We start from the raw sequence: 69,808 nt of genomic DNA, 5'->3' as shown, positions 1-69,808 counted from the left end.
ATAAACAGCATATTAGAGAAAGAAGGAAAGAACCTATGAACTTGACCAGCTTCGTCATCAACTCAGATTTTTTTGAGATCTCCTCCAGCAAGAGTTTTGACTTCTCAGTGGCTCTTGGCACTCCATGGAGCAGACCTCAGAAGCCACTGTACCACCAACATCACCATCTCTGCTGTTCTACTTAATTTTATTTTTTGATCACAAAGGGAAATTAAACAATGAAGAATATATACCAGAAAAAAATTAGAGCTGCCAATTTCATCCAGGTTGTAGGACACAGCATAATATTTTAAAAAATCAGTTGTATTTCTATACATTAACAGAGAACATTCCAAAAATGTAATTCAGAAAACAATTTCATTTACACCAGCATCAAAAAGTAAAATACTTGAGAATAATTTTGACTAAAGAAGTGCAAAATTTGAACACTGAAAACCACAAAATATTGTTGAAGGAAATTAAAGACTACATAAGTGAAAAGATACCTATGTTTATGTTTCAGAAGGCTTAATACTATGAAGATGGCAATATTCCCTAAAGTGATCCACATTTTCAGTGCAATATCTACCAAAATCCCAACTGCCTTTTTTGCAGAAATGGATAAGCTGATCCCAAACTTCATGTGGAAACACAAGGGACTCAGAATAGCCGTAACAATCTTGGAAGAGTAGAATGAAGTTAGGGAGGACTCGCACTTCCTGATTTCAAAATTTGATACAAAGCCGCTGTCATCAAAACAATGCAGTACTGGCATAGTGATAGACATACAGATCAATGGAATAGAATTGAGAGTCCATAAATCCACTCAACTACGGTCAAGTGATTTTCAACAAGTGTACAAAGACTATTCAACAGGAAAAGAATAATCTCTTCAACAAATAGGGCTGGGACAACTGTACTGCAACATGGATGAACCTTAAACATTATACCAAGTGAAAGAAACCAGTCCAAAGGACTGTATGATTCTCTTCATATGAACACCCAGGACAGGGAACTCTATAGAGACAGAAAGTAGATTTGTAGTTGCCAGAGGCTGGAGTAGGGGAGCAAAACATGGGAAAAGACTGCTAATGGGTACAGGGGTTGTTTTTGGAGGGGGTGTGATGAAAATGTTCTATAATCGGATAGTGGTGATAGTTGTACAACCTTGTGAATATACTAAAAACCACTGAATTGTGTACACTTTAAGGATGGTGAATTTATGTTATGTGAATTATATACTTTAAAGTTTTAAAATTGTTAAAATTATTTATTTTTGAAAGAGAGAGAATGCAAGTGGAAGAGGAGCCTAGAGAAAAGGAAAGAGAGGATCTGAAGCAGGCTACATGCTGAAAGCAGAGAGCCCGACACAGGGCTTGAACCCATGAACCATGAGATCATGACCTGAGCCAAAGTTGGATGCTTAACTGACTAAGCCACCCAGGCACTCCTAAAGTTTTTTAATTTAAGAAGGAGGCAAAACCACCCCAAAGTAAAGATGAGAAGTATACTGTCTCGGATTGCTACCCAGAGCATCATCAGAACTCTGGGAAGGCACCCCCAATTCCCCTCCCATCTCCCCTTTTCAGGCCATCCCCATCTCACCTTACAGCCATCTGAACCCTCCAACTTGCCTCTTCCCAGAAACACTCACCCCATGGTGATGCTTCTCCTCTGTACTCGCCCAACTGGTTCTGGTACGACCCATCTAGGGGAAGGTGGACAGAAATGTGACCATGCTGGGGCCCAAGGGGCCCGAGGAGGTAGCCTTTTCACATTTCCTAGTAACCGCCTAGAAGGAGGGATTCCAGGGTGTGGTGCGGGTGGCCCCCTCTGTCTCCCTGCCATTGTTTGCTTCTGTGACTGTTGCCACGTTCCCCTGAGAGTTTGGCAAACTAGTAGCTAAACACAATCTGGGGGTTTACTTGGAGAAGACAAGTAGTGGGGTGAGAGGTGGGGGTTCTCTTTTGCCAGGGCCTTTGTTTCAAAGGACAGAAATTAATTCTGCTGGTCTCAAAACACTCCGTAGCCTGAGGAGTGTGGACCCAGGCTTCTTAACACACAATGATGATTTAGACCATTTATTGAACACTTACGATGTTCCAGGCACAATGTTAAGCCCTGCAAGGGAAGACAAGGCTGGGCTGTGTCCCACAATCAGACAGATTTGGGTTCAAATCTTGGCTCCCCATTTCCTCGCTGAGTGACTTCAGAAAATGTTCTTAATCTTTCTGAAATTCCATTTCTTGTAGAATGGGGATACCCTTATCTGTTTCCAAATGGTCCAATAATGATGTAATAATGTTCTGAGGAAATGCTCCACGAATGGAAGACTGTGAGCTCCACGCAGGCAGAGACCTAGCCATCTTGTTTACGGCAATATCTCCAGTATTGCACATGCTCTTCACTTTCCCACCCCCATGCCTTTGCCCATGCTGTTCCCTCCACCTGGAATGCCCTTTCTTCTACTCTAATCTCCACTAACTGACATCCTACGCTTTGCTCAAATACCACCTGTGTCCCATTGGGGTGACTTCTATGTCTGGGTCATCTCCCTGATTAGGATGGAAGCTCCTGGAGCTGAGACCGTGCAACAGCAGAGCACTTAATTGCATGGACTTAACCTGGCTAAGTTATTGAACTTTTCTATACCTCAATTTGCTTGTCTGTAAAATGGGCTTAATAATGGTACTTATTATCCCTACAGGTGTTCTGAGGCTTCAATGAGGTAATGAATTTAGGATGGAGCTTAGCATGAAATAAGCCTTCAATAAGTGTAGTGAACCCGCACTGTTCAATATGGTAGCCACAAATAACATGGAGTGATTTAAAGTAAAATTCATTACAATTAATCAAATTGAATTTAATTCAATTCACACTTGAATTCCTCAGCCTCACTAACCATTTTCCTATCTAACTAGAAGCTACTAAATATGTCCAATAGGATAGCCCAATACAGAACATTTCTGTCATTGCAGAAAGTTCTGTTGGATGCTGCTATGGATGCTGCTGCTGCGTGCACAATAGGCGCCCCTCCTGGCCCTCCCTGCACAGCCTCTGATGTCCCTAGAAATAACTGGGGCACCTCACATTGGAGGGGTGAGGGAGAGAAAGGAGACTGGTGGGAAATAGGCAGGATTAGGGGCTAATGAGAGGGCAGTGGAGAAACCCAATCCCCGCCTGCTACCAGCCTGGCAGGAAGTGGGTGTAGACAGAAGGGGGGACGCTTTGCAGAAAGACGCTGGAATGTGAAGTGGGGTGGAGCTGAGGTATGGAGTTACCTAACTGCTCCTGAGTATGCTTGACCAGGTGCCTCAGATGGAAGGAGATGGCCAAAGATGTTCTTCTTCTTCTTCTGGGCCAGACTCTGTCAGTGCCCAGAGCAAAGAAAGTGTCCAGCACTAACTGATGTCAGCTAGCTTTAAGAAGTCCCAAGATAGCCCATGGATGGGGACACAGAATACTCACAAACAGGGAGCCTGGGAGAGTGCTGGGCAGGGTGGCTTGGGATAGCCCGGCCATTGGGGCTAAGGCTAGCCCAGGGGTCATTTCAGTCCATGTGGACCACTTCAAGTCCTGGAAGAGGTGACCACATGGATGTGTTGTGATCTCAAGCAGGTGCACTCCTGGTTTCTTTATAAACAGCCATTGACAACATGGCCTCTGCTCTTTTGGAGTTTCTGGCAGTTGGACAAGAATAATCCCAAAGATGTTATGACCCTTGACGGCCTATATATCTCCTTAGATCTTCCCTCTGACTGCATAAGGACAAGGCAAGCACTGATAGCCCCATTCCATAAATGTGGCAAGTGACAGTGATGTTATCCTGAAAAGGAGGTCTCACAGAGGAATGGGGAGCAGGGTCGGGCTTGCAGGCATGTCTAATGATGGAATATCAGGCAGCATGATAGAAATCAAAGGCAGGGAAATCCTGTGGGCTTCCTTCATCACCTCTCATACTCAGTAGACACCCCTCACTGACCAGGTGCTTTGAAATCCCAAGAAACGGGGGTGCCTATGTGGCTCAGTAGGTGAAGCATCTGACTTGACTCTGTCTCCTTAGATCAGGAGAAAGATTTTGGCTCAGGTCATTATCTCACAGTTTGTGAGTTCGAGCCCCGTGTCGAGCTCTGTGCTGACAGTGTAGAACCTGCTTAGGATTCTCTCTCTCTCTCTGCCCCTACCCAGCTTGTGCACACACTCTCTCAAATAAATAAACACTTAAAAATTCCCATGAAACACCATTACTGCCCCCCAAAACCATCAATATGCACCACTTCTTCCTTAGGGCCCAGGGCATGAGGGATCACAGTGATGGGAAAGCCCTTCCCCATGCTGAAGGTGCAGGGCCAGCATTGCATCATAGGATTTGAAAGACATCAGGAAAAGTGGTGACAGTCCTGTGGAAAAAAACAAACCTTTAGCAAGGACACATCTGAGTTCCATTTCTGAGTTCCATTCCAGCCCGTCTCTTCTAACATACGGATGCTTGGTGGAAAAGGATGTGAGTTTCCCACCCCAACAAACTGAATGAATTGTTTACTAGACTGACCAAGTCCCCGACTCTTACCAGTCAGAGCTGGGTGTAGGGGGTGACCTCTCTTCATTAGGGAGATGGGGAGAGAAAGAGTGCTGGCAGAGAGCAGTCCTCACTCCTCCTGAGGTGCCCCCTTCTCTGGAGGCCTGGAAGCATGGGTGAAGGTTTTACAGGCACCCAGTCTGGGCTCCCAGGCCCTCTGGCACAGTATCCTGTGCCCGCCTGCCCCCCAGACCTGTCTCAGAGCCAAGCACGGGACCTCACTTAATCTCAATTATGTAATGTGCAATGCAACAGTTGGCCAAGAAGGAGGTGCCTGGAGCCACACCCAGGAGTGGGGCAAAAGGCTCCACCTGGGTCAGGGCCACAGATCAGGCTTGGCTTCTGCCTGCAGTGGCCCTCACTCTTCCCGCCTCATCCAGACACCATGAGTGGCCGAGTCGGAGACCTGAGCCCCAAGCAGGCAGAGACTCTAGCCAAGGTGAGACGCTCTTACCCTAAAGCCCCAGAAGAAAAGGCTTGAGGGTCTTGGCGGGGGGTGGGGGGTGGGGGGGCCAGAACCCTGACCCACTCTGTTGGCTTAGTGTGTCTTTCAAATTTTCTCTTCACTGTCACCTTACTCAGAGTCATGCTCCAAAGTAGCCGGTGACATCAGCTCTGTCCAGGGCAAGAGTTGAGGGAACAGTACCACATCCAAGCAATAATAGTGTATGTGCCAGATCAAACTTGAGTTCTTATGTAGGAACCAGAACTAGAGACCTTTACCAAATAGCTGTCCCCTTCCTATCCCTCCCAGGCCCCTTAGGTGGGAGCTGAAGGAGGCTAATGGTCTGCCTCTCTGAGTCTGTTCTCCCTTCTTCCCCGGACCCTGAAAGATGACCTGTCTATAAGAGTGAGAGAGACAGAGCAGGGGGGGTTGTCATCCCCACGGTCATGGGGAAGAGGACATGTAATCACTAACCATGCTTTTGTAAAAAATGGGATGAAAAAAGATGGAAGCCTTGGATAGGCCAGCACATGGAAGGAACTACGAATATCTCCATATTCCAGTTCACTTACCCATCTCCCATCCACTCATTTATTCTTCCTTTCACCCATCCCTCCACCCCACCCACCCATCTATCCATCCCCCTGCTCTCTATTTACCGACCAATCTCTCCTTCCTCTACCCACTTATCTCTCTTTCCTTCCATCCATCAATTTCTCCTTCTTTCTTTTTCCATCCACCCACCCACTCATCCATCCACCCATTCCTCCATCCATTCTTCTTTCTATTCATTTACTTAGCATCTATCCTTCGTTGCATTCACCTACCCATCTATGCATATATCCATCCAATGATCAATTTCTCCTTCTACCCATCTGCCCACCCATCCTTCCATCATCATACAACAGACTACATGTGTAAGAGAAGGGATGATGAAAGTAATTATTGGGTCTGGAGGCCAAGGCTTAGTGCAAAAGCCACTTTAACCAGCATCTCGATTCACAGTTCCGAGAAAATGTGCAGGACGTGCTGCCTGCCCTGCCCAATCCTGATGACTATTTTCTTCTGCGCTGGCTCCGAGGTGAGGGCAGAGGTGGGGGGAATCAGGGTGAGGGACAGCGAGAGGGGCCTGGTCCCAACTGCTCCAGAACAACTCATGGCTCTCATGCCATCTTACTTCACATGTTCAGGTCCAGGAGAAGGGAGGGTGCAGGGAATGAAGGTCCTACCCAGGCCCCCAGTGCTGAGCCTAGCTCCTCACAGCCCAGGACAAGGACCAGGTTATTACAAGGTAGCCTCTCTCTTGCTCACACCTTCCTTCCATTTTCACACAGCTCGGAATTTTGACCTGCAGAAATCAGAGGCCATGCTCCGCAAGGTGAGACCCATCCACCCCCGGAGATTTGGCTAAGGGCTTTGTGGGGGGCAATCCATGCCTTAAGCCCCCATCTCCATCCCCTCCTCAGAGGTGCTGGGAGCCCACTGGGGCCTTACCTCTCCTCTCTTTTTCAGTACATGGAGTTCCGGAAGTCCATGGACATTGATCACATCCTTGATTGGCAGCCCCCAGAGGTGAGCCAAACTCCCCCCCCACACACACACAACCCAGGTTTTTACAGACATAGCATTCAAGCAGACTCTGGCTCACTGGAGAGCATGAGTGAAGACCAGAAAGCCTGAGAAGTGTGCAGAACTGCCCACAGCCTACAGGCACCTCTCCTATAATAATTATGAATATTTCCTGGGTGCTTATGAGGTCCTGACCTGAGTTAAAACTTTAGCCACATGAGCTTATTTAGTCATCACAGCTCAGTGAAGTGGGTACAATTGTCCCCATTTTACATATGAGGAGACTGAGGTCCAGCAAAGGTTAAGCAACCTACCCAAAGTCCCACAGCCCCAGTGTGGAGCTGAGATTTGAATTCACAAAGCTGGGTTCTTCATCACCACAGTTAGCTTGTGCCTCTGAGCCCTCACCTCTAGGGCCTTGCTCAGAACATCCTGTCTGTGTGGTAAAGAAACTTAGCCCACCAAGGAGTTGGAGAGAACAGTCCCACCCACTAGCACCTTAGTAAAGCAATGGACATGGTTTCCTTTGTAGAGCATGAGCTGTGGGCCAGGCACTGATACTGGGGGCTTTCCCTAACAGTCCCCTAAGAGAGGAATTATCCAAACCATTTTACAGGAGAGGGAATGGGAGGGGACTCAGAGAGCTAGTGTCACTTGTTCAAAATTGCACAGAAAGGAAGCAGTAGTATCTATATCTGAACCAGGTATGTTGACTTTCAGAATCCATGTTTTTCATCACTAAACCCAACTTCTCTCAATGGAAAGGGATGTGGGAGATATTGTGGGGTGGGGATCAGAATTAAGGGTTCCAGAAGCCTTCAGCTAGGCATAGGTAAGGCCTGGCTCCGCCATTTACTCACTGTGAGAAAGGCCCTCCCCTGAGTGCCCCTTAGTTTTCTCACCTGGACAATAGTGCCACCTTCAGGGAAGGGACAGTGATTGTATCATGCTGTGTGTAGGCTTAGGCCACTGAGGTCAGCCTAGTCTGGGGATCTCCAGGGAGGTGAATAATGCCAACTTCTGTGTATCTTTCCATGCCCAGGTAATCCAGAAGTACATGCCTGGAGGCCTGTGTGGCTATGACCGGGATGGCTGCCCCGTGTGGTATGACATCATTGGGCCGCTTGACCCAAAGGGGCTGCTCTTCTCGGTCACCAAGCAGGACCTGCTTAAGACCAAGATGAGGGACTGCGAGCGCATTCTGCATGAGTGTGACCTGCAGACAGAGCGGGTGAGGCCCAGGCTGAGGGGAGTGGGCCCGTGTGGAGAGGTGATGCTGACAGGGAACATGGTCCCAGTAACCCACTTATGCTCTCTACTATCATTATCAGAGGATTCTGGGATCAAAGTTCAGTTCTTCTGTTTCCTAGCTGTGTGGTCTTGGAGAGTGGTCTCACATCTCTGAGCCTGTTCCTTACCTATAAGTAATAAATAATGTTGCAAAGATTAAATGAGATAAAGCAAATGTATGGCCCAGCACACAGAACATCATGCATATTTCTCAACACTAGTTACTGTTATTGCCTCTGAGTCTGCCTCTGCTGTTCTTTCTGTCTGGATAGCTCTACCCACAGCACACCCTTACCTCCCACACTTCCTTGGCTCTATCCCTTCTATATTTCAGGTCTCAAACTTAGATGTCCCCTCTGAAGTCCCTGTCTGGGTTAATGTGTATACCCACAGTTCCTGTGCTATTTATTTGCAGCATCTATCTCAGAACTTATAATGGTCTGGTTGCTTGTCAGTCTCTCCAAGCAGACCATGATCACTTAGAGGACCAGAACTGTGGATTATTGAGTATCATATATTATATTCTCAGTATCTAGCACAAAATAGGTGTTTCATAAATATCAGTTGAATGGCAGTAAGAAAGGATGGATGCGTGAATTGATGGATGGGTGGGTCAAGTAATGGATGGATGGACAAATGGACAGATGGATGGATGATAAATAGATAATAGATGGATGGATGGATGATGGATGGATGGTTGGGTAGATGTGTGGGTCAATACATTCACTGTTTTGTCCACTTGTTCCTCTGAGGACAGAGCAGAGGACAGGGAGAATCCATGAGGGATCGTGTGCTAGGGTTACCATGTCCCAAGTTCTAAGCCTGCACCCTAAACCTGGGGACTAGTCTTTGTTCTCATCCTTACAGCTGGGGAAGAAGATTGAGACTATTGTGATGATATTTGACTGTGAGGGCCTGGGACTGAAGCACTTCTGGAAACCTCTGGTGGAAGTGTACCAAGAGGTGAGGAGAAGGTCCCTGGGTGATCCCTGCCTGCTTTACTGATGAAGTCGGTCTGCTGTGACCTTCTTGCTCACTCAGAGCCAGGATTTGGTAAAAGATGGTGGACTTCCTGGGCCCCCACACTATGAATCAGGAAACAAAGGACCTTAATATGTTTCCCAAACGATCCTACAGAACAGGCCTCAGAGTCAACACTGTACTGACACCACAAGGGCCACCCTCTGCCAACCCTTCCCAGCTCTACCACCCCTGGCTCTGTGACTCCAGCAAGTCACATCACCCCTCCATGTTTCACTTTCCTCACCTACAAAATGGGATACTGATATTCTGCATTTCAAAGGAATGTAGGGATATTCCAGTGATTTTATATATAAATTGTGTACACAGTGCTTGGCAAATAATGAGCATTTAATATATAATAGTCATTAATATTACTATACTATCATTGCTATAAGATTTACTCTAAAAATAATTATTATTAGAATGTGGTTGTCATAGCCTGAGGTGCGAAGCTCTCCTCCAGAGGCCAGTGGAGGCTATGGAAAGAAGGGAAACCCTCCATAGCCCTTTGAACACTCCAGATGGGAGATTGGAAAGGTGATGGGGATAGGAGAAGATGAGATGTAGGCTCTGATGGGGTCTTTCTTGGTTCCACAGTTCTTTGGCCTCCTTGAAGAGAATTACCCAGAGACCCTGAAGTTCATGCTCATTGTAAAAGGTGTGGCAAGTGACTTCACATTTTTGTGTCTCTGTTTCCTCATTTGTTCCCTGAGGACAACAAAAGTGCCTTCTTTCCTGGGTAGTAGTGAGACAGATTGATTGCTTGGCTGCATGAAAATCACTTAGAGAGCCTGGAACAAAGTAAGTGCTCCATAAATAGTAATTTCTATGGTTGACCTTGCTGCAAGAAGAGGCAGTTCCAACACTAGCTCTTCTAGGAATCCTCCCTCTTACTTCCTACCCACATGGATCTCTCCATTCCCGAACTGCTTGTGGCACTGGTACCTGAAACAGCCAAGTCTGGCCTTTCCTGTCTGCTGCCTTCTGGAGGCTCCTAGTTGTCTTGTGTGTGTTCGTCCTGGTTTTTTTTTTTTTTTCCCTGAGTTGTCTGCTCTTTGAAGGCAGGGCCTCTGATTTTCCACGTCTGTTGTATCTTTTGCAGGCCTAGGAGCATGTGGATATTCAATAGGTATTTGTGTTGTTGTATGAATGGATTGGTAGATGGAAGGATGGGTGGATATTTGATGGTTGGCTGGTTAATTGGGTGGTTGGTTGATTAGCTGCTTAGTTGATTGTCTAGTTTACTGGCCAGTTGGTTGCCTATCTACTTGAATGACTGGTTGTTCTTGGATAGTTGGTTGGTTGGTTGGTTGATTGGTTGGTTTGTTAGATAGTTGTTAGTTTAGTTCACTGAGTGACCAGCTGGCATTTTGTTAAGGTAGGTAGGTGAGTAGCTAGTTGACAGATTGGTTGGTTGGCTGACTGGTTTTTTGTTTGGCTGGATCTTCTGTTGCAGAAGACAATTGGATGGTTGGTTATATGGTTGCTTAATAGGCTTAATGAGCTTTCTAGTTGGCTGATTTGATAAGTGGTTGTTTGACTATTTGGTAGGTTAGCTGAGTGGTCAGTGGTTGACTGGGGGGCTGGTTAGAAGATAAACTGATTGGCCGTTTTGTTGGTTGGTTGATATATTGGATGACTGATCTGGTGGTTGGTTAGTTGATTGCATGTTGGCTGGTTGACCAGTTGTTGGATGGTTTGTAAGGTGCAGGGCATTTTCCAATTCTTGACTCCTGCATGTTATTGGCTATGAATGTTATGGAGAGAGTAGCCCTATGGAATTATTTTCTCCTCCATTATCTCTTTTATCTCTCCAGCCACCAAACTGTTCCCTGTGGGCTACAACCTCATGAAGCCCTTCCTGAGTGAAGACACTCGCAGAAAAATTATAGTATTGGGAAGTAAGTAATTTCAGCTCTATCCCCTGAGCTCTGTGCCACTTAGACTCAGAAATTCCTCCCCAAGAGTGAAGCAAAATGTATTTTACACTACAGAGTCTTTACAGTTACCTCTGCCGCATTCCCTCTCTTTGGTGGCTAAGGCCTTCACACTTTCCCTTTTATCAGTTTCAGTTTGGTTGATAGTCAATCTTTTGGCCATGCACCTCATTTTCCTTTCAACACTCATCACTTCTTCTAAAGACAGTTTGGGCTGAGGAGAATGAGGAAGAACAGCAGGAAAAAAATGTGATTCAGAGAAGAAAGGGTCAACAAATGCTGCTTATGTGTTATATGGTCCCCAACAAGGCCCTTGACCTCCTAAGGCTTCAAGTCTCCTTGAGAGGGGACCCTGGGTGCCTCACTAGGTTAAGCATCTGACTTTGGCTTGGACCCTCAGGGTCCCACATCAGACTGTGTGCTGACAGCTCAGAGCCTAGAACTTGCTTCGGATTCTGTATCTCCCTTCCTCTCTGCCCTTCCCCTCCCCGCCCCCCCCCACTCTTTCTCTCTGTCTCTCTCAAAAATAAATAAACATTAAAAAAATTAAAGTCTCCTTGAGACAATTAGATAACTCTTATCTTCACTATTCATAACTAGAAGACCCTCAAAAATGTGCCCATTCCATCACCTAGGAGGAAACATGTTTCCATAGCAACATAATGCTGGAAGACATCTCCTGCATTCTGAAGCCTGGGAGGCTGGGGAATTGGCCCTGGAAGTCTAGTCCCTGTAGGGTTTCTCCCCAAGCTCAAATCCCCCTAGTGGGCTGACAAGTCCCATCCATGCCTAATAACAACCCTGCAACCCCTCTGCCCACAGACAACTGGAAGGAAGGTTTGCTGAAACTCATCAGTCCTGAGGAGCTGCCTGCTCAGTTTGGGGGGACACTGACTGACCCAGATGGGAACCCCAAATGTTTAACTAAGGTATGAAGAGCCCCAGACAAGAGAGGGGAAAGGAATAGACCTAAGTTCCTTTGTCACCCACTCATTCATTCCACAAATATCTACGGAGAAACCCCTGTGATCCAGGTATTGAGCTAGACAGTCCCAGCCTTACATCACCAGGCTCTCAGCAGCTGCAGAGGCAAACAAGAAATGAGGAAAATTTGGGGCACCTGGGTGGCTCAGTCTGTTGATCGCCTGACTTCAGCTCAGGCCATGATCTCATGGTTGGTGAGTTTGAGCCCCACATCAGGCTCACCACTTTCAGCCTATAAGCATAAAGCCTGCCTCAGATCCCTTGTACCCCTTTCTCTGCCCTTCCTCCACTTGTGCTCTCCCTCACAAAAAAATACGTAAATAAATAAATGAAAACTTTTATTAAAAAAAGAAAGGAAGAAAGAAATGAGGAAAATTCGACTCAGGGATGAGCTGGAAAGGGAAGTTTCCAGAGGAGGCCTTGACCCTGTAGGGTCAGGGAAGGTTTCCCAGGGGGGTGGGAGAGGATTGGGTGAGCAGGATACTTCCAGAAGATGCTGAAAGCATCTCAAGCAGATGAAACGGCACAAACAGTGCAATGGCCAAAAGAGAGAAGCAAGCTCATTCGGTCCTGTGTCTGCAGATCAACTATGGTGGAGAGATCCCTAAGTCCATGTATGTGCGGGACCAAGTGAAGACTCAGTATGAGCACTCAGTGCAGATCAACCGTGGCTCCTCACACCAGGTGGAATATGAGATTCTGTTCCCAGGCTGTGTCCTCAGGTAAGGTCCAGGTCACCAACCCATCTGTGGCTGGGTCTCAGACTCTCAGGGTCCCATCAGACTAAGCAGGAACTTGTCCCCCTCCCATCCACCCAGGTGGCAGTTCTCATCTGATGGTGCAGACATTGGTTTTGGGGTTTTCCTGAAGACCAAGATGGGGGAGCGACAGCGGGCTGGTGAGATGACAGAAGTGCTGCCCAGCCAGCGCTATAATGCCCACATGGTGCCCGAGGATGGGAGCCTCACCTGCTCAGAAGCTGGTGTCTGTAAGTCTATCCTGGCTGGGCCCCATCTCTGGAAGGCTGGAGTCACCTGTCTCACAGTTTAGATGGGAAAACAGAGAGTCAATGACCCCTCCCCACCAGGAACATAAAGCCTAGGTTAGTGCTATTCATTCACACAGTTGCTCATTCAGGCCACATTCTCAAGCATTTACCATACACCAAGAGCCAGAGACACACAGGCCTTGCAAAGAGTGAGAGCACTCAGGACACAGGACACAGGCAAGGGACAATAGGGCAGGTGCAACATTTCACAGGAGGAAACTGGGGCTCTGAGAAGTAAATCAACTTATCCAGAGCCACATAGCTGAGTGTGATGCCAGGATCCCACCTCAGCCTCATGGTAGCTGCATAACCCTGGGCAAAATCTTACCAATCGAGATCCTTGGCTTGCTCATCTGTGAAGCAGAGGTTACAACTCCTGCCTCTTGGGGTGGTTGTGAGGAAGTAGAGGGTGTGCACAGGCCTTATCCAGCACCTCACCTTATCCAAGGGAGCTGGGAAGCCTTTGACATTCCCACTGCCCTCCTCACACCCCTATAATGCAAGCGTCCAGGTGTGGAGACAACAGGATGCACTAGCCATTGTTTTTATTGCCAGTTGATATAACTAAAGCCAGGCTGGGCACATGCCAAGAGGAGGTCAGTATCTGTTTACAGACATGGCTCAAGGGGGACAGACTCTATGGGAAAGGAAACAGGAGTAGTGGGAACTTGGCCCAGCTTAGCAAACACAGCAGTTAGGAACACAGCCTGTCCTCCTTCCTGTGGCCAGGGCAGGGACAGGGGAGTACGAAGTCAGGCCTAACCACCTATCTGTCCATTTGTCCCTACAGATGTCCTGCGGTTTGACAACACCTATAGCTTTGTCCATGCCAAGAAGGTCAGCTTCACAGTGGAGGTGCTGCTCCCAGATGAGGGCATGCAGAAGTATGACAAGGAGCTCACCCCTGTCTAGGCAGCTCCCTCACTTCTCAGAGACCCCTGGCCCTCTCATTTCTCTGTCTATATCCCACTCCCTCAGAAATTGATCATTACTTCTCTTGACACTGTGAGATTACTGAGTAGAGAAAGAAATGCCTTGGGGAAGACTTATATGCTGTGGTTAGGTCAGGAAAGTTATGAGAGGCACAGATTTGGAGGATGGCAAGATTTTAAAGAGGGAGAAGCAAGGCAAAAGGAAGAGGTGAATGTCACTGAAACCCAAGAAATAGGAAAATGAATCCTTAGCTTTTGTCCTCATTTCTTCTAAGGGGTGTGTGTGTGTGTGTGTGTGTGTGTGTTTGAATTTCTTCCCTATGATCTATGAGCCACATGGGTTACAAATGTATCTAAATTCTTTTTACTTCTACTCCATATAGAGTAGATGCTCAATGTGTACTTGTGCAGTTGAATGAAGGTAGTGAGCAGGTAATTCATGGGTATGCCTGACAAGAAGGAATCTTACCCAGAGCAGGTTTCAGCACCTCGGACAGAGACCCGGCTGTGGAAGGAGAGGACTCTCCTGGAGATCCAGGTGATCCAGCCCCCAGATTTCTGGGAGTGGCTGCCCCCTCAGTTAGGTAGGAGATGCCTACCTAAGGCTTTGTCTGACTCAGGGCACCCAGCTTTCCCAGCCCATCACTCCAACCCTTAGCCCCTTCCCTTGGAATTCACAGCTTATATTTTAAGCAATTAAAGAAACTTTACTGGAAGCAAAGGAGGTCCTATCTGGCTCTAGCTGCTACCTGGCACTAAAAATTTTTAAATCGCAGCTATCATCTGGTGAGTGAGGTCTTGCATATCACACATGGTGCCAAGTACTTAATGAATTCAGGCCATTTCACACTCAAACCTTCCCCAGGGCCACTTATCATGGCCATCTTATGGATAAGAGAACTAAGGCTTAGAGAGGTGAAGTCACCCCCAATGTCATACAGCTCTTAAGTGGCAGATTCAAGATCCAGGAGTTTTTTGTTCTTTCTTTATTCCAAAGACATTGCTTTTAACTGTCTCTTAATACCACTTCCTAAGACCCTACTTACACAAAGGAGAGAAGGAATGACTTGTTTGTCCTAGATCTTCTAGTAGACATGTCTTTAGTTGACACCCAGAAGCAAAATATGTGTTATGCTCATTGGGAAGCTGGAGTAATACTCAATTGCATAATGTTTGTGCAAGGAAACTCATGGCAAATTGGGCCAGGGCTTATGCTTCTAAACCTAGCATGCTCCACTATTTGCATGGCCTCTGAGAAGCATGACCCTTTGAAACCTGCTATGGCCCTGGATGCCTGAGGGAGAAGTCGGGTTTCCCTGATGTTCCTGCTCCAAGTCAGGGACACATAGACACTGGCATGAACCCTACATCCAGACACAACTCTTGCCAGGAATTACACAGAGAACATGGGTGGGAACCGAAGGGCTGGCTCCTCCTTGGGAATGAGTTGCCCAGGACCAAGGTTGCTGGAATGAGCCAGACTGGGAGACCTGACTCTGAAACAAATCAAGCAAATGGTCAGCTGTGGCTAGCACTTTCTATCTGCACAGGCACAGGATTTTATCTCCACTTTATAGATGGGAAACTGAGCTCCTGAAAGGTACTGGTCTTGTTTCCTTTGGCCCATGGGTGGCAAAAATAGCACTGAAGTTAAGGCTACCCTCCCCAACCTGCTCATTCCCAAAAAATTCATGTTACTATAGCAACATGCCAGAACAAGACAAGACTGCCAATTCTCAGAGGTGGGAAGGGCGAGGGAGGGAGAAGGAGAGGAAAAGGAAGAGAGGGTTGTCAGATTTTTGGGGGGAAATGCAATATTTGGAACATATTTAAAATTTATTATTTATCTGAAATTAAAATTTAATGGAGCATCCTGTATTTTATCTGGCCACCCTAGAAGTGAGGGAAAGGGGAGAGTGAAGCAAGGGAGGAAGGGAAGAGGAGGATGGGCTCACTCTCTTGGAAGATTGTAGCAGCACCAGCAATGTGGGCCAAGGGATTCCTGGTAGAGGTTGGCTCAGGCATCGGTGGTGCAGGGTGAGTGGACAGGGCAGTCTTACCCTTGCCCCTGAGGGAAAGGCTCCCACATTGCAGTGAGGCCAGAAGGAGGATAAGGGGGTAGACCCTTTGCACCCTTGAAGCTGAGGCAGCCATGAGCACCACTGGATACCCCCATTTGCCCAACTCCTCTACTGTTGCTAAGAGGTGTCACATTGAGCAGAAAGGTACTAGCTACCAAGAGACAGGGAAGCACAGGGAGCCCAAGCCAGGACTGGAGCCGAGAACCAAAAAGTGTCCTTCACCATCTGCTGACACCCAGCCATGGCAAATCAGCTTCCACCTCATTTCCTCCATCAGTGGGGCAATAGCCCTCCCCAGCTCCCAGCCTCACTCAGGGGCCATTTCACTCCAATTATGAATGTCCAGGAGGTGGTGTAGGGGGAGGGGAAAAAGCCCTACTTTGTTACCTTGGCTGAGGGGCATCCCATTCCAGCAGTGGTCAGCAAGCAGCATGGGGGCAGGAAGACTGAGGTCTTCGTGCTCCCTACAGTGTGTGAAGGTCAGTTACCTTTCAGTTCCAACAGCTCAGAAATGACTGGGAAGGAAAGACCTCAGCTTAACTCCAGGCTGTTTCTCATAAGAGGGATCAAATTTGGAAGTCTGGGACACTTACCATGCAGACCCCAGGCCAGGGCAACCCATGGGCAGAGAACAAGCCAAATGGTGTAAAACAGGCACCTTCCCCAGGAAGCCACCACTGCAGTGGCCTTTCCAGAGGGCCCTCTTTCACATCATCCAGTTAAGAGATCAGATTTGTCCCTCAACACATAATGCCAACATACACGAGTGCCAGAGAGAGTTAAGGTAAGACCAGAGCACTAGAGAAATAGAAAGTTTTGTTATGTGTAAATAAAAGAGTAGTTTGGTGGTCTTCTGAAAGACCTGCTGCCTCCAAGCTTTCCTTAATGGTAGACTGGGACACCATATCAATCTCCTCCTCAGAAGAGGGTCCCTCCATTGCCCCAGCCACTGGTTCCAACTCCTGGGCATCTTGGATTGGCCAGCATTCTCCCTAGGCAGCCAAGGGGACAGTACAATATGAAGGCCTGGACTACCTTCTTCAGGGCCAGCAGGAACAGAATCAGCAGCAGAGTGACATAGCTGAAGGCCAGCACCACGGCCACCAAGTGCTTCAGTGTCTTGCAAGAAGCTGGAAAGGATGGGGCCAGGGAGTGGCTCAGGACTTGAAGGTGCAGGGCAGGCCATGAAAGACAGCTGGGGCAGACCTTGAGCCCAGACTTATTCAAAGTAGAAAAAGAAAAAAACAGGAACATGTGGGGAAACAGGATGTGGCGTGGGATAGGACAGGGCAGGGAGATCAGGACCAAGAGCAAGTGTCCAGAAACCTGGATGGTGGAACCAGACCTTTTGGGTTTTTGGCTGCCTCCCAGCCCTGCACCTACCTTTAAACCATGACATCAGCAGTTTCTTAATTGTCAGTGGCCCCACGACTACAATATGGTTGTTCCCTTCACCTGGGAACTCTGTGGAGGGGAATCTATTAGCCCTGGCATCTTCCTCCCCCCCCCCCCCCCCAGCCCCTAGCACAGACCCAGAGCTGGGTAACTCCTAAGCAGGTGTGTGTTCAAAAGCTAAATGGAAAGAGGGGGCAAAGGGCAATGAGGTGTCACCTAACACGGTTTAAGAGAAAATACCTAAGGAACACAAATATCCATCCACAGGTACTGATTCAATTCTAACACCTCTATTCCACAGATAATACCATCATAAATGTAAAAGAGGCATCTGACCTACAAACCTGCCTATAGAGTATAATACTCTATATAATAGAGTATAATACTTCTATAATAGAAGGTTGGAGAACATTATAAAAAATGGACTATTATATTAATGTGTATATACAACAAAAGCTTCCTGGATATGGTTACACTAAGATGTTAGTTAATAATGGTCTGAATTGTAGGTTTAAATCTTTTTGAAGTCTCAAAATTATCTTGATGGTTATATATTTATTATATCTGTTTGGTAAAGGGGGCAGGGGAACATAATTAATATACACATCATGAGATCTTGGCACCAAGCAGAGCAAGCTTCCTCCTCAAGGCACCCATGCAGGTTACCCAACAACCCACAGCCCCCCCCCCCCGCCAAGCTACAATTTCTTCCTTGCCCCTGCCTCCTGACTCACCACCCAGTCTACCTTCCCAGCCCAGGTGCTGTGCCCATGACAGATTCAATGACATCCATCCGCCTACACAAGCAAAGATCCCCAGTAGCCCCTCTACCTGGTCCCACTCTGCCTTACCATGGCGCTGGCCTCTTCTGGGGTGGGAACAGTCAAAGTCACAGCAGTCACACACAAAGCTCTCCTACTTATGTGCCAGCTGCCAGCAGCCAGTGGTCCAGAAAGAAAGACATGCTCAGTCAGGAGGGTAGGAGGGCAACAGTTTGCCCTGTGTCCCAATTCCAGCATGGCAGTATTAGCTGGGTGACAGCAGGCCATCACTTGGCCTCCCTGGTTTGCCTTTACCAGGGAGAGGCTGCCTACACTTCCAGGGTAATGATTTCCATTGGTACAGATGAAGCATCTCAGTTCAGGGCCAGGTAAGGCCTTTCAACTTCTCTCCATTGCTCAGCTTCCAGGAACCAGGACCCACACATCATGGCAGCAAACATGCTCATTTTAGAAATGAGGGTCCCAGTGACCCAAAATGGAAAAAGAGCCTGCCCAGTGTCCCACAACTTGAAGCAAAGAACACTCACCTGTCTGAGGAAGTGTTATAAAAACAGGGTTTCCGACCAAACATGAAGGGTCTTGTCCAACGCCAGATGCTCACCCAGCAAGTAATATACACCTGGAAGGATGGATTAAGGAAGAATCTGGGACCCCAACACCCACTTAGAAGTTCCTTCTGGGTGCCCATGGCCCCTGACACAGCCACCCACATGTAGAACTACATCATACCTAATTTATCCCCCACCAGCTGGACACTACAGGGAGGAAGCCAGGCCAATCTATTACAGGCCCTTAAAGGGAAAGAAAATTCTTATTTCCCCCTATCTATGAGTATTTCCTTACTGCAGCCCTGATTTTGAACAGGGTCCTAGTGAAGCTACAACTTGGTCAGACACTGGATTCTATGTAGCTGTTAACTTTCATAGGAGAGTACAAAAATGTTCTTCTATGCAGAGAAATATGCTTAATGTTAAGAGTGGGGGCCAGACACAAATTCTGTAATGGCATATAGAATCCTATTTTATAGGGGCTCCTGGATGGCTCAGTTGGTTAAGCATCTGACTCTTGATTTCAGCTCAGGTCATAATCTCACAATTCATGAGTTCAAGCGCCATGTTGGGCTCAGTGCAGATATTGTGAAGACTGCTTGGGATTCTCTCTCTCTCTTTCTCTCTCTCTCCTTCTCTCTTCCTGCCCCTCCCTACTCACATGCACTCTTGCATGCTCTCTCAAACTAGGTAAACATTAAAAAAAAGAATCCTATTTTATAAAACACTAACTTAGCATATACCCCAATATAGGTGATTCTCAGGGTTTCAGGATTTTCATTTCCTGTTCTATGCATGAATTAACAAGTAATGTCGAGAAGAGAAAGAAAGCAAGAGTCAAGTGTCAAGTATGGTTCTTTGTAAATAGATGTATGCTTAGGAAATTCCAGTGCCATCTTAGGACATCCACCAAGCAGTAACAGTTGTCTATTGTACATCTGTGTTTCCCATGATGGCAGTGTCTTAGGAAGATACAAAGGAAGGAAGCTCCAAGAGCCCCAGGCTTTCAGCATCTAGAGGGACAGAAGCCACGGTTCCCCAGGTTCTCTCACCCACAATCACATTTATCAAGATCTCTCCGGGGTGAGTGGACACTCCCAACACCTACCCCCAACATGCAATCCTTGAGCCAGGACTGATCACAGACTTGATCCCACACACAGAAATGTGAGACCCTGAGGGACTCAACTTATGGTCAGAGCTGCAGTCAAAACCAGGGCTGTGGGTGCTATCGCAACTCCGATCCCTATCTTACTGCCATTCTTAGGGGTTAGGGTTGCCAGGTAAAATACAGGGAACCCAGTTAAATCTTTTAAACTGTAGCATAAATCAGTCTCATGCAATATTTGGTACATAATTTATACTTTAAAAATCCATTATTTATTTAAAATTCAAGCTTAACTTGATATCCTATATTTTTATTTGCTAAATCTGTAGACCCTATTGCGGGACCTAGCACCCCCTTTCTGGGCTGACCTCCAGTTCTGCCCAAAATAGCCCTGGGAAAGAAGACAAAGTAACAGGAAGAGAGTCCCCAAGACTTCCAGCTGGGCCTAAGACATGGCCCTCACCTTATTCTCTTCTACATCATCATTGAGCATGAAGGCCTCCATGCTATACTATAGTGTCTCATTATCTTGTTGGGACCAAGGGCCAGACCTGGAGCCTACTGAGAGGCACCTGGGGGACAGCCAAGAAGGCTACAGGGATCTTCAACTCAGAGATTGGCCAGAACAAGTTTCCCATGAATCCACGGAGAGGCTTATACCGTGGGACTTTTTGTTCCTTAAAGCCTCATTAAAGAATGTTCATCCCATTACCAGGGTTCAAGGACAGCAGTGGTTAGCCCTAGCAAAGGACAGATGTTACAAAATCAGCCACAAGTGACAAGACCCTAAGGTCTCTACAGTCACTCAACAGCTTGCATCTTCACTGGTAAGGACAGTTCATCCTTTGCCAAACTCACAGCCCAGGTGGGCAGGTTAAGACCAGATACAAAAAAAGGCTGGTCACCAATGACCAAGTGTAACAAGATAGACTCCTCTACATCATTACACCAATGGCCCAGCTAAGAAAGACCCGGGATAAGCCCCTACTCTCCCTCTCACTCCCCCCATAGCCTCATAGACCCTTGGTTGAAGACAAGGGTGTATATTCTCTGGGAGTGGTTCAAGAAAGGGCTCTGAGAGCCCACACACTCATCAATGTAGAGTTTCATGGCCTAGTTTGACATGGGCTGGACATGGGCTTTGAGAGTCAACCATGAGCCTTCTACATAGGGAGGTGGCAAGGCATCTGGGGGAAGAGAGGGACGAGGGTTATTCCTGGTGAGTATTCATGGCCACCTCCTAACAAGTATCTACTGCATACCTGTTAGGTCACAACCATAATTCCATTTATTCCTGAATGGTTCTAGAAGTGTTTGCTATACCCATTTTACAGGTGGGATGATGGAGACTCAGAGAGATGGTTAAACCTCAGTTCTCCTACCCCATTCTCATCTACCAAATAGGTACACACCTGTTTCACCAAGGGCAGAAGACCGAGGCCAGACACAAGACGGTACAGGTGGACTTCACTCTTCCCCTTTGTCTTAAGCAATCCTCAAGGGTCTACACTCCATCCCCCTCCATGCATACACATAACAGCCCAAGACTCACCATGCAGCACCTGGAGGGTCACCTTCAGGGGCTTTGAGGTGCAGGTGAAGGCTCCTGGAAGGGGTCCTTCAGAGGGTGGTGCCAAGTCCATGACAGGCCAGTTGTAATAGAACTCTTTGCCTCCTGCCTGAGGAGCTGCCTAGGCTGAGTGGCTGCAGAAAAAGAGACACCACAGGTCAAGGGGGTCCAATGGGTCCCCACAGTCAGGCTGAAGGGCAAGCCTTGGGCAAGTTACCCCAGGGGAGGTAACGGGGGGGGGGGGGGGGGGGGGGGGGGGGGGGGGGGGGGGGGGGGGGGGGGGGGGGGGGGGGGGGGGGGGGGGGGGGGGGGGGGTGGAAGGCCAAGGAGAAGCTGCTCAAATAAGCCTGACCAGCACTGAGAATCATTATAGCTGCCATCAGGGGCAATTTCAGACACACTTCTTGAACTGCACGACCACTTCTATTTTTCAGATGTGGAAAATGTTTGTTACATGTAGCTTATCAGCTGCAGAACTCAGATTCAAACTCCCAAGCAAGGGCTCTCCAAGAAATATATTTAATGTTTTTTAATTTTTATTTTATTAATATTTATTTTGAGAGAGAGAGAATGAGGGAGGGGCAGAGAGAGAGAGAGACAGAATCCAGAGCAGGCTCTAGGCTCTGAGCTGTCAGCACAGAGCCTAACGCAGGACTTGAACCCACAAATTGTGAGATCATGACCTGACCTGAAGTTGGACACTCAAAAAACTGAGCCACCTAGATACCCCAGAAATATTTTTTAAATGTTTATTTATTTTGAGAGAGAATGTGTGAGCAGTGAAGGGGCAGAGAGAGAGGAGAGAGAGAGAGAGAGAGAGAGAGAGAGAGAGAATTCCAAGCAGGCTCCGACCTGTCAGTGAATAGCCCAGTGTGGGGCTCGAACTCCTAAATCATGAGATCATGACCTGATCCGAAATCAAGAGTTGGATGCTTAACCGAGCCACCCAGGTACTCCTCTTCCAGAAAAATTTAAAGCTTGGAGTTCTCATATGGCAAGACTCCAAGGATACCAAATGGCATTAAGATGAAATCTGAGTTTACCTTTACCCTCTCCCTACCAGAAATTTTGTCTTGCCTGTGTGAGCAATGGTGTAGAACCACACTCGCCCCTGCATGGTCCCAGTTAATTCTTCTCATCATTTGGGATCCTGACCAGCTCACCACACTGTCTCAAGAAGAATTATCTCTTCAGAGAACAAAGACCAGAAAGGGGTTTCAGGCTTTTGGGGTGTTCATTTGTTTTTGGTTTTATTTTTATTTTTTGACTTATTTAATTTTGAGAGGTAAAGAGACAGAGAGAGGGCCAGAGAGAAAGAGAGACATAGAATTAGAAGCAGGCTCCAGGCTCTGAGCTGTCAGCACAGAGCCTGGTGTGGGGCTTGAACTCACAAACCATGAGATCATGACACGAGCTGAAGTTGGATGCCCAACTGACTGAGCCACCCAGGTGATCCCATTTGTTTTTTTTAAGATAAGAATTTAAGGCATCTGCTTAGCATTTGCTAGGTGTTTACTGCATGACAGGCTTTGCCTTAGAAGCCAGGGGTGCATAATTGGGATGGACCTCTGCCCCCCAAGGTTGGCCTGGCTGGGGAGCCCGGGCCTCAAGAAGCAGGACTGCCCTGGACTCTGGGCGGGTCCTGCTCAGCCTGGGACAAGGCTGAAAGGCTCCCATGAAGCAGGGTGAAGGTCAGGGAAGAATGGGTGACCCAGGGTTCTAGTGTCATCATCTCGCAGTGGGGTAACAGCAAGGAGCTCCAGGGGCTGAAGGCTTTAGGAGGTGAGGCCAAGGGTTGAAAGGCAACTGGCACAGCAAGTCACAGGCTCTCAGGAAAGAAGTCCCTGCCTCCAGGTAGCCCCAGGATGCCAAGTCTGGTTCCTGCAGCACCCAGGCCAGACAGCGTTGGGGGGGGTGAGGGGGTGGCAAGTTATCCTCAAGGGGACTGACCAGGTGCACTGCTGATAGGGGAGGCTCAGCTCAGGGAGGGCAGGGGGAAGGAAGGACCCCCACCCAGCACTCCAGCTTCCAAGGGAGCCCCATTAGCCAGACCTTACCCAGCTGTAGCAAGACCAGAACAACCTGCAGAAGTCCCCTGGGGGCAGCCATAATGAAAAGAAACACTGCTGCCCACCCCCATAAGCCCCCTTAAATTGGCCCTGAGAAGGCTGGAGAGGGAACAGGCCTCATCAGGAACCCACAAGTGAGCCTAGAGCATGGCTGAGCTGGGCACAAGCCAAATACTTCCGCACACCCCTACCTGCCTACAATGCCTCCTGATTTTAGAAAAGACACCAAAGTCTTCCTTACTTGCCCGAGGCCTGCTCCAGCAGGTCCAGGGTCCCCTGAAGGAGGTAGCAGCCTCAGCAAAAATGGGTTGAAAGAGATCCACACAGTTTCTTTCTTTCTTGGCCACAAGCCGGGCATCATCTCTGGCATCTCTCTGGCATCTCTCTGGCTTGCCAGGTTTGGGGCCTTTATTTATAGACTTAAGTATTACATGACATCAAAAAGTGGAATTTTTACAAATAATTTTCAGTGATAAAGATGCTTTGAAAAGGGTGCAGAAACAGGTTTTACAGAGGCATTGTTTCAGAACTATTCTAATTACAATGAGGTAACTTACACATCATAGGATAACAGGATATTCTCAGTGAAAAGCAGATAACATACATATTTGTTTGAATCCGGTAGTAAATCTTACAACTAAGAAGATAGCAGGATGTTTTCAGTGAGAAACAGATAGCAAACACATTTTATAACAATAACGCTAAGATTCAGGTAAAAACAAGGCTAGCAGGCATTCTATTTGGCTCACAAGAGGAAGAATGTATTCGAGATGGTTAGTAAATAAACCTTTTGTCAACCTTGTTCTTTGATGTTGAAGGTGTAAGCGCCATAGGCGCCCTAGACCAGCCGGCCTTTGCATATGAGTTTAAGTTGTAACTACTCTTACTCATCCTCACAATGGGCACCAATTAGCATATGTATGCGCAGTAACTTATGCCTGGCTCTTGTTTATTTCTTATTCCTAAATTAGGCTCTTTTTTCCGGATCAGAGTAAATATTATTCTTGTGTTCTTTAACTCTTTATTTCCATGTCTTAAGTTTGTAAAGCTCAATAGAGGAGCCTTTCAACAAACATCTGCAGTGCCTTGTTTAACTTCCTCTTTATAGAGGTGGGAATAGGCTTCCTCCCATGAGGTGTCTGTGTGGGTAATATCCGTCTGACTTGGAACATTGTGAGGCCTAATCAATAGCAACAGGCTTAATTTCACATGAGCAGTAGTAGCAGAAGGAGATGCCAGTTTCTGCCTCTCATGGCAGGAGCCGTGCAAAGTCTGTCATTTCCTTACTGTGACTGTGTCATCCAGCAAGGCTGGTGCAGCTCCCAGCACTTACTCATGAGGATGTAGCGAGGTTTGTAAGAGTTACTGCTGATGGAAGGCTTACCACACAGTGGGCTTCATGTTCTCATCTGTAGGATGGTGATGCACCTACTGCATTGGTTCTGATGGGGGTTGTATAACACAGTGCTTAGTACCATGCCTGGCACACAGTAATTGCTCCATCCATGGTTTGCTGTGTCTTTCATAACTCTTGTCCAAGGGGAGGGAGGAGCATGATGATGGAGGATGCTGTATATCAAGATGATCCTGTCTGGGAGAAAAAGTCAAGAAGAATTCATTTGCCAGAGTCCAGCTCCTGCAGGTCCAGGGCTCCCTGAAGGATAACAGTGTTGGCGAAAGAGAGGGAGAGAGCCTCGGCTTCTTTCTGCTCACCAGGCAGGCATCTCTGCACTGACACGAGAGTCAGCTTTATTTATTGAAAAAATGTATGGGGTACAGAACAGAAGTGGCAATTGCCTTAGACAATGATTTCTGATGACAAATTCTTTGGTATGTAAAAACTTCCCAGAACCTAGATTGATAGAAGACTCACGCATAACCTTTATTGATAGTGATTGGAGTAGATGATTAGATGCTTATCACTTGGGGAAGGAAGGGACCTTTAGCTTTCAAATACAAGGCACTGTTTTTAGCATAGCAAAAGCAAGAGTTAGTCCTTTGTGAGCAGGGGCCAATAGCCTGTTTTTCGAGGGGAAGAAAAACATGTTTTCTCAGAAAGTGTAACATTTGCTTCTATAATTACAAAAGAAGAAACTCCTGTAACAGGCTTTTTCATAAGGTACAATTCACATATTTTTAGTATAAGAAGGCAAGTCACTCCTGATATCAGTCAGACAGGCCCCTTGGGGGTCAGTGCTCAAGCAGAAATTGAGTGGGGGTTGAGTGGGTGTGGCTGCCCATTGCCATCTGACAGTGGGAGGCCTTGCAGACCTGCCTTATTTCAAAAATGGCTCCCAGAATTCGTTCATGGGGCAGGTACCATCAGAGCTGGGGCTGGGAACAGAAGAACATGGAGGTGGAGAGGGCATGCCCTGAGTGAAGGCACAGAGGCTAACGCACAGGGCACATCCAGGGAATGGTGAGGAGTCAGCAGAGGCAGGAATTCAGGTGCAGGGGTGAGTCATGGTGAGAGATGAGGCTGCCAAGACCTCAAGGCTCTGAATGCCAGGCTGAGATGTTTGGACTGGATCGTGGAGGGTGTGTGGAGTCATGTGAGGTATCAGAATGGAAGGTGTTTGAGGAGATTCAGCAACCAGCAAGATCAGCTCAGAAGAATGTTCCTTTATGCACTGGGCATTTAAGGAGTTCCCAAGATCTTAGTTCGTACAAATAAGACCATGATTATCACCTTCAGCTGCACATCTTTGGACGATCATCCAATTATTTCCTCTGAATAAATTCTTACGAGTGGAGTTCTTGACGTGTATAATTGGCATAATTTATATCTGGATTAGTCATCAGATGGAATGATTCAGTCATTTGCTCTGAAAGTAGAGGTCTCTTGACGCACTAATAACAGCCAGCATCTGTGGAGCTCTCTCTGTGAGCTCTGCTCCAGCGGGATACTTTGTGAGCCATTTCTCCTGCAATTCTGGCAGTAGCTTTAGGATATCATTGTAGAAAACTGTACAGTGAGGAAACCGAAGCTCAGAGAGGTTAAGTAACCTGCCCATGGTCACACAGCCTGTGAATTAGCTCTGCCCTTACTGTGTAAAGAGCCACAGGTTGGAGGGCAGTAGGGACAGAATCAGAATTGGGTTGGGAGGAGAGAGGTTAGGGGAGGAGGGAGAGAGGGAAGTTGATAGAGGTGGGGAGAATGTTGAGGTATGTGAGCTAGCAGGGAGAAGTTAGGGAGCAGACTGTGTGAGCTTGGGCCAGTGACCCCATCTCCAGAAAACACAGACCTAACTATGATGTGTTTGTAAAGAGTAAATGAGCCACATCACAGAAAGTGCTTAGTATAGGTCTTGGTGCAGGCCCCCAGGGGTTCATTCACTAACATACAGTTCTCAGAAACCCTGGAGGCAGTTTGAAACAGCCAACGAGGCATGTTTGGTGGTGTTGCCTCTTTGTGGTGATGCTGAGCATTGCATGAAGGTGGCCACTGGGGGGACCCACCTCCCAGAATGCTCTTGGACAAAGGCCTGGGGAGCATTGGAAAAAGATAAGCCTCCCAGCCTGTGAATCCCAAAAGGGGCCTGCCCCTCCTGTCAGTCAATGGAGGAAGTATCAGGCTGGAGGGAGCCCAGAGGAAGCTCCCAAGCCAGTACTAGGGGGTCAGAGGGTACCCTGAGGGGGAAAGAATTGAGTGAGCTGTACTCAGGGAGGGGTGAGTGGGCCTACAGCAAGAGGTGGGGTAAAGGTTGGAAGGGAGTGTCCCAGCAGGAAAAAAACACTGTATGAGAAAGCCCAATGAAGACAAACATCAGATCTAAGAAACCAAAAATGTCAGAATGGCTGAAATGAAAATTTAGGGGAGAGGCAGTCAAAGGGATGGTGTTATCCAGACCATGCCGGGCTCTAAGTAAGAGCCCCCACAAGGAGTTTGGACTCTATTCTGAACATCTGAAGAAGTGCTGGCTAGATAGAAAAGCTGGGGGCAGGGAAGATAAGCCAGAAACTGCTGCCCGCATCCAAGCCTGGAGGGGACAGATAGGATATGCGGTGGCAGAGGACTGGGGCCAGAAGCCATATGAGTGACTGGGAACACCCAGGGAGGAGCGAGAAGGGCCTGAGCCAGAGCATCAGGTGCTGGGGTAGCAGCCGGAGGAAAGCTGGAGGGAAGGCTCCAGACGAGCAAGGGATGCAGCCAAGGCCACCTTCCCTTCTCCCTGCCTGGCTTTTTTGGGAGAAGAAGGAGCAGAGCAAGAAAGAGTCTTACCTATGAACTTACAGGCTGTGAGGCCTCTGCCAGGTCACTTGCCCTCTCTGATCCCAGATGTGGGTCTACACAGGGAGATGGTGCTAAGACCCACCTCCTGGGTTGGCAGGAGGGCCAGAGCAGTAGTGTGCTGGTAAATGCTTAATTTACTGGCTCCCCAGGCAGGGGGAACCTGATTTGTTGATCTTCATGGTATAAATAGTCCCATCGTGGGGGACCTGGGTGGCCCAGTCGGTTAAGCGTCTGACTTCAGCTCAGGTCATGATCTCACGGTTCATGAGTTCGATCCCAGCATCAGGCTCTGTGCTGACAGTTTGAAGCCTGGAGTCTGCTTCAAATTTTGTCTCTCTCTCTCTCTGCCCCTCCCCTGCTCGTGTTCTCTCTGTCTCTCTCAAAAATAAACATTAAAAAAATTAAATAGTCCCATCATGATCTATTTCAAGCTACCCAAGAGAAGTTACTGAACACAGAGTTGAGAAACAACATGCAATAACTCTAATAGAGTATAGGCGCCAAACAGATAACAAGAAACATAAGTAACCTCAAGAGCATACGTAAGAGTAAAGCCTAGTAAAATTATCAAGAAGCAACACATTTTGAGTGTTACTACCTGTTCTTTTCTGCTTGATTGTGTGTGTGTGTGTGTGTGTGTGTGTGTGTGCGCATGTCCACGCGCACTTGTTTTTTGTGATATAATTGACATTATATTAGTTTCAGGTGTACATGATTTGCTATTTGGATATATTGCAAAATGATTACAATAGTCTAGTGAACATCCATCACCACCCATAGCTATTTTTTTTGTGGTGAGAACTTTTAAATACCTTTGTTTTTAATATAACACATTTTTGTAAATTTTTATTTATTTAAGTAATCTCTACACCCCACATGGGGCTTGAATCCATGACCCTGAGATCAAAAGCTGCACTAAATCAACCAATAGTCCCATCATGATCTATATAGCACATTTATTTATTTCTTATTTGAAGGGGTGCAAATAAGCAAGGGCAAAGAGAGGAGAGAGAGGGAAGTAGGGGTCATGTTCACCCAAAGCAGGGCTTGAGCTCACCCAATGAGGGGCATGTGCTTACCCAAAGTGGGACTCAAACTCACAAACCATGAGATCATGACCTCAGCTGAAGTCAGATACTTAACCAACTGAGCCACCTAGGTGTCCCAATATAATGTATTTAAATCTAAGTTTATATCCTTCTTTTTTTCCACCTTATTTAATTTTTTTTTTCAACTCTTCCCTAATTTCTTGATTTGGGCCTCCCCATCGGAGCCAGGAAGGTCCAGAAGCACAGCAGTGGCCCCTTGCCCCACCAGTTGCTCCGCTCTGGCCAGATTCAGGCCAGAGACTCCTCCGGTTATTACAGCAACCAGGCCCTTTAAGCTCTGATGCACTGCAGGCATCTTGCACCAGCCTCTCCCCATTATTTAATTTTTAATAATGGCTATGTTTAAAATGATTTCTAAAAAGGTAGCAATCTCAGCTCTGTCACTATGAATAGCACTAGCACACCATTTGTTGGCCCATAGAAAGAGGGTATGCAAAGTCAGCCTCCAGATGGGCCCGGGTCTTGGGTGTCCAAGAGAGGCCCAGCCCCTGCCTAGGGGGTTGTAGGGCAAATATTAAAGGAGTGAAAGAAGCACCTTAATCCCAGTGCCCCCAGGCAGGCCACAGCTTTGCCCACCGCCCCTACCCCCCACTGCTCCTGCCTCAGTTCACACGTGGCAGGCATAAGACCTGCTTATTCCCAGGGGCATCATCACCTCACAGAAGACCCAACACCAGCTCCTGCTTTGGGGGGGCCTCATTTCCGCAAGCTGCCTCAGGTTGAGTCATTGGTGAACATCCCTTTATTGGAAAACTTTGGTAGGGGTTGGGGGCTCCTTAGACCCTGCTACCTAGGCCTGCAGCTAGACGTGTCTGCAAGGCTCTGTGCCCTGAGCCAGTGGTCGTGGGTGAAGATGCAAAAGTCCATGCCTAGGATGGACATCAACACCACCATGAGCAGAATCCCTGTCATCCGCATCAGCATCAGCAAGCTGGGGAGGCTCCCTGGGGTAAGAGGCAGAAGTTGATCAGGGCCTGGAGAGGCAGCAAGTACACCAACAGGGACTTGGAAGGGGCTGAGCAACAGCTTCCACCAGCCAGACTGTATGGTTGACTTGGAGAGAGTATGGGTATACTGGGCTAAGTGGTGCCTATGTGACCTCAAGCCTCAGTTTCCTCATCTCTAAAATGGGGTTGGTCACTGATCATGTCTACTGCATAGGATTCTTAGGAGAATCAAATGAGGTCATCACAGAAAAATGGAAGCTGTCAGGCAACAAGGGTAGCATTTATTAGCAATATATAGTAGGTGACAGTTTCCCTTCTTCAGGGTAAGGAGGCTCAGAGGGGTGAGTGGCTTCCACAGTGATGGGGTGAGCGAGCTTACAGCTAACTTGTCTGATGTTTGAGGCTTTACTCTGGCAGGCCATGAATGAGGGCCAAGTGGCAGAAGGAAGAAGGAAGAGCTAGAACCAGGTCCTGCTGGGATTGCCAAGGGGCCCCGGTGTCTTCCACTGTGAAGAGGACCCTGAGGAGGGCCCAAGCTCTGGAGAACGACTCCCTCACTCACCTCTGGGCTCCCTGGAGTCAGAAGCCTAACCCAACTAAAAGGACCATGTCACCTGGTGGGAAGGCTCCTCAGTGGCCTTCCCAGAGCCTAGAAGACAATGATATCCCACCAGAAGGCTTTAAGCCATCCACCCACCCAACCTCTAACCTTCTGATCTAGTATCTGTCCACTGATGCTGAAAGTTGAGAGAAAATGAAGCTATTTATCTCAAAGCAAGAAAAGAACATGTTCACACCATGATACTAGTGACTAAAAGCCCTCTCTCGGTAAGGCGCTTACCTAGGTTGTATGAATGGAGTCAAATGGGTCCCCAGGTATCTGTTTAATATGGATGAGACTAGAAGTTCAAAAGTGGCAGACTAAGTTAATGCTCTCATTTTATACTTGGAGAAATTGAGGCCCAGAGAGAGAAGGGATTTCCCCAGGGTAGAGGCTCTCCAGAGACCAGATCCCTCCTTGATCTTCCTGATCAACAGATAACTTGACTGGGTCTTGTAGTTTGGAAGGGACCAGTGTCAGACTCCTCAGAGGTCTTCAGGAGCATGACAGTATCTTCCTTAGGCCTAGCCCCCCAATACTGTGAGTGCTTCAGAGCATACCCCTAGCCCCTACCTAGAAAACCAAGAGACTCCAACCTGCCAAGGCCTTTCAATAAGGTGACCAGGGGAAGGTAATCACACAAGAACAAACTTTCAGAAAGAGCTGAGGGGCAACACACAAGGGGCATCAGGCTTCTTACAAAGAATGCTCAAGCTTGACCAGGAGGAAAAGTATTTCCAGCTGAGGAGGAAGGTGGAGTGGGATAAGAAAGGCTAGAAGGCAGGTGATAGGGAAGAACACAAGGCCAGCGCAGGGCCAAGAGCTGTGCCCCAAAACACAGAGGCCTGACTCTGGCCAGTAGCTCCCAGTTTTAGGGGGAACCCAGAGGGTGGAAGGTAGAGACTAAGTGAGCAGGAAAGTGGTGGTAGAACCCAGATGTCATAGGGATGCAGGTGCAGGTGTGAACCTGGTGGGGGGCTGGGGGGGTGCAGGACTGGAGAGGAGCAGAGGGCAGAGAGAGGGCTGGACAATTGAGGGGGCTCAGAGCATTTAAGGGAGGCAGAGGCAGCAGCAGGAGACTAGGCAGAGGTCCAGGAGAGCCTGGGAAAGGAACCCAGCTGGTGTGGGATAAGAAGGGCAGAAGAGAAAGGCTCACCATCAGAGACCCCCAGACACCAGACTTACCCTGCAGCTGCAGACACCCCCAGAGCATAAGCCACAACCTGAGTCCACATCCTGTCTCCCCAGCAGTCCTGCCCAGTCCCTTGGATCCTAGAAATCCCATTTAGGTGCAGGGGGTCTCTCTGGGGCGAAGTTAGCTCCCCAGTCTGTACCGGGGCTGCAAGGGGCATGGCCAGAATCTCAGCTGGAACTGATGTGTGGCTTGGAGCAGGGCTGAGAGACAGAGACCTAGGCTTGTTTCTGCTTCACATCTGAAACCCTATTCTCCACCTCTCTACCCCTCCGAGTTGTTAACAGCCAAAAAAGGGGCTGGTCCAGAATCAAGGAGGAATGTCCCTCTCTCTTCAGTGCTCTCATGGACAACCCCTCCCCTTTACTACCGGGTCACTCCTTTTTCTCCAAGACTCCTGAGTCTCCTCATGGGAGTCTCCTGTGATACTCATATGGGGGCTGTCTTCGCCTCAGGCACCTTTAGGGTCAGGTGGTACCTGCCCAATAGGCTCCCCTTCCCCTTTGAGAGGTACTGGTGCTTTAGGCTTGCAAGGAGGTCAATGCCCAAAGGAGGCTGGCAGCACCAAGGTTGGGGTCCCCAGCATCTGCAGGGGAGCACTGGTGGGTGGGGAGGTACAGACAGGCCCAGTGCTGTGAGCGATGCATGGCCGAAGTCAGCTTCCACCTCTGAGGACCCCTAGGCTTGCTCCCAGCTACGATACCTCTGCTCACCCACAAGAGGAAAGAAAAAGAGAACTCAACTTCTTGAGGCTTTATTGGGCCGGGGGCTGTCCTGCCTTCCAGGCAGGGCTGAGCAGCTCCTGCACCAGGGATGGGCTGGCCAGAGAATCTGCCCTAAGGGTGCCTGCCATTGCACTCCTGCATTCCTCTGAGTGTCTGCTGCTCCTCCGTCCAGCCACACTGCCATGGGGCCAAGCCACTGGGACCCCCAGGAATCCAGCTTGCCAAGTGAGCTTGGCTGTAATCCTGGCCCTGTCTGGACCTTGGTCTGCTTATCCTCCATGGGAGGATGTTACATCCCTGTCAAAAGACAGGTCCACTCCACTCAATATCACGGATTCCATGGAAGCAGATGGGGTTCAGGTCTCCCCTTTCTGTGAGTCACTGCAGCTGCTGCTCCTTGAAGTCTTTGTCTCTTACTTTCCATCAGGCTCAAATATACTCTGATGCCAGGGCCTCAGATCCCAGGGAGCCAGGCATCCACATCCCCTGGCAGGAGGAGGAAGTTGGACCAGAGCAGGGAGTTGGCCAACTCACAGGCCAGGTACCAGGGCAGGGTCAGGAGGAGCTGGGCTTCTCCACCGAAGGGTAGAGCTTGCGCAGGCTGGAGTCCAGGAGGAAGTCCACTGACCTGTGGGGCAGAGACAGTGATGAGCAGGTGACCAATGGGTGCTAGTGGGGGAATGGGAGGCAGGAGGTCAGGGCCAGAGAAGGGATTCCTAGAGGCAGGACCCAGTGCCATTTCTTTAATCAGTGGGGGAAACTGGGGCATATAGATGCTAAAAGGCTCACCTCGGGCCTTTGGGTCAGCTATGTTGCCTTGGGAAAAGCCTGCTCCTCCCACTCTATGTTGATCTGGCTTGGCCTCATCTCTGGTTCTATGAGCAGGCACGTGACCCAAGCCTGGCCAATCAGAAATGGGAAATTGGCTCAGGACTAGGCACTCAGTCCAGAATAGACCAATGACAGCCTTCCTTGGGATTTTGTTTTATTTTGATTGATTGATTGATTGATTGATTGTCAACTCTAAGAAGCTTCCTATGGGTCTTGCTAAGCTGGTGGGATGGAAGTTGAGAACTGCTGGAAGCCACCTCTGCTCCCCTTTGGGGAAATGACTGAAGCCAACATGGGGTGGTGTCAGGACAGCAGGGTGGGGAGACCAAGACCCCTAATGACATCATTTGGGTGCCTAGATCCAGCCATGCCTCAAAGCAGCATAACTCTAGACTTTTCAGTTTCATGAAACAATTAATCCTTATTTTACTCAACCCAATTTCAGTTGGGCTCCTGTCATCAAAATCTCCCCACACCCATTCCTTCCAATGTACACCTGTTCCTGACTGCCTCTGATTGTTTTGTAACACTAGGTTTCCTTTCTAGAATTTACTGGTCCTGTGTCCCATACCCTCAAGGCATCCCCTTTACCTTTACTGCCAAAGTACCTTCCAGATCATATGATAAGGACATAGACTGTCCTTTCTGACCTGAGGAGGCGGAGTGCCAGCCCTGCCTCTGCTGCTACTGTTGTGTGCAAAGTGGGGACACCACGTCTCTCAGAGTTTATCTCCACCTGTAGAGTGGATGATCCATGAGGCTAGAAGGGGCACCCACCTGTCAATGGGGTGGATGATGACAGGGATGACCAGAAGCCCCAATGCGGTGGTAGTCCACTTGCGGATTGACAGAGGCCAGCGGGTGGCAGTGCCCAGGATGTAGAGAGAGGCAGCACACACGCGGTTGATAGTGAAGCCTGGGATGGCCACAGAAGCCAGAGCCTGCCACACAAATGTGTCCACCACAGCCACGGTCACCCTGGTGCTGCGGCCTGCTTCAGGGCTTTGTACCTGGTAGGGACAAGCGCTACTTAATCCAGCAGGGCAGGGGTAGGAAACACTGTGGACAAGGGGCATGAAGTTGGACCGAGGGAGGGAAGTAGCCAGTGGGGGGTGGAGACAGAACTGCACTACTGTAAGGTTCTGGATTGTACCAATTTGGACTCATTCACAGCTAGAACTGGGGTATAGACTGTGTCACATGCAGGGTAGGGGGCAGGGTGTAGCACCCTACAAACAGGATGGGGATATGGACTGCACTAGGCAAGATTATAGGGGTTGGACTGTCCCACAAGGGATTTTACCCCGTGCAAGGCTGTGGACTAAATCACAAGGGGAGTGGACTAGGGTAGGGGGTTGAGAGGCAGGCTAACACTCACATCTCCTGCCTTCTTGCCCTTGTCAACAGCATCCGCCAGCACGTAGGAGCTGGACACGCCATAGCTCAGCCACACCACAGCCGCTGGCACCAGGGAGCGGAATGCCTCTCCCACCTCATTGGCATAGCCTGTTGGGGAGAGGCATTTAATTCCAGGGGTAGGAGTGGGGATGGTTTGCTCCACAAGGGGGCACTAGTCCTAATTCCCAGCCTGCAAAGCAGAAGCTGGGTGACCTTAGATAAGTGATTTTACTTCTCTGAGCTTTCGTTTCTGTAAGAGTTACTTTAGGAAGGCGACCAAGCAGCCATTTTATTGCGGGTCAGAGAATAGTTCCAGGCACCGCCAGGGACCGACAACCCCTACTCTCAAACTGGAATGTCTCACCATGGAATTCCAGCATTCCCCTCACCCCCACTGAAGTAAACAGCCAATCGTATCCTGCCACAGTCCAAAGATGCCCTTACTTGGGTATCTGCTCACCTGAGGTCCAACCCGGAACTCTTGCATCCATAAATCACCTTGCTCTCCCATAACAGGGGACTTCCCTGACTCCCTACTCCGGAGTCACGGAACCTCGCCCGGGAATTGCAGACTCCAATAAAGGCTCTCTTGGCTCCATAACTTGGTCTCTCTCTTTCCTCTCGCCTCTGCCTCCATCTAGTAAACCTTACAGTTTCCCAGTCTATAAAAAGGCCTCCCTGCAACCCACCTCCACTCTAGGGCCATTGTGGGAGCGCTAAGTACAGTCATCACTATCATCACCCACTTGCCTTCCCAGTCTGGGTTCTTAGATGCACATGCACTAATGGGGAGACTAAGAGCAAGTCCCCTGATGAGGCACTCATCATGCTCTAGGCCTTTCCTGTGCCTTTCCACCCTTACAACTACTACCCCATAAGAGGGACACTGTGTTGATTCCTTTATGCTGAGAAAACCGAGAATCAAACAGTCAGTATGAGGCCAGATACCCTAACTCTACAGCCAGTGTCTGGGCATACGGGAGAGGGCGGCCCACTTTCCCGGTTCCTCCTAATCCAGTTGGAGCTTACACCTGGGAGCCTGACCAGTACAGATCCCGAGGGCAGAGGTGGGCCGACCTGAGCTGTGTGACTCTGGGCAAGTCCCTAACCCTCTCTGAGCCCAGTCTCTGGCCGGCAGAATGAGGACTAAGATACTTCCACCTTCTCCAGGCCCCTGCTCAGCGACTGGCGACTCCTACCTCTCCAGCCACATGGTGGGGGGTCGCCGAGGCCCTCGCCCACCCCCGGTCCCCGCTCACCTAGGTACCGCACCCACGTGTCTCGGAAAATGTCACGCTCAGCACCTCGCGGGGGCGGCTCGGACATGGCACTTCCACCTCCGCACCAGCCACTGCAGCCGGTCCTGCGCTGATACCACTTCAGCTTCCACTACCGCTCCAGTCTGCCGCGGCAGGACCTGCTCAAGGTCCAGAACTGAAGGACAGGTCGCGATGTCCCCGCCAGCAGGGAGCGTCTGCAAATTACCCCGCGCACTGAAGCCCCTCTCCCAGGCTTGGGCTTTACAGATTAATTTTCTTCAGTTTTTTTCTGGGTTTCAGTGGTTGGTGCAGTCCTTTCCCACGACTGGCTGTAGTTTCGGAGCCCAAGAGACTGGGGTTCAAAGGCAGGCTACATTTCCTAATTACACTTCATAGCTGTGTGACTTCAGGCAATAGACTGTACTTATCTGAGCTTCATTTTATTAATTTATTAAATGCGAATACAATGTTCACTCCTGGGAGAGTTGCAAAGATTAATTGTAAGTAATCATCTGTTATGTTTACTATTGATCAGACCATTGACTAAAGACTCTAGACAGATTACTTTCTTAAAGCCTCCCACCAACCTGGGACCCCCATTTTACAGCTAAGAAAAATAGAGGCACAGAAACGATGGTCACTTTTCCAGGTCATACAGTTAAGTGGTAAAGCTGGCATTTGAATGCAGGCCATGTGGCTCCAGATCCCACACTCTTAAGGAGAGTTGAGTTAATGAGGATAGGGGAGTGAATGGTGAGCATCCTGGCTAGGCTGATGCCTTCCTGGGAGGTGCCATGTTTATTTATCAAGCTCTGGGGTCTAACTGGATCGGTGTAACCCTCAGAGCAAGCCTCTTGGGGGCAGGACCTTGAATGAATGAATGAATGAATGAATGAGGCAAGGGAAACAAGACTTCAGGGAAATGAGCAGAACAGAATGTGTGGTTTTGGGTAGTAGTGATTACTAAGAAACTCTTCCCTAGGTGGACCTCAGTTTACTCATGTCGGCAATGAGTGCACTTCACTAAAGCTCTGAATCTTTTGGATTTTGGAGGTATCAGCCAGTGAAGATGCAGCCATTAAAGATAGGTAGTCCTGGGTTCAAATCCCAGTTGTGCCATCTATTGGCCGCATCAGTAAAATTTACGAGTAGCCAATATTTACTAAGCTCTCATTTGTTAAGGCTCTCTTCTAAGCGCTGTGTACGTACTATTTCCTTGAATTTCTGCAACAACCCAGGGCTCTAAGCACAGTGTTGCTGCACGGTACCCAGTAAGCTCTTATTAAAGAATTAGCTTTTATTGTCATCAAATAAAGATAGGGAAAATAAAGACCACGGATCTAATATTAAGGGCCCCATTTTCACCCCTGGCCGTCTTTGTCATTGTACGGTCTTGTAGGGCAGCCGGTTGGCGTGACCTCGCAGGAAGCTGGGCTTGGGGCCAAAGGGATCTCCAGCCTCGGAAACACCGATAGTGCTGAAACGGAATTAGGAGACGGTCCCTAGCACCACGTGAGCGTCGCTCGTCCGCTTCCCTCCCACTCTGGGCCCACTGGAGGAACTGCACGTACTCCCCAGACCCGCACTTAGCCCGCTAGTCTCCGGCGCAATTCAGGGCACCGAGTGGGGCGGGGCCTCCACCCTGACCTTGAAGGCGGCCAGGAGCAAGCCCTAGTGCCCTTAACAAAGATGGCGGAAGACAGCACCGAGCAGGGCCAACCACGAGGCAAGCTGGCTGAAGAGCCCCGGGAAAGTGCGCGCCAGAGGGGAGTAGCGTGTGGCTTTTGCGCATGCGCCCCGCTTTTTGCCGCAAGGTATAAATTTGCCGTTCTGAGTTAGGGGCAGAGAGAGAGAGAGAAGCGAGGGGGTGGGTATTGATTTCCAGTTCCTGCGCACAGAATGTTGCTTTATTCATTGGTTAATTTTCCTAACAGAGCGTTGTAAACCAAGATCGGAATGACCTCTCCCAAGTGGTCTGGCTGGTGCCCACGCAGCCTCCGGGCCGCTCAGGTCAATACCAGTCCAGCCCCTACTCAGTATGCATCTCCGCACGCTGGGCCAGGGCCAGGGACTCGGAGGGAAAGGAGTTCCTGCGAGGCCCAGGTGGGGCCGTTTTCCAGTGTTCCTTTGCGGGGCGTGGGGTTAAGTGCTGTGCTTCCCCCCAGGATCCCTGCCCTCCAGTCCCTGGTCACCGAGCGCCCCTTGGCCATCCTTGTTTGTCACCGTGGATGGAGGGGTTGGGGACCTGTGAGGCTATTTGTGGCTGCTCCCAGATGCTGGCTAGTGCTTTGGCCCCTTGCTGGGGCAGTCTCCCGGCCAGACACCAGGAACACAAGCCCCAGTCCAATGCCTCCCACGGAGATGGGACTGCCAAAGTATTGCTGAGGTCAGTCAGGAAGTGGCCTGGCCAGCAGCGTGGGAGATTCAGACTGGGCAATGCACTCACTGAGATCTACTATTTCGATCCCACTTGTCATTTTTTCTGTGGGGTGCTCATATGGAGAGTTACTTGAGAGGCTGGCAGCACTGAAAAGGGGGGTGGAAGCCACAGGACTCACCCCCACCCTTAGCCTCCCTGGCCCATCATGGAGTTGAGATCCTGGAGGTAATTTCCCTGTGCTTTGATTGCATTGGAGGACAGTGGCTGGGTACCAAATCTCACTGTCCCGAGAAGCTGAGTCACTGACAATCAGTAATTAAAGAGACAGCCAGTGGGTCCCAAGAGTTGCAGAAATCTCAAGGTGGCCTCCCTGTCTATCCCTGAGTGGGAAGATCTATACTGACTCGGGCCATCTTCTGAGACCCGGTAGGCAAAGCCAAAAGATCGCAGCCTTGGTGATAGAACATTTAGAAGAGCTTTTGACCTCACCATAACTCTAGCAACCTGCTACCTTGCTATATCCTCATTATGATCTAGACTTTAACATTTTCATCTGGGAACAAGTTCCTCCCCTACAGCTGGCTTCCCTGAAGTGTTAGGTCTCAATCTCTCCCCCCTTTTCTAATTTCTTCCCTGTTGCCACACCCATCCCCCTACCCCCTTCCCCTTCCTGTCTCAGCTGTCACTGGACAGGTGAAGTTGGCACAACGTATAGGATAGTAGATCCTATCATGGTGCCCAGCCCCTGGAGACTCCTTAGCAATTTGAGAGGCAAGGGGACCTCTCCTGCTACTTTCCCTCTTCCTAATTCTGAAATGAAGGTTTCCCAAATCCAGCCCAAGGTCTTTCTTGTAGCCCAGTTTTTTGGGGCATCTGGGTACTGGACAAATGACTGCTACAAGGGAAAGAAACTGACAGGGAGACACTGAGGGAGCCAGGCCTTCTGTGGGAGGAGGCATTACTTTGGGGTGACCCCCAGCTGTTTCATCTTCTCTTCTGAGGCTTTGTCTGGAAGCAGGACCTCCACAGTGAAACTGACCTTCTTGGCATGAATGAAGCTGTAGGTGTTGTCAAACCGCAGCACATCTGAAGGGAGGCAGAAAACCAGACATTCAGGCAATTCTAACAACGGGCAGTGAGTTTTGTTGACTGAACAAGGCAGTGTGGCCCATAATGAGGACGAAGGTGGTATAAGCAATGGTCCTTCACCTTCTGAAACTTAAGTCAAGCTGGGTTGGCCAGTTATTCACAGAGAGAAAAAAAAATATGAGACAGAACATGCTGAGTGCCGCATGAGTGAGAGAGACAACCACATCTGTTAACTACCAGCTTGGAGGAGAGGGCCCTATGGACTGAAATCAGGTAAAAAGGCTTTTCAGAGGAGTTAGAACTTGAACTGGGCCTTGAAATGGCACAGCAAAATTAGTACCAGCAGTAGCTGTCATAATAATAGCAATGGTAACAATGACTACTTACATGTCTCAGCCCTGGGTTGGTAATCTATATATGCTACTATACTATTGCTCCAAATAACTATGAATTCAGCATTAATCCTACTTTATAGCATATAAAAAGGAGGTCACTGTGTCACATGGTGAGGTGATAGAGCTGCATTTCCCTCTGGTCTGCATGGTTGCCTGCCTTGGGCCCTGGCAAAAGATGAGCCCTGTTCAGTTTCTGGCCAAGGCAAAAAATTATATACCGTTTTTGAACCAGGAATTCATCCCACAGGAAGATAAATGGACAAAGATGATCACTTTGCCCCTGTTTGTAATCATAAAAGATTAGGAAAACTCAAAGTGGGTGTGCAGTTGGCAGAGAAGGCTTGAAAGCCTTGGCCGAGGAACAGACTGCTTTTAATCTAACCCTTTTCTTTTTGAGAAGTTGTTCCATTTCAGTCAAATACCCCTTCAAGAGAACAGAGCATGAGAACAAAAACACTCGCTCTGCCGTTTCCCTATCCTGGACTTCTCTCACTTTTCCCAGCAAAAATAAAAACTTAAGCTCCCCCCCCCCAAGTATATTTAATCTTGAAACTTAACCTCTCCCCTTTCCTGCCCCTAAATAAAATGCATAGTTTTGACCTTGGGTAGACACACCATCCACACTTTTTTCATGGTGCAGAGAGAGTATTACTCCTTGATTTTCTCTCTGTACCAGACGTCTTTCAGAACTAGTAGTCCCTCTGGAAAGAGAGACACTTCTTCACTCTCCTGGATGACAGAGCCTAGCAACTAGAGTCAGTCATGCTAGAGGAAAGGTCTGAGCTCCTTAGACCAAGCACCAGGATCTAGATGGCTCTGCCTCATACGATATTTTGCTCTCAGAAACAAGGAAGGGGCTGTTCTGAGGCCCAGGCCCAAGGGAAATGGAGTTCATGAACTGCATGGTTCATTTTGACACTAATCATGTACTCACAGGCCTGTAGGGCTGTCGAAGATCCTCCAGGCTAAAGCTCCTCAACCTTTGTTGGGGAACCGGCCCCATGAGAATCTGATGAAATCATACAACTTCAGATCCCCTGGAACCCGTCATGGACCCTTGGGAGCAGGGGGTCCCAATAGGAAAGGCACCATTCTAAAGAGTGTTGGCACATGGGTGTAATTGTGCCCTCTTGTTTATGTATGGAAACAAATACATATTCTAAATTAGCTTCCTTTTATTTCTCCCAGTAGGAGATTATATTGCTTTTTAAATTATATGTTTAGATGGGTTATATTATCTATGAATTTCATTTCAGAATAGTAAAGGGGATATTAGACATTCTATGTTATAAAAGGGAGGTGTTTGGTCTTTTTTAAAAACGTTTTATTTATTTTTGAGACAGAGAGAGACAGAGCATGAGCAGGGAGAGGCAGAGAGAGAGGGAGACACAGAATCCGAAGCAGACTCCAGGCTCTGAGCTAGCTGTCAGCACAGAGCCTGACGCGGGGCTCGAGCCCATGAACGTGAGATCATGACCTGAGCCGAAGTCAGAGGCTTAACCGACTGAGCCACCCAGGAGCCCCAGTGTTTGGTCTTTTAAGATTCACAGTCACACCTATGGGGAGTCCACAAAATCCAGATTAAGATCTCCTCCTCTTAGGGGTGCCTGGCTGGCTCAATTAGTCGAGCCTGTGACTCTTAATCTCAGGGTTGTGAGTTCAAGCCCCACATTGGGCATGGAACCTACATAAACAAATTATTTTTAAAAAAAAAGGCCTCCTGCTCTAGCCTACTCCCCTCATTTTAAGAAGAAAAGCAAAAGCTGGGGTGCCTGGATGATCAGTCAGTTAAGCAGCCAACTCTTGACTTTGGCTCAGGTCATGATCTCACGGTTTGTGGGATTGAGCCCCACATTGGGCTCTGTGCTGACAGAGCTTGCTTGGGATTCTCTCTCTCCCTCTTTCTCTCTTCCCCACCCCCTCCTTAAAGAAAAAAATGGAAGGAAAGCAAAAACTACTTAGAGACACCTGCTTCAAACACTTGCAGAGTTGGTGGCACAGAGGGACTTAGAAACCAGACCTCCTGGGGCCTGGCTGGACTCTTTTCTCGCCAGTGCGACCTGGCAGTACTGCTGAACCTTCATCTAGTCGTTAAGGTCTTATGGACCATGTTAAGTACTCTAGGCAGACAAAGTCCAGATCTTTTCTTCTGAATCTTCTTCTTTCCAAGTATTCTACACTCAGCCCCTCAGGAAATATTAGTTGAGGGAAAAAAAATAAGTGAAACCAAATCAGGCTTTGTTTCTCCTTCTCGGTCATTAAGTACACTTGGGCACGGACCCGCGTGACCTGGGAAGGATTAATGCACTCTTACCACTGGAGGCTGGCACAGAGCTTTAATTTCTCCACTGGGCAATTATGTTCCACTTTACAGGGGGTCACCTGGTTCTCCAAGGGCACTGCCCTCCCACAGGTAAGCTTGTAACCTAATGCTGCATTCTCTCTGGGCTCAGGTCTAACCTGAGCCATGGCTCCAGACAACAGCTGATCCCACCTCATTGTCTTTACACCTGGGAAGGGGACATGATGCTGTGATCTGCCTCTAATCCTCCTTGGAATGGACAAGAAGCAGCTGTCAAAGCCCCCCAGGCAGATAAACGTTTCATTTGGCAGTGTATCCAAGAGCTAAAATGTATTTGGGATTTGTAAACCTGAACCTGATTATAAGGTTCCTGGTCCTCTCTCAGGCTGTGTCCTTCCCGTGCTATAGTCAGGAATGAGCACTGCTGGAAAATGGGTAGGGCACTGCTGTTGGCTGCATGGATTTGGGTAAATTACTTCCCTGGTCTGGGACTCCACTCTCTCTTCTGTCACATCAGGACAGACCTGATCATCTCTAGCATAGGGTATGGCCTAGAGATCTGGACCAGGACTCTAGGATTACCTCATGTCCTCTGTCTTTTGGTGTTGACACAAGCTATTTTGTGGGAGAGGTGACATTCTTTCTCTATACCTCGGCTTCCCTGTCCATTAAAAATAATTCAAGCTTGGGACACCAGGGTGGCTCTGTTGGTTAAGCGGCTGGCTATTGGTTTCACCTCAGGGTATGATCTCATGGTTTGTAAGATCGAGCTCCATGTTGGGCTCTGCACTGACAGCATGGAGTCTACTTAGAAGTCTCTCTCTCTGCCCCTCCCTGGTTTGCTTGCTTGCTCTCGCTCTCTCTCTCACAAAATAAATAAATAAAATTAAAAAATATTAAAAAAAATTCAAGCTTTGGGTGCATGGGTGGCTCAGTTGGTTAAGCATCTGACTTTAGCTCAGGTCATGATCTCACAGTTCATGAGTTTGAGCCCCACATCTGGCTCTGTGCTGACAGCTCAGAGCCTGGAGCTTGCTTTGGATTCTGTGTGTGTGTGTGTGTGTTTGTGTGTGTGTCTCTCTCTCTGACCCTCCCCCACTTCTCTCTCTCTCTCTCTCAAAAATAAATAAAACATTAAAAAAACTTTTTTTTTAATTTATTTTTGAGAGACAGAGAGAACAGGGGAGGGTCAGAGAGAGAAGGAGACACAGAATCTGAAAAAGGCTCCAGGCTCTGAGCTAGCCGCCAGCACAGAGCCCGACATGGGGCCCAAACCCACAAACCTTGAGATCATGACCTGAGCCGAAGCCAGATACTTAACTGACTGAGCCACCCAGGCGCCCCTGAAAAATCTTTTTTAAGAAATTCAAGCTTATATACAAAATACTTTATGCTCTGTGGATAATAGTATCTGCGCTGGTGTGCTAGGACTTGTTCTTGCTGAAGCATCCAGTAATGTGTTTTCTCCTCCAAGGACCTGGCTGCTTGCTCACTAACAAGAATGCTCCTCCTCCACAGAGAGCCATACCACGGAGCATCTGTGAGGAAGGGGCAGCAGAGACTGAAGGTTGCCTGGCCTGTGGGGAAGTACATGGCATCTGAGGTCAGGGTGATGGAGTAAGGCATCTGGGGGCGAGCTCAGATCTCCTGGGGATGCCACCCTAGAAATGGGGTACAGGGTTTCTCCCATCTCCAACACCTCCCCACGATGGCCCTTCTCCCTGCCAGGTCTTGCCCTCATAATAATAATGGTGACTATAGTGTGTTGGGTGCTTGCAGTATGCCAGGCATTATGCTAAGTGCTGCACAGACCTATCCCCATGAGGTAGAGAATTTGATCCCCATTGTAGCAATCAGGAAACGGAAGCCCGGGGAGGCTAAGTCACTTGCCTAAGGACTAGTCTCTAGTCAAATCTAAGTTAGCTCGATGATAAAGCCCTTGCTCTCATTGATTTTCCATGCCTGGCCCATTGGCTCTGATAGAAAGGAAACTGGAGATTGGAAGGGAATTGTGTGTATGTGTGTGTGTGGGTTTTCTGCTTATAAATGTAGTACATGGTCATTGTAAAATAACTATTCTCAGAACTCATGTAAAAAATTAAAGCCCTCTATAAGCTTTCTACCATCTCAGAGCTAACTACTGTTCTCTAGAATTATTTTCCATATCACATTAAAAAAAAAACAACAGAGTGTATACCATATGTTATGCTTCACTCTTTGTTTTTTTTAAAACATGTACCAGATATCTTATATGTCAATTTATTCTGTCTAATGGGTATACTGTATTCCATGTACATGTATACATGGACCATAATTCATTTAACAAGATCTTATTAAGGCCATTTAGTTTATTGCCAGTTTCCCAGACTGCTAGGAACATACCTGTACCTATATCTTTGTGTCTTTGTATAAACAATTCTGTAGAATAAATTTCTGGAAGTAGAATTGCCAAAAGAGAATTTTAATCGATACTACAAAGCTGAGTGAGGTTAAACACTTTTTCAACTGCCTGTTTGCCATTGTTATTCCTCTTGCCTAATCTTCCTGTTTATGGTCTGTGCCCATTTTTTTTTTTAATCAAGTTGGAGATGAAGCTCAGAGGGGTCAAGACTGGGCTTTTCAGCATTGCTCACCCTGGGATCCCTGCATCCACCCAAGCAAATTTTGCCTCTCTGATGTCTGTGGAGAGGAATGTCCCCCAAAAATGTCTGATGACAGCCATAGATACTTTTGGTCTTGGACCACAGAGTAGGTATTCTGAACTCTTGTGATCACCTCACACCATAACTCACCTCTACCTGGGAGAGTTTGGTCCCAGAGTCCCACCCTGCTGCTAACCAGCAGGGTCACCTGGTCATTGCACCTGTCCAAGCCTAGGTTTCTTCATCTATGTAAGGAGAGGGTTGAATTGATGGAGCCCTATGTCTAGTTCTAACAGTCTGAGCGCAGATCCATGGAGAAAGAGGGACTCACAGGCAGACACCTAGGGCAGGGGCTCTAAGCCAAGACAGAGATACTTACAGATACCAGGATCACTGCAGGTGAGGGTCCCATCCTCAGGGACCAGGTGGGCATTGTACCTCTGGTTGGAAAGCACCTCTGTCATCTCCCCTGCCCGCTGCCGCTCCCCCATCTTGGTCTTCAGGAAAATCCCAAAACCGATATCTGAACCATCTGACATGAACTGCCACCTGCACAAGACATCCACCCAATGAGATGAGATTCCATCCATGTGTACACTCTCTGGGGTCCTGCCCCCAGGGCTTCTCCCAGACCAGCCCACCCACTGGCACCTATGGCTGAAAGGCACAGGCCGCCTGTAGGGTCCCGAGCACTACCTGAGGACACAGCCAGGGAAGAGGATCTCATACTCCACTTGGTGGGAGGAGCCACGAGAAATCTGCACACTGTGCTCATACTGCTGTTTCACCTGATCTCGCACATAATACTTCTTGGGAATGTCACCTCCGTAGTTGATCTAGAAGCAGAGTATAGAATGAACTGGAATGTGCATTTGAGCCGGGCTTCCTGGGTGATCCCCTAGCCCTTATGAGCTATGCGACAGGGGGCATGCAGTCCCTTACCTTGGATTTGCACTTGGGGTCTCCATCAGGATCAGTCATGGTACCCCCATACTCCACAGGCAGCTGGTCAGGGCTAATATGTTTCAGTAAAATCTCCTTCCAGTTTGCTGGGCAGCAGAGAGAAGGAAGGAGAAAAAAAAGGGTCACCACTAGGCAATATTTCCTCACAGCCCTGGTGGTCAACACAAAAAAGCCAGGAAAAAGTCCTGTCTGCCCCAGGACACAAAACACAGACATTAGGAATACATGGTGTGCACACAGCTCTGCAGGGGTTTCAAGAGGAACCATTCCCCCAGAGGTGAGGCTCTGCCCTGAACTAAGAATCAGAACACCTAGAGTCCTGTCTCCCCTGCCTCTGGTCAGTTGAGCAACCTTGGCCAAATCACTTCATTCTGAGCCTGGTTCCGCCCACCCTGCGAGGCTTCAGTGGGGGTGAAGTGAACTAAGTATTTGAGAAGATGCCATAAACTGTTAAGTGCCCTATGCACACGAGAATATATTATCACTCCAAGGAAGGTGATACAAATATCTGCAGTGCAAGCAGAGGGAACAAAGAAAGGGAAGGGCATCCCACACAACGGGACAGCACATGCGACAAGCAGGAGGGTCTGAATCAACGTGATCTTAATTTCAGGTAGACTGAATTTCACAAGAGCACAACCCTGTGTCTCATCCCCTACGTTCATCTACACGAATCATGCTCAGTCATGAGTTACTGAACGCTCTACTCTACAGTGGACCCTAAAATGGGTTCCCTTGGCTTTATCCCAGCCACGATTTACTTCTGCTCTGTTTTTCAGGCTGTCTAAGCTGCCAGTGATTCGGCCCTTTTTTTTTTTTTTTTTTAAATAACCAAGCCCTTTCCTGACTAGGAGAGTTTGACTCTAGTGCAACCAATGCTGAGAACCACTTCGCCACTCCAAATTCCTAAACTAATATCAGCCAAGTACAATATTTTGATGCTGGAAACCTTTCCATGTCGACTATATAGACCATAAATAGGCAGCAGCTCCGAGTCATGGGGTACAACCCAGTGTTCTCTGTTGCTGTTGCTGGCTGGAAGCCCACAGAGACTGTCCAGAGTCTCCCAGCCCTCTGGTTTCTAGGGTCCTGGGACCACACAACTCCTGGGACACCGCATCTGTGGTTTAATCTGTGCTCCTAAGCTCCACTGACCAGCCTAAAGTGAATGTCTTCCCTCCTCTGCTGAAGATCCTATATCTCCCGAGCCTGAGATGGGTTTGATTGAAAGGGTTTCAGGTGTGGGTGGGAGAACAGACGGCACCTTCTCTACAGCTCTGCTGCCAGGAAACCCAACTGCCGCAGGCTCATGGTGGGTGGTAGCAGCAGAAAAGCCAAGAATCATCAGGGCCTTTTGCTCAGATTTTGTATGTCTTCCCCCCGCTCAGCTGGAGAGTTGGAATAAGGCCAGAAGGACCTTCCCATCTTACAGAGAGAGTAACTGACACAACAAGAAGCAAACCTTGCTGCTGCCAGAGTCAGGACCAGATTCCAGGTCCTTTTCTAGAATGCTTTCTAGAATGTTCCACGCTGTTCCCAGGGCTTACTAATATGCATAATATGCATTGGGAAGATCTCCACTTTCAATCTGTTCCCTAATGGTGCACATTCAGAAACCTTCAGAATCCATATTACCTACCCCTAAGTTCAACTCCACAGGTGGCACTAAGCCTGCCAGGACCCAGTGTCAATCTACATATGTGGTCCTTTCTTCCCACCAACTCCACTTAATGCTCTGGTAAAACTCAGCTCCTCTCTGTCCCTAGCTGGCTTGATTCCTGTGCATCTCTTGCGCCAGCTTCCCCTTATGCCCTGATGTTCTCCCAGCTCCCTGGCACATCCAATCCCTGCCAGGTGTGGTCCTTCCAGCCTCATCAATCATTTTTCATTTTCCCTGGCGGGCTCCTCTTGCTCTGCCTGCCCTTGAGCTTGGATAATCCCCAGGGTTCAGCCTTCAGTTTTCTGTGGGCAGCCTTTATCTACTCGCAAGGTTTTAGCTGCTACTTATGTTTGATAACTTCCAAACTGGAGTTCTCTCCTCGGCTTCAGGCTTAAGTACCCCCAACATCTATATATCTCAGAGACTCCCCAAACTCCACATCAAACTTATTCTTCCATTTGTGTTCTCTAGCTAAACTAACTGCACCAGAGTGATTGCAATACTCAGTCGCTCATGCCAGACACCAGAAAGTCATTCTAGATTTCTCTTCCTTCCTTCCTACATCCAGTCATCTGAGTTCTGCTGTTTCACTTCCTGAGTCTCCAGTCCATCCTCTCCTCTCCATCCTTACTGCCACTGCCCTATGTCAGGCTTGCAACACTTCTTGCATGGACTGTGGCCACAGTGTGCAAACCGGTACTTGTCCTTTCAAGCTTGCCAGTAAAATATGTCTCCATTTAAAATCTGATCCTGGTTGGAGTGCCTGGGTGGCGCAATCTGATTCTTGATCTCAGCTCAGGTCATAATCTCACATTATGTGAGTTTGAGCCCTGCACCAGGCTCTGTGTTGATAGCACGGAGCCTGCGTAGAATTCTGTCTCTCCTTCTCTCTGCCCCTCCCCAGCTTGCACTCTCTCTCTTTCTCTCTCTGGCTCTTTCCCTCTCTCTCTCTCTCTCTCTCAAAATAAATAAACTTAAAAAAAATTAAAAATCTGATCCTAGTTAAGAAGATGGGGTACACACATACAATGGAATACTACTCAGTGATGAAAAAAATTGAAATCTTGCCAAGTGCAATAATGTGGATGGAACTGGAGGGTATTATGCTAAGCAAAGTAAGTCAGAGAAAGACAGATATATGACTTCACTCATATGTGGAATTTGAGAAATTTAACAGGTGATCATGGGGAAGGGTAGGAAAAATAAGATAAAAACAGAGAGAGAGGCAAACCATAAAAGACTCAAATACAGAGAACAAACTAAGGGTTGATGGGAGTGGAGTGGTGGGGAAAATGGGGGCGGAGCATTAAGGAAAGCACTTGTTGGGATGAGCACTGGGTGGTGCATGTAAGTGACAAATCACTGGAATCTATTCCTGAAGCCAAGACCACACTGTTTGTTAGCTAACTTGAGAATACATTTAAAAAATAATTAAATGTAAATAATTAATACATTAAAAAATAATAAAATAGGGGCATGTGGGTGGCTCAGTTAGTTAAGCGTCCAACTTCAGTTCAGGTCATGATCTCATGGTTCATGGGTTTGAGCCTCACTTTCTCGGGGCTGACAGCTCAGAGCGTGGAGTCTGTTTCAGATTCTGTGTCTCCCTCTCTCTCTGCCCCACCTCACTTATACTCTGTCTCTGTCTCTCTCTTTCTCTCCCTCAAAAATAAACATTTAAAAATAATAAAATGGCTAGAAAGTTAAATAACAGATTAATTAATTAATTTTTAAAAATCCAATCCTGGTACCCTCCCTGCTCAGAATTCTTCCATGGTTCCCAGTGGCCTGTAGTCGGGGATTCTCAGCATGGTGTCCTGGCAGCACCTCTTGCCACGCCCTGCCGTCCTCTCTACAACTGCCTAAAGCACAGTGTGTCAGGTCTTTCCTTGGTGCTGTTCTTTCTGCCCAACAGCTTCCTGCCTGGCTTCATCTGGCTGCCTCTTACTCATTCCATAGCACTCAGCTAAGGTAGGCGTCCGCTCCTTCCTGGGTCAGGCAGGGTGAGTGTCCCTGCTCAGTGTCCCCACCCACATTTTGATTCCTCCCTTTTACATGTAATGTATTGTCTGCATCTCCCTTTCCCCAAGAGGGCCAAGAGCTCTTCAAGAGACTCATTTATTCATCTTTGTCACCTAGTCCAGGGGGCCTGACACACCGTAAAAGGAAGCCACTCCTAGTTGCCCCTAATTGAAAGCAACCTCTGCTCCTGTGACCTCTGTGGCACCCTCTTTCTGCCATTTCTAGTACCTTTTCTAGCTTGTATCATAGCTTTCCCTCTAAAGATCTCTCTCCTGTTACCCAGTAAGCTCCTTGAGGGCAAGACTGGCATTTGTGCATCTTTGCATCTACAGTGCTGAGCTCAGTACTGTGCTTCTAGAGTGTCTGAGAGAAAGAGTTCTTATTAAAACAGAAAGGCCGACCCTAGCCCGGCCCCTTACTTGCTCCTGGGGCCCACTGCTACCAAACCAGCAGAGGAAACCTTCACCTCAGATACATCTAAAGCTGTCCCCAGTTTGGGCCACAGAGCGTCCAGTGGTGTTGAGAAGAGTCGGAGCTACTCACCCCCCAGGACCATGATCTTCTTGCGAGTGTCCTCACTCAGGAAGGGCTTGATGAGGTTATAGGCCACAGGAAACAGTTTGGGGGCTGGAACAGAGACCAGGCAACGTGAGACCGGGAGCAAGGCCCACTTTGTCCCTAACAGTGTCCTCCCAGCCCCTTGTGTCAGGCCACAGGCTCCCTAGTGCCCACACAGGCTGCCCAGGGTGTGAGGCTTGGCACAGGTGCCGTTTTGATATGCAGCTCCCCATCTAGACAGTGGGCACTGCCTTCCTACCTCACCCATCTGGCTGGCTCCAAGGAGGTAATAAATCCTAAAAGCTTTGTGAATTATAACTCGGTCTGCATATGTCAGGGGTCCCCAGGTCCCCTCCTCTGGCTCACCCCATTCTACTCCCCTGAACCTGTCCCAGTAACATTTTGGGCCCCTCTTTCCCATCTGACTTAATCACAGATAATCACAGATAGTACCCATCTTACCTTTAACAACAAAAAGACGCTTCAGTGTTTCAGGATAGTTTTCCTCAAACATGCAGAGAAACTGTGGAAACAAATCATGGAGTCTGGAGGGCCCAGACCTCTGTACCAGGGAAGTAGGCCCTGCCTCCTTCAGACTAGACTCTGCCCCTATTGCCTCACCCACTGGGCATCCTAGCAGAGGGACTCACCCCTACTTTTTCTCCTCCTCACAGCTCCCTCCCAGCCCTGCCCCTCACCTCTCCATAGGCCTCCACCGCAGGCTTCCAGAGATGCTTGAGGCCAAGCCCCTCGCAGTCATAAATCAGGGTGATCGTCTCCACCTTCTTCCCCATCTGCAGGGGACAGAGGAGCAGAAAGGCACATCAGGCTTCTGCGATGCAGGAGCCCTCCCCAGTTCAGGGCATTTGCTGATTTGGTCATGGGCCCATATGGCAACCAGATCTGGGCAGGGCCATACCAAGGATCTTCCAAATTGAAATAATCACCCCCAGGCCAGAACTGTGGCCTAGGCTAGTCACTCTTCCGGCCTAGGCCTGTGGCCTGACTCAAGGGGCTGTCCCTGTTCTGGTCCAGTAAACAACTGGGTGGATTAAATATGAGGTCCCTTCTGTTCTGCAGTTTGACCTGGAGGCCTCCCCCTTCCTCTGTGTGTAGCACCTGGTAGTGCTCAGTCCATGGGGCCTCGTTGGGCAACTTCCCTGGTGAGCAGGCACAGAGACTCTCCGTCCAACCAAAGCCCTTAAGGGCGCATCCCCCCACAATGCTTCTCTGTGTCCCCAGCCCGCAGGGTCTCTGTACACACTGGGCTCTCAGTGCATGTTCGTGAAAGACAGTGTTGAACGGTTCCCAAATTTATCACATCATTTCACTGGATCCTTACAATAGCTGAAGAGGAAGGCAGGGGAGAAGGTCAGGGTGGCTCTGGCTCTCCCTTCAGCCTTTTTATCCCCTGTCCTCACCTTTTTGTTTTGAATACAGACTCAGATCATCTTGCCAGTGGCACCCAAACACTTTTCCGAGGACAGGCTGGTCCGTGACAAAGATTTTACCGGTGCCCAGATGAATGAGAAAAACAATGATAATGTAGGAATTTATTTATGAAACTAAATTTCTTCTATTTAAAGGACCGCTCTTTATCCTGAGATTATGCCATTCCTATAGTTTCGGGGGCTGATTACGGCCATAGTAGCCAGTAATTTTCTTTTTTAAGTCCTTGCTCGGAAAAATAAAAATTTGGTGACATATGTCAGTCCCCAGAACTTTGAAATTTCACTCATCTATGAAATCCAAACATCTGGGCCTCAGGCCTGAAGCTGTGCTTAAATTCCTGTGCGATGTGCCTGCTTCTGCCTGAACACCTCTACTATGATGAAGTCGCTTTCAACCGTGCTAAACCCACTCGCCTTTTCGGTCTGGCGGACACACTCCTGAAGAAGTCGTTCACAGTCCTGCATCTTGGTCCTGAGCAAGTCCTGTTTGGTGGCTGAGAGGAGCAGCCCCTTGGTATCCAGAGGTCCAATGACATCGTACCAGATGGGGCAGCCATCCAGGTCGTAGCCACACATGCCCCCTGAGAGATACTTTTGGACCACCTGGGCAAAGACACAGAGGAGGCACCAGGTCAGCAGGCCCAGGCCAGTCATGCCTTCCCTGTATCCCAGGGCTTTCCCATGCATTCGTCAATCTCTCCTTCCACAGCCCTCCCCTGGGTGCCAATGGATACCCACTCTGGGAACCATGGGGGCTCACTTGGAACTGTCAGACCTTTCCTCTGAAGGTTCCAGTCTGCCAGACTCAGGACACAGATTGTGGGTCTAACAGACCCAACATAGGGATGGGGCAAGATCATTTGTCCTCACCTCTGGAGGCTGCCAACTCATGATGTTGTCAATATCCTTTTGCTTTCGGAACTCCACATGCTGCAAACACAAAGTCAGGGCTTTAAAAGAGCGTTAATGGAGGGAATCCTTAAAGGGCATCTAGCAATAGATGACAGAATGAAGAGGCCATCATCACATCTCAGGTATGTCATGAGAAGGCAACTAGCAAGAATGGAAAAGAAGGCACTGCCTGTTTTAGAGGACTGGGCAGAAGATTATAATTCTTGGCTGGCCCAGAACTATGCAAGTTCTGTGTTTCCAGGGAAGGGAATGTACTTTGTCACAGAGGTATAAGGCAACAGTGGTCAGCTAATACTCAGATATGTCACACAAACCAAAAGCTGTGATTGGATGGACAGGGTGGGCAAAGACGAACAGGCAAACAGTGGGATATGAAGCTAAATGGATCTCACCTTCCGGAGCATGGCCTCGGACTTCTGCAGGTCAAAGTTTCTAGCTGTAACAGGGAAATGTGGTCAGGGTTAGACCAGCAGACTGAGCATCCAAGGACATGGAGATTTCCCTATTCCCATGCAGGGGCTGACTCCCAGATCACCCCATAAGCAGAAGCTAACATGAAGACCTTCACTGGGGGCTTCTGGAACACCACAGCCCCTGAAGGTCCAGGATCAGGGCAGGTGGCTAGCGCCTTGCAACTTCAGGATTAAAAGAATTTTACCCTAGTGGACGCAATAGATGAAAGATCTTATCTTCTCTCATGGAAAGTAAACCCTGGACCTCTTTCTCATTCTGCCTTTCCCCTTACACAAAGTTAATCTTCACAGTCTAACATCCAGTTCCGAGAACTTGACCCACAGTTCAAAGAGGAGCACAGCTGCCCCAAAATCTGCGGTGGATCTGGCAGAACATCCCAGTAGGACAGAGAAGTTGATGAGCCTCAAGTTGACCTTGCCGAATCTTCAAAGGACCCACGCATACCCTAATGGGACACAGAGGGTCCTCCTCCCATGGTTCCTGGAAAACTTCAGAATTCAAGTTCACCTGGGCCAACGCTTCATTTTATGCTCCAACCCAAGTCATCCTGCTCAAGTTTGAACACAAAGACCTCACTGCCCCCTCCACACCCCCAAAGCCACCTGCTTCCAGGTAATCTTAGCTGCCATTTGCACTCAGTCCTCATTGTTACACTGAGTGGAGATCCACTGCTGGGATACTTGGAAAGGAGGGTCGCTTCCTCAGTCATGTGACAACCTCTCCAGCACTGGTGAACTCTGTGCTGCCACCTGAGTTCCCTGGGCTATCATGTTGCCCATCCATGGACCCTTCCTTTAACCATTCCTCACAGCTCGGTTTCAGGTCCATCCACAGAACTTTCCTTTAGAAGTTTCCCAGTTTAGGGGCACCTGGGTGGCTTAGTCAGTTAAGCGTCCAACTTCAGCCAGGTCATGATCTTATAGTTCGTGAGTTCAAGCCCCATATTGGGCTCTGTGTTGACAGCTCAGAGCCTGGAGCCTGCTTCAGATTTTGTGTATTCCTCTCTCTCTCTGTCTCTTCCCCACTCGCTCCCTGTCTCTCTCTCAAAAAATGAATAAACATTAAAAATTTTTTTTAAAAAAGAAGTTTCCCAGTTTGCTAGTGCCCTTCTTAAAGTGTGCTGTCCAGAACTGGGCACAGCACCAGGCATTGTCTAACTTTCTCCAATAAAGCCTAAGAACTTTCTTGGCAACAGTCACACCCTCAACTCAGATGGAGCTTACAGTCAACTGAAACCCTCAAATCCTTTTCAGCTGTGCTGCTGCGAAGCCTCCATCCCATATGTTGTGAGGTGGTTTTCTGGACCCATCTGATAGAGATTTCGTCTTGTTAGAGTCAGCTTCGTTCCATCCCCTAAAGAGTTTCTGAGATCCAGACTCTGACCAATTTTGCCAACCAACCTATGAACTGTCCCTCCCAGCTGTATGTCCTCTGTGGATCTGATTGGTATCTAGATCTGCTGACACCCCTGGAAGCTGGGCCAGACAGGCTGCCCTCTGGACTGTCACCTTAATCACTGATCTCCGGGAGTGGCCGAGCACATTCCTGACTCTGCTACCATGAAATCCAGTCCACTCTCCTGCACCCAAAGGGTGCGATTTGACCAATGCCACCCCTGTCATTGGTGCTGGACACACATTTGTAGAACTGAACAGCCTTCACTCTCAGGAAGTGTCTTCTGAAGGCCACCTTTCACGTGCCATCATGGCAGCAAGGGGCAGCTTATAGAGGAATATAATCTGGGTTGGCATTTCAGTCCTACTTTCTCGCAGTTTGACCTTCAACAAGATACTGCACATATCAGACTAAATCATCTATTGATCTAGGAACACGTGAAAGATGCAAAGCAACATGCTACCATGATGGGGGAGCCCAGCTGGTCTGTGAGGAGTGGTAGTGAACTGTGAGCTCCCTTATCTCCAGGTGGCTCTCCAGTTAACCAGTATCTGCCAGAGTCCAACATCCAGCATCTTCTTCGACGCCCTCTGCAAGTTGCCACTTGGCCCTGACTGGACCCAGCCTGGTGCCTCTCCATGTCTGCTGAGTCAGGGCTCTCCACGGCTCCTGCTGCCCTGGTCAGGGGCAGCTCAAAGCGTGGCTTAGGGCTCCGCCAGAGAAGCTGGCCCAGGAGCAGCTGTCCTGGGTTCTTACCTGATCACTTCCTAGTCCTGGTGAAGAAGACTCAGACTTCCTTTGTCCCCACCCCTCACACACACACACACACACACACACACACACGTGCACACACACACAGAGTCTGTCTACCACCTCCTTGTTTTCATCTGGCTGTCTGACCCTCCTTGCTGGGGAGCCCAGAGCTCAGCCCTAGTCAGGAGGAAGCAGGACAGATCTGTGTGCCTGCTCTCAGGGCCTGGGGGCCTGCAGAAAACTGAACCCATATGAGGGGAAGGGGCCAAGAGTGGAAGCTGGAGCTCATACCTACGTTAGAGAAAGACATTCTGCTGGCATGTGCCCTGAAAATGTTCCGTTTAGAATCAAAGGTAGAGAGGGAAAATGTTTCCTTTAAAAAAAAAAAAAAGGCAACAAAAACCGTAATTGAAATTCATAGCAGAGTCTGACCAGGCCTGAACTCCTGCCCAGGAAATGCAAGGCACAACGTGCAGAGGAGACACTTCCTCTGTCTGAAGAGGCAGAGCTTGTCTTCAGAGGGCAGCTGCGGCTTACTAGAGAGACTGCTGGCCTGAGAGTCTGGGGCGCTAGGTTTCTGCCCCATTCTGCTTCTCATTAGCTGTGTGCCTTCAGGTAAATGCCTTCCCCTCTCTGAGCCTCAGTTGTCTTATCCGGCAAATGAGGATGACTATACTCTTCCATATGCCTGCAAAGAGAGGGGTTATCCCAGGACTGGGGAGCTGGGAATGCTTGAGAAACCAAGCGCCAGGAGCCCAGGTGGCCTTCTCTTAGATAAAAGAGCTGTGTAATTTTGTTCAGCTCTCTGAAACCACACATCTCTACCTAACAGCAGCTCGGTGGGGTGTTTGATCATCTTGCAGCTGGCTCTTTAAGGCAGCACAGTCTTCCCACGCTGCCTATCCGCCCACTTCTAGCGAAGGCCCTTCAGCAAAACATCCCTGGACTGAGGCCATTGAGCCCCAAGCTGCCCCTCCACCCAATCCGAGCAGGCTGAGGTTTTGGGGGGGAAAGGGCAAGTGGCACTTCCAGAGGCACACTGGGCCCCATGTTGCTTCCCTGGCTGCACCTGCCCTGGGGTGCCTACTAGCACCTTTTCTGGACAGAAGAGAAAAATACACCTCTTCACCTGTCCCAAGACCCCTAGAGTGCGTATGTGTGTGTCTGTTCTATAAATAAAGAATCAAGCATGATTTGTATATTAGTATTTGGGGCTATGATTCTACATCACAACAGAATCTCTCCCAGTCTAACAGAGTGGAATTTTCTCTATTATTTCAATGTCTGGTAAGAAAGTGTCTATAAAGGAAAAAAAAAGTGTGTCACAGGAACTGGAGAGGGTAGCACATGACTTGAGCCACAAGAGAGGAAGAGGGGAAAAAAAGGAGAAATTTCAGGAGTTGGGGCATGGAGCTGAGTTGGACTCTAATGCTAATAGAAACATGTACATTTCATCACTACTTGCAGAGTTCTGCCATATTACATCCTATAATAGGCAGGGTACCCTGTCTGGTCTTGTTCTACCAGAGAGGAGCCTAAAGCAGATGTGTGCCCTTGGCCCACGTGCCATAGCCAGGCCAGGGCAGAGTCAGTACTAGAACATGAGGTTCTGGAGCCTGGTAGTGGCCTGAGGGGAGTCTTGTCAACCTAGGATTGACTGAGTGCTCCCCATGTTCACCGTGCACTCTGCCCCTCCTTCAAATTGCCTAAACTGCTGGCAGTAGGTGGCCTGCCATCCCAAAAAGCCACAGAGGAGGCTGGACTCTCCTACGAGCCTGCACTTGGTTGTACACTTGGCTCTGCCTCTGACTACCCATGTGGCTGGGTCTTCCTAGGCTTTTCCTCAATCCATTTCCCCAAGTCCATCAGGAGAGTGCATTTATTAAATGGATGGAAAGGGCACTGGGGTAGGAGTCAGCCCACCAGCTCTAGTCTTCTTTCTGCCTGTAGCGCAAGCACTGTGTGACTTGAAGCAAGTTACTTCACCTCTCTGAGCCTCAGTGTTGTTAGCCACCCAAAACAAGGGTCAAGGTTATGTAATTGCCAAGAGTCCTTTGGATTCTAAAGGTTGAATTCTCCAGATTCTCAGATTGTCAGGAACTGGGTTTCCAGAGTGTACCATTCTGTTACACAGAACAAGCCACTTCCCCAGCCTCCCGCAGCCCCAATTCCCTTACCTCGGAGCCAGCGCAGGAGAAAATAGTCATCTGGATTTGGCAGAGTGGGCAGCACATCCTGGACATTCTCCCGAAACTGTAGGGAGAGGCAGTAGGGTGAACGGCGGGTCCTGCCGTGAACCCTCTGCCCAGGGCTGTCTACAGGGATTCTGCTAGACTCTCTTCAACATGGGTCACCTCTGTAGACACTGGCTGAGCACGTGGTCTGCACAGCACACTATGTTGCCTCAGTGGATAGCAAAGAGGAGACAGGAAGGGAGTAAGACACTACCTCTGGCTGGCTGTGTGCACTTCCACATTCCAGTGTGCGAGGTGGGCATATGTGTTCCCAGCTAACTGTGATAGTAGACGCTCTGGCACCTGACACATGCCACAGTAAAAGCTGTCAGTTTGCCAAGCATTCCCTGTGTGCTCAGCACTGAACTTGGCACTTATCTTATTCATGCCTCACTCATAGTCCCTGGAGGTTTCACTCTCCCTATTTTACAGATGAGGAAATTAGAGCTCAGAGAGGGTAAGTAACATTCCCAAGGCTGAACAGCTAGTAATCAGCAGAGCTGGGATGCAAACCCAGATCTGTCCAAAGCCAGAGAGTGCACTCTTTCCACTGTAGTCTTCTGCCCTTTAGTAATGGACTGGTGAGCAATATGCTGGGGGAGCAGAGGGAGGGAAAAGTTTGATTATGACTGGCCCCGGAAGACAGTGGTCTCATATGACTTCAAAAAATGGCATTTGCGTTGGGCTTAAAGGACTTCAAAGACAGCAGGAGAAGGGAAGAGGGCAATCCAGGTGGAGGGAACAGTTCCAACAGGAAGCCATGAAGGGGGAAAGTGCAGGGAGTGCCAAACAAGGGATGTGGACAGTGACCTCAAGGGACACCACATCCAACTCCAAGTAGGTGAGCACACCCCCACATGCTCTCCCCATGCCTCCTGCTTCTAGCCACTCACATTTCCCTACTTACTGACCTACAGGACAGCCACAGAGGGGACCAATGAGGACCTGCCACCTCTGCCCCTTGCCTAGGTCAGCCAGAAACTCCGATCATCCCATCCCATCCCCCAGACCCTCAGGGAAACTGCTCATCAGGCCCCAGGCATGAAGCCACCCCTCACCAAGGACCCTACCCAGCCCCTGGTTTCCAGCTTAATCACCACCTAATCTCTCCTCTGCCTGAATTCCCCTTCAGGTCAGCAGTAAAACCTGAAACCTCCCTATCCAGCCTCCCTGGGATGGGGGAGGCCCAGCCTGGGGCAGAGCCTTCATGGGGTTGGTGCCTCAGCCCCACTGCCATGGCAGGAGACATCTGGTCCCCTACCCCCTGCCCAGCAATGGAAAACTCAGCTGTGGAGCCTCCAGACCTTCAGACCGTCCCAATGGGTTCTGGCTCCAAGAACAGCCAATCTCCCCTCTCCTCAGGCCCAACAAAAAGTAGATTCAGTTGCTGGAGAGGGAGTCTAGCTTTCAAACTGCTGCCTCCTCCTCTGCCCAGGTGCCAAAGCAAAGCCAGGCTTACCTTCTAGCCTTCTGAAGAGCATCTGCCCCAGTCCCAGGGAGGGGCCTGGATTGCAGGACAAGGTAGGGCCGTCTGAGCTCAAACTAACCTCAACCCAATGAGTCGCTGATAGGATTTTAGGCTTCACATGAGGGCTCACCCTTCAACATTATGGGGTGCAACCCCTCATTTCGTTTCATCAAAGAGCACACAGAGAAGGTCAGATTTTGCCCAGGGTGGGCAGAGAGACTTGGTGTCCCAGAAGGGGCTCTCCAAGTATCCCAAAGAGCTGTCAGGGCCCTGTTCAGGGCGCCGCCGCCCCTGTAAGAGGAAAACCTCCCGGAAATGGGAGGAAACCTGGGGCCCTGCCCCAGCATCAGCCCCCAGGGCCCGGGTGCCAGTCTTGAGAATGAATATTGCCTTTGTGCCCTTAGCTACCTCTGAGGGCTTCCAAGCAACCACTTCTTCCCAGGTGGCACCGCCAAGGTCTCGCTCGGGGCTGAGGCACGGGTGGCCAAACTTCCCCGGGGCCTCCTCGGCGGACGGAGGGAGGGAGGGGCAGGCCTCGGGGAGAGGGGCGCGGGGCGCCAGGTGCGGCCGGCCGCAGCTCCCGGAGCCGCCGGCCAGTCCCGCACCATCGCTCGCCCCCCGCCCAGTTCCTTCCCGGCTCGCAGCCGCTGGAAGGTGAGGCCCCGGGCGGGGGGTGGGGGTCTGGCCAGGGTGAGGACTTACCTTGGCCAGTGCCTCCTTCTGCTTGGGGCTCAGATCGCCAACTCTGCCGCTCATCGTGGCTCCAGCCCGGGCGCGGCGGTTGCGGCAGCTGATGGAGCACCGGCTCGTTCTCGGCCGCCAGAGTAAAGTCCCAGCCTTTTGCCCGGGCCTCGGGGCTGGCCGCCAAGCCCCGCCTCTTAAAGGATCCCGAGGGGTGGAGTAGGGAGGGATGCGCTGGGTGCAGGAGCCTCTGGCGGCTCGCCCTGGGCCCTCCTGAAGTCGGAGACCCAGGCAGGAGGCCACTAGGAGTGCCCCATCCGGGCCGAGGCCAGTGGACATTAGAAGGTCAGGAAATCTGGGTTGTGGTCTCAAATTTATCCTTAGCTCGCCTGACCTTGGACGAGACACCTGACTCTCTGGGCCTCAGTTTCCCCATCTAGGTGCTATCTAATGACCTCTCCTGCCATCAGACCTCATAGGGCAGAACCTCACTCCCCCAGATGGTAGGGAGACAGCCTGGTGCCGCTGTGGGGGGACCAAGTCCTGAAGCCTAGACATTGCCCAGCGATGAGCCATGGTACTGGCCGTTACTCTCTGGAGCCCCTGCCCTCTTTCTCTTTGCTACCGGTTTTGGACCTCTGCTGCCAACCAGCTTGGGGCCTCTCAATGTCGCAGACTTCTCCTCCACCTGTGAGGCAGGAAGGCCTAGGGGACAAGGAACCACAGACCTGGTCTCCAACCCAGGGCCCTGACCTCTGCTTCTGACCTTCCCAGCTCTCCAAGAGCTGCTCCTCAGCAGGCAGAGAGGATTGCTTTCTCTCCAGGAATAAGAAGACCTGGGTTTGAACCCTAAATCCTCCACTCTCTGTCGAACTTCAGCAAGTGACTTCACCTCTAGAAGCTTCTTCATTCACAACATGGAGGTGATGATCTGGATTTCAAGTCCACTTGAGAGGATCAAGGGAGCTAATGTACATAAGTCACTCCATGCCTTATGCACTCATGCCTAACAAAGGGTTTGCCTCTGTGACCACTCCTTAGTCTGCCCTGCACAAGCCTCACTTTGCCGCCTGCCTGGCCAGGCTTTGGCATGGAGGAAGCCACAGTAAAGCCATGGCTCAATGAAAGCAGGTTTCCTATCAGCTTATCTGCTTCCCCCGCTTCTGCCCAGGGGCCAGAGCTCTGGGTTTCTATAATTGCAAGTCTGACTTGTATGATGGATGCTTCAGGGCCAACTGACTGTCTTGCCATGTCTCACAGCCCTTTCCTCATACAATAAAGCCCTTTTCTCCTTTCTGTGTTCAACAGCCTCCTCTCTCTGTCTGCCCCAACCTCCAACACAGACACACACACACACACACATACACACACACACAACATACTCTCCTCCTACCTCTGTGGTAGCAGCTGCTCACATACCCTGGACCATTCTTTGCTCCTATTGTATGCCAGGCCCTAGGCACTATTCTGGGAACCCTGAAATGAATCAGACACCATCTTGCCTCCCAAAGATAAGATGCAGGCACCATCACCTAGAATATAAGAGCAAGATAAATGTTCCAAAGAAAGCAAGTGGCTGGAGGGATAAGGAGGAGAATTTGCTTTGGGTTATAAGAATCTTAGAAGGCTTTGTGGAGGGAGTGGCATTGGAGCTGCACCCTAAAATATGGGGTAAGGAAAAAATAGAAAGGAAATCCATTCATTCCCTTCTGGCACAACAGCATAAGCGAAGTTTGGGTGGTTGATAGGAAGCATAGCTACTGCCAGAGAGGAAGGGAGAGGAAGAATAGGCAGGGGATCCTGGAAGAACCACAGTATGGCCCTGCTTAGTAGCATCAGCCCTGCTAGACCATGAGGTCCTTGGGCACAGCACCCTGGTTTACTCATCTCTGAATCCCCACAAGCTCCCTACCCTCAACACAGCATCCTACACACAGGGGCTATTCCATAAATGTATGCTGAATGAATGAATGTAAGAAATGCTCCAATAGGCACAGAGCCCAGTGCTGAGGGGGCCCTGGGAAGGAGACATAAGCACAGATCATTCAGGGATCAGGTAACTCACCTCACTTGACAGCTGTGGAAACAGAAGCCCAGAGAGAGCATGACCAAAATCGTTAGTGACATGACAGATGTGGAGAACTTTGCCTGGTGCCTGACACATGGAAAACTGCCACTTACTGCCTGGAATTCATGCAGAGTTAGGCCCAGGAGCTTGTGGGCATCCCATCTCTCAGAGTAGGGTCTCCGCCAGCTCTACACTCAGGTCTCCAGGAGAGTAGAAAGCAGGATGATCCCAGTTAGAAGGCAGACATTGGCTACAACAGGCCTGTTAAACATCCCTGGGAGGACTTTGCTCTGCACCTGACATGGCCCGTACCATGAAGGTCTGCTATAGGGTGCAGAGTTGAGGGTCTTAGATTCAGCTATGTGACTGAGAAGTCCCCAACCCCAACCTCTGGGAGGAGTTCTTAGGTTGTCTCAGGAGTTCTGCCCTAGTTAAAGAAAGAATCATCACCTTCTGGCTTAGGGCAGAACAAGGCTGTCTTTCTTGTTGGACATATGGCTGAAACCCTTATATAAGACCCTTCCAGGGGCAAGATGTAGGGCCCATTCAAAGGAAAATAGTAGAATATCTTCTTTACAGCATTTTACAGTTTACAAGGCACTTTCAGATCTAACTTTTCATTGAAGCCCATGGTGAGTGGCCCTCTAAGTCAGGTGATTTACTGAGGAACCTAGAGAGAGAAGCGATCCTTTAAGAATATGTGCAAATTTAGGACTTGCATCCAAGTTTCTGGCTTCTGGGCCCAATGCTTCCAGGCACCCACAGGCTGGTGTATGGACTAGCCTCAGAGATACCTACACAGGCTACCTGGGGGAAACACAAGGAAAACATTTACCCAGCAGGAAATTACCCTCAGCCCCAAACAATCCCCCAGGAATCTGGAGTTACCCACAATAAAGGCCTAAATGAAGTACCCTTCTTCCAGTCTGCCTTTTCCATGTCCTGTGGCTACCTGCTTCTCCTTCCTCCACTGAACCTTATCTGTCTCTGGCCCACTATGGAAGAGCTAATTAATCTGATAATATAAATCCTAGAATAATAATCTGGTAAATTCCTCTGAGCTGGTTACTAACAGAGAGCCCCTCCTCCACTTCCTCACCTTTTCTCTATCTGCCTACCTCTGTCCAGCAATTCTCTCTCCTTACTAGGTATATTGTTCCCCTACTCAAGAATCTGCAGTGGCTCCCTAGTTCCTTCAGGCACCAGCTCAGTTTCATTGACTTGCATTCCAGGCCAAGGCCTATCTTGTCCCAGTGTCCTTTGTGGCCTTCACTGCCACTCCTCCCCTCCACACACTTAGTCAAAGAAGCTCTGTCCTGACCCCCTGTCCAGACATACCTTGGCCCTCCTGCCTCTGTCAAAGTTTCTTCTCTCTCCTATTTCCTCCTGCCAGTACTCCTGCCAGATCCTCCCAGGCCATCAAAACCCCAATCAAATTCTGTTTCCAAGAACCTCTCCCTGATCTAACCAATCTAACATGAGCCCTGCCAAACAACAGCCCCTCTCTCCTGAACTTGACACTGACTACTCTGTATTGCAGTGGTGACTATTAGGTAATGGCCTGACCCAACAGGAAGAGCCCAGCATCCTCAGTCAGGCCTGAGGTGAGTTCCAGGCCCCACTGCTTGTCAGGTCTGTCACGAGTGTGCTGTGCTGACTATACCTTGCCAGGTAAGGTAATGTTAACGGCTGGAAGAAGGGTGCCGGGCCTAGGAAGTCTAGAAGGAACGTGGGGACACTAACGGTTCTAGTCTTGGGAGGCAGTGTCCTGGGGCTGAGAGTCCTCTGTGATATGGCTATTGGCATGGGCAGGAGCACCGGACTGGAAATCCAGAGCCAGGGGTTGCTTTCTTTCTTTTTTTTCTTTTAAGTTTATTTACTAATTTTTGAAAAAGAATGAGCAGAAGAGGGGCAGAGAGAGGGAGAGAGAGAATCCCAAGCAGTCTTCATGCTGTCAGTGCAGAGCCCTACTCAGGGCTCAATCTCATGAACTGTGAGATCATGACCTGAACTGAAATCCAGAGTCTGATGCTTAACTGACTGAGCCACTCAGGCTCCTCAGAGTCAGAATTTTGACTGTGTTCTTGGGTAAATGTGCTACAGTGGTTATTTAGCAATGAGCACTGGGGAGAGGGGGTGTGCTCCTCGGGGCTGTCTGCCTTGATCTCTGGGCCTTAGTTGACTCTTCTCTAAAACAAGGGCACTGACCTCCAGATCAGAGGCCCCTGGGTGCGTTGTCCTCTAATTCTCTGGTGCCAGAGGGAAAGGGGTGGTGCTGAGATTGGCACAGTGGTTTGAGAGTTAACAGTCTTTGAAACCCTTCAACAAATATTTGTGGAACACTCTACTTCCATGGGGCCAGACAGGAGAACTTTCTAGAAAGCCCTTGTGACCATGTAGAAGGGCCTTGACTCCAGGCTTCATGCCTCCCCTCCTTATCCCAAGCCTGCCATGCAAAGTTTCAGTTGCCTTAAGTTTTTTTCCAACAAAGTCAGGGAAGGAATGAAGAAATCTGTGCTACCAAGGATGGTATGGCCCTGACAGTGGAGGTGACTGCAGTAGAATAAGGAAGCAATGGTGACAGACTGACTCCTGTACCTGCCTGCACTCTCTTCCAGGTGGTCCAGGCTTCAGCTCCTGACTGGAGCTGGGAGCTAGAGCACATTTCATGCCTTGGCTTTGTGAGTATTTAGGCAACAGGCATGTTACCAGGCATCGGGACACCTCAGAGAACAAGGCCAACCAGGCCCCGCCCTCAAGGAGTTCCTGGTCCATAGGGAGAATGGCTAAGGCAACAGGTCATTTGAGTATAGTGTGGCCAGCACCACCATATTGGTGCAGTCAGGAAGCTCCACACCTGGTCAAGAGACCTGAAGACTGAGCATGAGTCCACCATTTTGGAGGAAGCAGGAGGTCTGGAAACCATTCACTCTCCCCTTTTTTCTTTCCTCCCTCCTTCCCTCCCTCCCTCCTTTCCTTCCTTCCTTTCTCCCTTCTTTCTTGCTTCCTTCCCATATTTAACTGAGCACTGTGGTAATTCTGGAGTAGGACAGCTTGCCTCATGGACTTACAGTATTGGGGTTGGGAGGCATGCCCAGACTGAGCTAGGGCTATGGAGAAGTGAAAAGGGCTAGTAGGGGGTCAGATAAAGAATCAGAGCTTGGGGGCACATGCATGTAGATAGAGCAGGGGTCTGAAAGGACCTTTGAGCAATGGACCCTTGAGCTGGGGATGCTCTCTGTGGGTGGCAGGGATGGGGAGGTCTTTTTCCTTTGGGGCCTCAGCATCCTTGGTGTTGAACAAGACTGGAACCTCTGCTAGGGTAAATTCAGACTGGCGGTGGAAAGTACCTTTGAAGGCTGAAGGGCCACAAATGGATCTGTCTTGGGGAGGGCAGGGTATGTGTAGGAGAAGGGCGGGATAAGGAGCCACTTTGCCAGGCCCTTCAGGTCTAAGCTCCAGCCCTGCCCAACTGCCCACAACACAGGATGGCAACCCCTCTATTCCCTTACTCTTGCCTCTCCTCCCCAGCCCCCTGTGAGGAGGGCAGGAGTCTTCAAAGACATCAGGCTAGGAAGTAGCAGTGGGGGTACCTGCCTCGAGGCAGCACCTTGGCCCCTGCTGTGCCCCCCACCCCACAATAACGTAGTGAGAGCAAGGAGGCCTGGAGCCAAACCCCAGCTTCTCAGAGGGCAAAGTCACCTGCCTTCTCCAGGTGCCTGTTCCCTGGGGAGAAAAATAATCCTTGCCTCTCTCCCAGGGTTGCTGTGAGAATTCCAAGTGAAATAATGACTGAAAAAGTGATGGGTGCACAAGTGTGGGGGATTATTAGTACTATTATGTGTTAATTCTGAAGGCACAACAGAACAGAAGAAACTGAGCCTGCCTAGCTCCTCCCAAGGCGCCCACTTCCTCTTCACTTCCGCAGTCCACCCTGGCTTTGTGAAGACACAAATCCCTTCCCCGCCCCACTTCCCACACCCGAACCCCCCTAATTAAGTCCTTTACCTTCCCAGCTATCATTGTCTAATCCCTAAGCCCTTTCTCACCCGTCTCCAGTTGTCCCAGGGAGTCAAATCCCTTTAGAATGAGGTGGCCCAGTTAGCTGTGAACCCAGAAGCTGGGGGCAGGGACCAGGGACTTCAGGATCCCCCCAAGTGGAGTAGAGAGCGGAGGAGGACAGGAAGGGTGCTGGAGACCCTGCCCTGGCTCTGGACTAGCTGGCATGAGCCTGTAGACTGCTCTTGGGCAGAGTGGGTTTTTATTTCTACACCTGTACCCTTCATCCAAGATAGAATCCAGATTCTACAGTCAGACTTGTTCAGGGCAGGTCAGTGCCTTTGAGAAACAAAATGGCATGGGATGAGCCCCCCCCCCCCCCCCCCCCCCCCCCCCCCCCCCCCGACTCTGGAGTCGGATTACCTGGGTTCACATCCTGATTCTATCACCTACCAAGGTTACTTGACCTCCGTGCTTCAATTTCCCTTCCACAAGATGGCAATGATAATCTACTACCTCATATGCCTTTGATGAGATTAAATGAGCTAATTCATGTGAAGGGGCCTTGAACAGAGCCTGGAACATAGTAAATGTATCAGCTGTTTTTATTTGTACTTCTTATTTCTCCTCCTCCCCCCCACACCCCGTGATATTCTTGCCATTCAGATCTTAACCCACCCACCACCTCTCAGAGAGGCCTTTCTTCCCTTGGTACTGAAGATGAGGTAGCCCCTAGCACCACACCCCCCATGCTGTTTTATCTCCTTCATATGGCACTTGCCATGGTCTGAAATTTTTTTGCTTGTCTATGTGGTGATGGTTTCCCATCTCTTCCGGGCAGGAGCCATTGCTGGTCCTGGTCACTGTTGCGTGTCTAGTGCCTAGAACCTAGCAGGTGTTCCACATTCATTTGTGGGCAGGACCCAGCACTCACTCTGGCCCCCGAGGGCGGGGTCCAGGGAAGGAGCAGGCCCCTGGCCACCCCTCCACTTGGTAGCCCTCCTCCCCTGACACCACAATTAAGCTGCTGCTACTCTGTACCTCTGCACCTGCCCTCGGGGATCTTTGGCAAGTCACCACCCCTCTCTGGGCATCTGGGTGAGGGAAGGGAGATGGCAATGTAACTAGGCAGATTTTTTTTTGATCTGCTTTTTTTAAAATGTTCATTTATTTTTGAGAGAGATAGATTGAACGAGCACACGCGGGGGAGAGGCAGAGAGAGAAGGGGACAGAGGATCTGAAGAAGGTTCGGTTCTGACAGCTCGATGCAGGGCTTGAACCCATGGACTGTGAGATCATGACCTGAGCTGAAGTCAGATGCTGTCCAGCTACCCCGACAGTCTAAGAAGTTTCTAAGAAAATTTGTCGTATGTCCTGGAGCTCATGCCAATTAGGTGAAAGGACCTCAAGGATCTCTGAGATCTGAAAATACAGCCCTCCAGCCTAGCCTTCTCTTGTTGCCACCCTGAGCTAGGCATTGCCTTCCTGAAGGCCCTCTGTGAAACAGCAGAGTGCAACACCGGTGGGGTGGGGGTGGGGGGGTGACCAGTGTGGTCTGGGGACTAGCCTGCCACCTGGTGGCATCTTGATTTCATTGGCCTTCTTCCCTCTCAGGAGGGTACTCCTGGGCAGCAGACACACATTCTGGATCTGGACTTGCCTTCCCTGCCCTTCATCCTACTTCCAGCACTGCTCATGGAATGCTTTGTCCACTTTTATGCACATGCTGGCATCACACTGAAGAATTCATTTCACAGCAAAGGAAGAGCAGCATGGGCTTGTGCCCATATTCACTGGCCTTACCACATATTCTATTACTGGTGTTGATTCTAAAACATTTCACTGGCCCAACCCTGTTCCACTTGGGGTAACACATCCCATGCCTCACACTTTTGCTTTATTTCTTACTAGGTCCCCTGTAACTTTAGGGGGTGAAGGAGACAGGGTGCACTGGGGCCTCCTCCACGCAGTTCACAGCCCAGCTCAGGGCCAGGAAACCTAATCCACAAGCATGTCTGGTGAAAGCTTCCCCCACCCCCAAAGTGTTTGGTCCAACTCTCATTTTACTTTATAGTTAGGGACACGAGCCAAGAAAAGGGAAGTGGCTTGCTCCAAGCAACATGGTAGAAAGAGACAGCCCTGTCCCTGCTAGCTCCTAGCTCCCCACCCAGCCCCAGAAGTGAAGCAAGCTAGGATTTGGCTCCTCTGGAGGGGCTCACAGGCCTGGGCATCCTGTCTGTCCATCCCTGAGAGCAGGGAAGCCGGAGGTGTGGCACCAGGTCCAGCTGGGATCCCTTCCCTGTTGGGTCCTCTAGTCTCCTTCTCCTCAGATGCTATGATCCCAAGCAAGGCCTCTCCTCGCATTCATTCCCTGCAGTCAGTCTCCTGACCTTCGCTGCCCTGTCCCTGAGCTGATACTCCTTCCAGCAGTAGCTCCGATCTTCACTGCTCCTCTACCTGCCCCCCACCCAACCCTCCACATACAACAACAGAAGGGCCCTAGCTGCACTGGGCTATACCCTGCCACGTGTACACTATCTCCCCAAGCACTTGTCTCTTTGAGGGTAACTAAGGGTTACCCGGTGGGAGGACAGACCACAGAGGAACTCTGATTACTCACCAAGTTTACAGGGGTGCTCAGGCTCCCACTGATGGAAAGCTAGGATGTGGATATTTGTGGGGAAGTAGAAACTTGTTCCTGGCTGGTGACAGGTATAGGCAAAGCCCTGTGCCTGGTTTGTGTGTGTGCATTAAGGGGGCAGTGAGGACCCTTGCCTGGGTGGGCAGGATGGGGGTTTGGGAGCAAGGAGTGGGAATAGGAATAGGCAGACAGTGGAGCCAACGGCCTGGCTGATTACAGGGTGTGTCCTTGCAACCCTGTCATTGGGGCCAACAGATGGGCTGGGACATCCGCAGAATTGGAGAAACCAGACTGTCAGTGGACACCAAGGGGCCTGCACAGTGCATTTTGCAAATTATGAGGAGTACTTTCTTTTTTAATATTTATTTACTTTTTTAATGTTTATTTATTTTTGAGAGAGAGAGAGAGAAAGAGAACAAGTGGGGGAAGGGGCAGAGAGGAAGGGAGACACAGAATTCAAAGCAGGCTCCAGGCTCTGAGCTGTCAGCACAGAACCCGATGCGGGGCTCAAACCCACGAACTGTGAGATCATGACCTGAGCTGAATGAAGTCTGACGCCTAACCAACTGAGCCACCTAGGCGCCTCAATATTTATTTACTTTTGAGAGAGAGAGCGTACACACGAGAGAGCATGAGTGGGGGAGGGGCGGAGAAAGAGAGAGGGATTGCATTGAATCTGTACATTGCTTTGGGTAGTATGGCCATCTTAACAATATTAAGTCTACCAATCCATTAACATGGATGTCTTTCTATTTATTTAGGTCTTCTTTAATTTATTTCAGGAATGTTTTGTAGTTTTCAATACACATCTTTTTCAGTTCCTTTCCTAAGCTTATTTCCAGATAATTTAATATTTTATGGAAACGATCATAAATAGAATTGTTACCTTAATGTTCTTTTAAAATCATTCATTGTTAGTTTTGAGATACACAACTGATTTTTGTGTGTTGATCTTATACATCCTGACTTTTCTTAAAAGTTTATTTATTTTGAGAAAGGTAGTATGTGCAAGCAGGGAAAGGGCAGAGAGAGAGAGAGAGAGAGAGAATCCCAATGAGGGGCTCCATCTCACAAGTCGGGAGATCATGACCTGAGCCAAAATCAAGAGTTGGACGCACAACCAACTGAGCCACCCAGGTGCCTCTAAATCCTGATGTTTTGAGGTTTAAATAGTATATATTATTTGAAGACTTGCTTTTTGTGCTAAGCATTTTATTAGAATTATCCACGATGATACACACAACTAATACTTTTTTTCCTCTGTTGCATGGTATTTTTAAAAATGTTTTTATTTATTTTTGAGAGACAGAGAGAGAAATAGAGGGAGAAACAGCATGAGCAGGGGAGGGGCAGAGAGAGAGGGACACACAGAATCTGAAGCAGGCTCCAGGCTCTGAGTTGGCTGTCAGCACAGAGCCCGACACGGGGCTCGAACCCACGAACCATGAAATCATGACCTGAGCCGAAGTTGGACGCTTAACTGACTGAGCCACCCAGGCACCCCTGCATGGTATTTTTCATATGAAGATACTACAGTTTATTTCTTCTAGTGATGACGAGTCAGGCTATTTTAGTCTTTTACTATTCAAGCAGGGCTGCTCTGCACGTACCCAGGGAATGGTTCTCACCTGGGACTGCACATTAGAGTCATCTGGAGTACAAGCTTTTTGTCTTTACCAGCAACAAGGCCCCACCTCCAGATATCTGTTGATTTGGAGGAGGGTTTGGACAAGATCCTTAGATGATTCTAATGTTCAGTCTGGGTTGAGAACCACTATTCTAGAGTGTATACTAGGAGTGGGATTCCTGGAAGTGTACATTTCATTTGATTTGATGGAAAATTGTTGCCAACTATTCAGTACCACCAAGCCATACCACCCTCAGTAGCTTACAGATTCCATCCACATCCCTACCAACCCATTACATTGTCAGATTTACAATTTTTGCCAGTTGATCTCTCATGTGATCTTAACTTGTATTTCCCTGATTACTGATGAGATTGAGCACCTTTATATATTTATTGATCATTCTTGTTTCTCTTTGGTCAAATGCTTATTCCCACCTCAGGCCCTTATCTATGCATTTG

The 69,808-nt window shown here is 49.1% G+C and overlaps 3 protein-coding genes across 3 annotated transcripts; 1 reads left to right on the top strand and 2 right to left on the bottom strand.

Annotated features, from left to right (window-relative positions):
• The first annotated feature begins 4,870 nt into the window (after positions 1-4,870).
• Positions 4,871-14,507, top strand: LOC115278185 (SEC14-like protein 3). Its single transcript, XM_029922622.1, has 12 exons — positions 4,871-4,997; positions 6,009-6,084; positions 6,338-6,381; positions 6,516-6,575; positions 7,615-7,803; positions 8,730-8,825; positions 9,483-9,543; positions 10,703-10,786; positions 11,645-11,751; positions 12,389-12,528; positions 12,625-12,794; positions 13,645-14,507. The coding sequence occupies exons 1-12, from the start codon at positions 4,944-4,946 to the stop codon at positions 13,764-13,766; spliced, it is 1,203 nt and encodes a 400-aa protein (XP_029778482.1). The 5' UTR covers positions 4,871-4,943; the 3' UTR covers positions 13,767-14,507.
• Positions 14,508-32,561: 18,054 nt separating this feature from the next.
• Positions 32,562-35,834, bottom strand: MTFP1 (mitochondrial fission process 1). The gene is made up of 4 exons (XM_029922030.1): positions 35,636-35,834; positions 34,357-34,484; positions 33,756-33,988; positions 32,562-32,775 (listed from the first exon to the last, which is right to left on the bottom strand). Exons 1-4 carry the CDS (start codon positions 35,700-35,702, stop codon positions 32,703-32,705), a joined length of 501 nt encoding a protein of 166 aa, XP_029777890.1. The 5' UTR covers positions 35,703-35,834; the 3' UTR covers positions 32,562-32,702.
• Positions 35,835-36,054: 220 nt separating this feature from the next.
• On the bottom strand, positions 36,055-59,183 carry SEC14L2 (SEC14 like lipid binding 2). Its single transcript, XM_029922029.1, has 13 exons — positions 59,036-59,183; positions 56,809-56,884; positions 52,402-52,445; positions 51,968-52,027; positions 51,512-51,700; positions 50,345-50,440; positions 50,109-50,169; positions 49,632-49,715; positions 45,386-45,492; positions 45,140-45,279; positions 44,823-44,992; positions 38,978-39,101; positions 36,055-37,112 (listed from the first exon to the last, which is right to left on the bottom strand). Exons 1-13 carry the CDS (start codon positions 59,087-59,089, stop codon positions 37,016-37,018), a joined length of 1,302 nt encoding a protein of 433 aa, XP_029777889.1. The 5' UTR covers positions 59,090-59,183; the 3' UTR covers positions 36,055-37,015.
• Positions 59,184-69,808: the final 10,625 nt, after the last annotated feature.

This window comes from Suricata suricatta, chromosome 14, assembly GCF_006229205.1.
Source record: "Suricata suricatta isolate VVHF042 chromosome 14, meerkat_22Aug2017_6uvM2_HiC, whole genome shotgun sequence".
In the NCBI taxonomy this organism is placed as follows: Eukaryota; Metazoa; Chordata; class Mammalia; order Carnivora; family Herpestidae; genus Suricata; species Suricata suricatta.
Note: the sequence above shows the minus strand (reverse complement) of the source record. Positions and strands in the feature narration are given on the sequence as shown.

What these genes read in the sequence shown, in the direction of transcription:
- LOC115278185 (XM_029922622.1), top strand. Translation starts at nt 4,944, where the DNA reads ATGAGTGGCCGAGTCGGAGACCTGAGCCCCAAGCAGGCAGAGACTCTA. An exon ending in GTTCATGCTCATTGTAAAAG is followed by an intron (nt 9,544 to 10,702) that starts GTGTGGCAAGTG and finishes TTATCTCTCCAG; the next exon opens with CCACCAAACTGTTCCCTGTG. An exon ending in AAAAATTATAGTATTGGGAA is followed by an intron (nt 10,787 to 11,644) that starts GTAAGTAATTTC and finishes CTCTGCCCACAG; the next exon opens with ACAACTGGAAGGAAGGTTTG.
- MTFP1 (XM_029922030.1), bottom strand. Translation starts at nt 35,702, where the DNA reads ATGTCCGAGCCGCCCCCGCGAGGTGCTGAGCGTGACATTTTCCGAGAC. An exon ending in AGGGCAAGAAGGCAGGAGAT is followed by an intron (nt 33,989 to 34,356) that starts GTGAGTGTTAGC and finishes TGTCCCTACCAG; the next exon opens with GTACAAAGCCCTGAAGCAGG. An exon ending in ATCATCCACCCCATTGACAG is followed by an intron (nt 32,776 to 33,755) that starts GTGGGTGCCCCT and finishes TCTGCCCCACAG; the next exon opens with GTCAGTGGACTTCCTCCTGG.
- SEC14L2 (XM_029922029.1), bottom strand. Translation starts at nt 59,089, where the DNA reads ATGAGCGGCAGAGTTGGCGATCTGAGCCCCAAGCAGAAGGAGGCACTG. An exon ending in AGAAGGAGGCACTGGCCAAG is followed by an intron (nt 56,885 to 59,035) that starts GTAAGTCCTCAC and finishes CTCTCCCTACAG; the next exon opens with TTTCGGGAGAATGTCCAGGA. An exon ending in ACCCCAAGTGCAAATCCAAG is followed by an intron (nt 45,280 to 45,385) that starts GTAAGGGACTGC and finishes CTCTGCTTCTAG; the next exon opens with ATCAACTACGGAGGTGACAT.